General features: G+C 39.1%; 2 protein-coding genes across 6 annotated transcripts; both read left to right on the forward strand.

Annotated features, from left to right (window-relative positions):
* Positions 1 to 4,154: 4,154 nt before the first annotated feature.
* RIPK2 (receptor interacting serine/threonine kinase 2) lies at positions 4,155 to 23,675 on the forward strand. Of its 4 annotated transcripts, none has more exons than XM_010709117.4 (11): positions 4,155 to 4,518; positions 6,611 to 6,764; positions 7,879 to 8,034; positions 11,538 to 11,695; positions 12,753 to 12,802; positions 13,140 to 13,301; positions 16,701 to 16,786; positions 16,940 to 17,029; positions 17,653 to 17,755; positions 22,171 to 22,350; positions 23,077 to 23,675. In XM_010709117.4, the coding sequence occupies exons 1-11, from the start codon at positions 4,331 to 4,333 to the stop codon at positions 23,400 to 23,402; spliced, it is 1,653 nt and encodes a 550-aa protein (XP_010707419.3). In that variant the 5' UTR covers positions 4,155 to 4,330; the 3' UTR covers positions 23,403 to 23,675. The 4 variants fall into 4 exon arrangements, with proteins under 4 accessions (XP_010707419.3, XP_085077502.1, XP_085077503.1 ...); XM_085221376.1 differs by lacking the exon at positions 4,155 to 4,518 and adding an exon at positions 6,157 to 6,501; XM_085221377.1 differs by lacking the exon at positions 4,155 to 4,518 and adding an exon at positions 6,157 to 6,480.
* A 2,531-nt stretch (positions 23,676 to 26,206) lies between these two features.
* Positions 26,207 to 51,918, forward strand: LOC100541400 (Y+L amino acid transporter 2-like). 2 transcript variants are annotated; one of them, XM_085221379.1, is made up of 11 exons: positions 26,207 to 30,071; positions 30,149 to 30,239; positions 36,149 to 36,666; positions 39,624 to 39,749; positions 42,146 to 42,290; positions 43,192 to 43,315; positions 44,107 to 44,210; positions 44,490 to 44,586; positions 46,470 to 46,619; positions 48,420 to 48,603; positions 49,278 to 51,918. In XM_085221379.1, exons 3-11 carry the CDS (start codon positions 36,165 to 36,167, stop codon positions 49,367 to 49,369), a joined length of 1,524 nt encoding a protein of 507 aa, XP_085077505.1. In that variant the 5' UTR covers positions 26,207 to 30,071; positions 30,149 to 30,239; positions 36,149 to 36,164; the 3' UTR covers positions 49,370 to 51,918. The 2 variants fall into 2 exon arrangements, with proteins under 2 accessions (XP_085077505.1, XP_010707418.1); XM_010709116.4 differs by lacking the exons at positions 26,207 to 30,071; positions 30,149 to 30,239 and adding an exon at positions 30,249 to 31,043.
* Positions 51,919 to 71,661: the final 19,743 nt, after the last annotated feature.

Raw genomic sequence — 71,661 nt, forward strand, 5'->3', positions numbered from 1 at the left:
ATACAAACTAGGAGAAAAACTCCTTCAGAAGGACTTAGGGGTTCTGGTTGATGAAAAACTTAACGTGAGTCAGGAATGTGCACTTGTAGCCCGAAAGGACAATAGTATCTTGGGTCCCATTAGAAGAGAGGTAGCCAGCAGAGCAAGGGAGGTGACTGTCCCATCTCTACTCTGCCCGTGTGAGGCCCCAGCCAGAGTACTGCATCCACATTTGGGGCCCCTAACACAGGAAATATGTGGAGCTTTTGGAGAGGGTCCAGAGTAGGGCCATGAAGATGCACCTCTCCTATGAAGACAGGCTGACAGAACAGGGCTTGTTCAGCCTAGAAAATAGAAGGCTGCAGGGAGACCTCATTGCAGCCTTCCAGTATTTAAAGGGATTTTATAAACACAAGGGAAATCAACTTTTTACATGGGTAGACAGTGATAGGACACTGGGGAATAGTTTTAAACTAAAGGAAGGGAGATTTAGATTAGATGTCAAGGGGAAATGTTTTACTGAGAGAACGGTGAAGTGCTGGAACAGAATACCCAGAAAGGTTGTGGAGTCTTGTCCCTGGATGTGTTTTAAGGGCAGGTTAGATGGGGCTCTGGGCAATCTTATCTAGTACTTGATCTAGCAGCTGGCAACCCTGCTTCTGGCAAGGGGGCTGGAACTTAATTATCTTTGACATCCCTTCCAACTCAAGCCATTCTATGATTCTATGATGAAATCATCATGTTAATTTTATCCAGAAAGTCTACTTGCTGCTGCTTTAGAACTTCCTATAGATTTAGCTACTTTGTATGCTTCAGAGATCACAGAGGAAATACCAATGGGAAATACCAGTGCTTTGAGACACAGATGCACTCAAGCTTCTTCTATATGTGCACCACATCCCACTGATCTCAGATAGGAATGCACAAATCAGGCTGGCACAACCAGCTTCATGGTACACTGCCTTCAAAAATCCAGTCCCACCACCCTGCTCTTCTTGTAAGACCATGTATCAGAGCAGTCCACTGCACATACATGGGAATTATACATCCTTCAATGAGTGAGGTCTGAGATACATAGTTGAATAAACAATCATGTAGAGCTTACAATGAAATGACTGTTTTCTCGATGTAGAAACTAACTAGAGTCCATCACTTAGTTACTGACAATCCTAACATTTGCTACTGATTTTTCCTGCAGATCAGTTGGCACTGATTGCAAAAAGAAGCCCTTTTTGCACTGAGTAATACTGAGGAAAAAAAAAGCTTAGAAGTGATAAACCACCGAAACTAATTAGGTCTTGTACTGATCGAGAAAAACAGTTATGAAGGTATTTTTCAACAGTGGTTAAAACTGAGTGATAAAAAAGAATAGCAACGGCACATCTTTTAGACGTTAGGGACCTCATCAGACTTGAAAGGTGAGCCCAGATGAATCTAATGAGGTTCAACACAGCAAAGTGCAAGGTTTTGCCCTTGGGCCAGAGGAATCCCAGGCATCCATACAGACTGCTAGGAGCAGTCCTTGAGAGCAGCCCTGCAGAGAAGGACCTGGGGGTCCTGACTGATGAAAAGCTTAACATGAGCCAGCAGTGTGCCCTTGCAGCTCAGAAAGCAAATGGTATCCTGGGCTCCATCAGAAGAGGGGTGGCCAGCAGGGACAGGAGGTGATTGTCCCCCTCTACTCTGCTCTTGTGAGAACCTACCTGCAGTACTGTGTCCAGGTCTGGAGCCCCCAGTACAAGAAAGACAGAGAGCTGTTGGAGAGGGTCCAGAGGAGGGCCACTAAGATGGGCTCCAGGGGGCTGGAGCACCTCCCCTATGAAGACAGGCTGAGGGAGCTGGGCTTGTTCAGCCTGGAGGAAAGAAGGCTGCAGGGTGACCTCATTGCAGCCTTTCAGTACTTAAAGGGAGCCTGCAAACAGGAGGGGAATCAACTCTTTGAAAGGGTTGATAACAGCAGGACAAGGGGAAATGGTTTTAAGTTGAGGAAGGGAAGATTTAGGTTGTCAGGGGGAAATCCTTTACAGAGAGAGTGATGAGGTGCTGGAACAGGCTGCCCAGAGAGGTTGTGGATGCCTCGACCCTGGAAGTGTTCAAGGCCAGATTGGATGGGGCCCTGGGCAGCCTGGTGTAGTATTAAATGGGGAGGTTGGTGGCCCTGCATGTGGCATGGGGGTTGGAGCTTCATGATCCTTGAGGTCCCTTCCAACCCAGGCCATTCTGTGATTCTGTGATGAGGTTGTGAACCAATCTACAGATACAAAAGAACTGCAGGTATTGTTACCTGGTTTTCCTGTATGCTGTTGCAATACTGATTGAAAGATAACTGTGCAATTAACCTAAAAATCCAAACACCACACACACGACTTTCTTTATACTGGAATTACTTTGTATTCTAGCTGCAATTTATGCCACATCATTTCAACAATGAAATCTTAAGTCAGTTATCTGATATTATCTGACATAATGCCTTTACATTTACTAAAGGCAAAAAGGGGGTTTCCCAGAGCAGCAATATTTTACCCTGATTTTTCCCTCAGTAGCCCCTCCTATTGGGAACTTCAAGCTCCCAGTTTATCTTTTTGAAACTTCTGCTTTGGTGTGCCAACAAAACATAAACAGCTCACCACAGTGCTACTGTCAGGAGTCAGAGGGAGCACTCCTCTTCCCACTCCACCTTTATAGGCAAGTTTGTCTGAACTCTGGCAAAATTCCTGAAGATCTGTAGAAAGCAACAACTGTCTCTACTCATCCTGTTGTTATAAAATATCTTAAAACTTTTAGTATAGTGATATTCATAACCTCTTAATGGAAAACACCTGAAGTACGTATTTACAAAGTGCTTTTATAGCACATGTTCACAGCACATGCTCACTGTGTATTATTTTCTTTGGCCAACAAGAACTTATACATCAAAATTCCAATAGCATGACAAAGAAGGGGACCAACTTTTTACACTGTCTTTTAGTGACAGAACAAGGGGAAATGGCTTTAAACTAAAAGAGGGGAAATTTAGGTTAGATGTTAGGATGAAATTTTTCACTGAGAGGGTGGAGAGCACTCAGGATAGGCTGCACAGAGAAGCTGTGGATGTCCCATTCCTGAAGGCGTGCAAGGTGAGGCTAAATGGGGCCCTCGGCAGCCTGATTTGGTGGGTGGCAACCAGGAGGTTGGAACTAGACAGTCCTTAAGGTCCCTTCCAACTCAAGGCATTCTATGATTCTGCGAAACTGTGCTACTAATGTGGTAAAAACAGAGAGGTGTGTAAATAAATGCCTAGAACCTGAATACTGCAGACTGCCATGAAATTATGCTTCTAGGAAACCATCTGGTGTGTCTGAAGAACAAGGACCAAGTGAAAGCTGAAGACAGACTACATCAGGCTTTCTATCAGTATGTCAGTAACGCTGCAGCATTTAGAGAGTATGAATCCTCCACGATATTAAGAAAACTGGAGAAAATATAGCAAAGCTTTCTTAAGTAAATGCTCCAGACCTAGACATAGAAGTAAGAAACAACGGTTGTGTATTCAGTCACATGCTACAATACGTCAACACACGACCACAGCCTCAACACCTGGTTTCTTTCTCTTGTTACCTGACCTCTGTTCTCTACTGGGAGGAAAGAGGGCAGAAGAAAGCCACAGGCTCAGCCATACCCACGCATAAGGGAAGGTGAGCTGTCTCCTGTTTGGTGGGATGGCTGTGGAGCTGCCCCTCCCTAGTGGAAAGCTGGGAGTTTCTAACTTCAAATTAAATCGCTTTTAATGAAGGATGTTTGCAGGGCCAACAGGCCTTGCAAAACAGCTCCATCCATGAGCGAGCCTGACGATCACTTTCTGGAAATTCCCAAACTGCCTTTTTGAAATGCTGTGAAAAATCTTCTGACGGGACTGTCACGGAGGGGCCACGGAGCACCTGTCCTCGGAAAAAGAGCTGACACTCTCTCGAAGCCGAAAATGGACGGGCTTCTGAAATGAGCAAACGCAGCTGGGCTCAGGTCTTCGCATCGCGTTTGGGGCATGGCGGTCCCGACCCTCTCCATACAGAGCTCCATTGCCCCCGCACCGCGCTCCCGGCATCTCCTCCCCACTGACCGCGGCGGCTCCGCCTCGCCCTGCCCGGGAAGCCCCGCTGCACTCGGGGACGGGAAGTCGCTCCTCCCTGGAGCCGGCGGCTGGAGGAGGCGGGTCGAGGTGGGGGAGAGGCGGGAGAAGCGCGGTGGGAGCGGTCGGGTTGAGGCGCTCCGAGTGCGCCGCGCCCGGCACAGACACGGCGCGGCCGTCCACGGGAGAGCGGGGCAGCGCGGAGCCGGCCCCAGCCACAGCCCCTCCGCGCGGCGCAGTGCGAAGATGAGCGGCGGGGCTGGAGGCGATCTGGCGGGCGCCATCAGCAGCGCGCTGCCCGCCATCCCCTCCAGCAAGCTGCCGGACCTGCGCTTCATCAGCCGCGGCGCCTACGGCACCGTGTCCGCCGCCCGCCACGCCGACTGGAGGGTCCCGGTGGCCCTCAAGTGTCTGCAAGGGCCGCTGCTAGACAGGTAGCGGAGCGTGTACGGGGTGTGTGGGGGTCGCGGGGTCGGCACGTCTTTCCGTGGGGCGCTTCAGCCGGGGCGGGGGAGTGCCGAGCAGCTCCGCTGCTTCCTCCGTATCGGCTGTAGGGGAGGGCGGTGTGAGAGCTGCCAGCTCAGTTTCTGTCAGCGTCGGTGTTGTTAGGAGAGAGAGACAGCAAAAAAGGCTTCTCCAAGACAGAAGTGTGGCTGCTGATATCTTCTTTGTTTCACGGTGCTAAGAGGAGCTTTAGTAGTAGTTCTGTATTTTAATTTAAAGTAGTAGCTTTGTAAAGACCTCTGCATACAACTATTTTTCAATAGTTCTTCAACTTGTAGTAATTACAATTCCCATTTTCCTGGAGATGAGTGACAGTGTTTCCTGCAGGAGCTGTCACTCCATAGGAGAGTGCAGCAGGGAACACTTTTTCACTTGTATCTGCCCCCTTCAGCCTCTATGATTGTATTTTTTTCCCATATCAGTGCTAGTTTGCCTCTCCTTAGGGTGTTGCTTGTTTCCTGTGCAGGTGTCTTTCATCTTTACTGCCTTAGGTTTCTTTGGTCAAGTTTTAGGCAGTTAGGAGAAATAGTTTCACTCAAACGTCTGTGTGTTGTGAGTGTGCCCACACTCAGCAGCATGACGTGGGTGTGACTAAAAGCTTTTAAGCCGTTTCTCAGTTAATATACAAGTGTTTCGGTTTCCCCTGAAATATTGCGAATGAGCCCAGAAGACTTCTGGTCTTGTGACCCAGTTGCTATGAGGGGTTTGGTAGCTTAGAATGGCTGTGTACACAGGGCCTTATCTCTGACATCTTGCCAGAATCTCAGCTGTGTTCTTAAGCAGAATTATTATGTCCTCTGTTGTTAAATTTACTGATGTTTCTCTAATTTCAGTCATTACTTGCAGCAAGGCCAGCCAGGAACTGCTGTGGGCTGTGCTCCTGCGGGCGTTACACAGTGCCCTTGGTGAGGAGCAGGCGGGTGTAGTGAATTCCAGGCACAGGGATAAACCTCCAAGTGTTGCAACCTGCTTCCTGGTTACAGCAGAATCCCATGCAGATGTGCCTCATGATCTGGGGAAACCTCTGACTTTCTCAAACCTAGTTTGTGGTAGAAAGAGAGAGGAAGGGAGCAGAGCCTGTTGTCCCATGTTTTTCCGGAAGCGGGCCTTTTCACTTGGATCACTTCCTGGACTTTCTCATAATAGATGGTTTTTTTCCATCACATAAACAAGGATCAACAGTTGGCCTTAGTTTAACATACCTCTGTGTTACCTCTTTTTCTTTTTTTCTTTTTGGTCCAAGCATCCTCTCTGCAGGATGTTTGAGATACAGAGCATCCCCTTACCACTTTTAGAGATAGAAGCACGCTCATTTTTAAACACAACTTGAGCTTCTGATATCCATAAGCTGCAAGGTCTGAATTGGTAAAGGTGCATCAAATTCACACTTGTAAGTAGGTTTGACTGTAAGAAAGAACATTCAAGTCACCAAATTTAGATATCCAGGCATTGTGAGAGCAGTTTCTGTTTTCTGTGCCATCAAGTGTTTTTTTCCTGAGGGCGATTCAAGCAGGGGCACAGCTGAAGGAACAATTTAGATGAAAACATAACATGATTGGTCATTCAGAAACTGAAGGTGTGTCCCTTGAAGTATTATTTTAGCACACAGCAGAGTCATAGTGCTCTAAAACAGCTAGATGAGTGTAAGATAAGCATTAAGATAAATAGTGGGCCACAGTAAATGCTCAGCATTTGAAGGTGGGCAGTAAGACAAGTGTTAGAGTTGCACAGAGTGGGGAAGCTGGACTGTATCCTTGTTTGCTGGAAACATGGATGAAATGTGTTATGGAAACAGAAGTTTGTGTGCTGCAACAAAACTAGAGAAGCTGTCTGGTATTTGCACGTGCAGATTCTGTGTTGTCTTACAGCATTTTGTTACCAAAGAAGGCATGGTAGGAAACAAACACTGAAAGGTGGTGCTCCATATGGATGATTTTTGAAGAGAATATAGTGAATCTTAAATTTGCTTAGTTTCCTGTTACTGTAAGTAAGGTAATCTTACTTGTTGGTTTTCTTTTTAAGTGACAGAAACCACCTTCTAAAGGAAGCAGAGATATTACACAAAGCCAGGTTTAGTTACATTCTGCCAATTTTGGGAATTTGCAATGAGCCTGACTTTCTGGGGATTGTAACAGAATACATGGCAAATGGATCGCTGAACCAGCTTTTACACGGGGTAAGTGTTCTCATGGTCTTCAGTACAGCTTCTGGTTGTTTCAAATAGTGTGATTTCCATGCTTAAGGGAAGTACTACAGTAAGTGTATTATTAATATTACAAATTTAAGGACAATCACTCTTACCAATATTTTTTTTTTTTGCTCAAGTAGACCTGCTGTATCACAAAAAGGCAGGCAGGCTTAGTAGATGTTAATTTTATTGCACTTTTTCTTTTAATGCCATGATCCATATAACAAGCTAAAGGATGAGTTACTGTATAAAATCACTTTGTTCTCTAATTGGAAACTGAAATACTTAATTTGGATTTCAGAACTATTGGCAGTGTAAATATCATGAAAAAAATTTCTTGAATTTTGAACCTTTAAAAAAATACTGAAGAGAATTTATAGAAGTCAAATATTGTTAACATTAACAGATATGGGTATTTCAACCAAGTGTTACTGTCAACATTAAGTTGACCTATGCTGAGCTCTCAGCTGCTCCACTCCTTTGGTCCAAGCATTCACTGTTGCTGCTGTAAAGCTCCTGTAGCATGTCAACAGTGCTGCAGTCTCTTCTGTGCCCTTAATCAGTACGTGTCTATGCCTTAAAGATTTCAGCTACGTTTTTTTCATAAATGCATTAGTGTCAATGTAACTTTTAAGGTGTTAGTTTTCCTGCCTTTTTGTTTTTGTATTTATATTTCTGAAGGTAGTATTTTGTGCTTAATTTCACCACAGTTTCCCCCTCCTCTTAGTGTCAGCTGAAGAAATGATTCTTGCCTTTCTCTGTGCAGTATCTATAGGTTACAGGTTTCATATAGGGGTTAATCTGTAATTCATGTTTCCTTATGAGTAATTAGGAATAATGTGGTAAGTGTCCTGTTAACACATGATAAATAGCATTCATCAACTACTGAATGAATGCTGGGGAATGGAAATGTAACACCACATTGTTATGTTTATGTATTTGTTTTACCAGCCAACCAATATCAATGTGCAGTTAATGTAATGTAAGTTTTAAAAGATTACTACTTGTCCAGCTCACTTTCTTCTCACAGTAAAAGCATCTGTGCTATCTTCCATGTCAGAACAGAGGAATATATTCTGGTTTTGTGTTTTTATTTTGGCAGAGAGACGTGTATCCTGACATTGCCTGGTGCCTGAGATACCGCATTCTTTATGAAATTGCTTTGGGAGTGAACTATTTGCACAACATGAATCCTCCATTGTTGCACCATGACTTGAAAACCCAGAATATTTTATTGGATGATGAGTTTCATGTCAAGGTAGAGTTATTTAATACTTGTGTTCCTCAGCACCCAGAATGAGCCGAAGTGTTTAATTGCAGTAGAAGAAGAGTGAGGTCGTGGCTATGGAGAGGGGTTATTGTTGTATGCCAGATGTTTTACTTGTATCCTTGCAGACAGAACTTAGGTTTGTTGTTTTTTTTTTTTTTAAAACACTGTTTTGTTCAAGTGTGGATCTGATCCATCTAAAAAGACCAGAATTCCATAATATGAACTGCTTGAGGTATAGAAGTTCATATAAAGGTTGGTTTCAAACTTAAGGAGAGTAGATTTAGGTTTTAGGAAAAAGTCTGTTACGGTGGGAGTGGTGAGACACTAGAACAGGTTGCCCAGTGATGCCTCATCCCTGGAGACTTTCAAGGCCAGGCTGGACCAGACTGTGAGCAGCCCGATCTAGCTGTGCATGTCCTTGTTTATTGTAGAGAGCTGGGCTGGATGATCTTTAAAGGTCCTTTACAACATAGAGGGACTATACAGAAGTCCCTTTGTATAGTCATTACTCAATGGCAGTGATGCTTTCTGATGATAGCTTTCCCTGGTAGCTACATTTGGCTCTTTTTGAGGAAAAAATAGAAAGTTTTCCTGTCCAAGATGTTCAGACAACTTAGTTCTGAAGGTCAGAAAAATTCTAATGTTAACACTATGTGATGTTTATCATGCAACGTCAACATGTATATTCTATTAGAGCAGTATAAGAATGTGTAAAATTTAACTCTGAAAATTTTAACATGCTGAGATATGGCTCTTACGAAGCTCCTAGAGCAAGCAAGCATGTATGGAGAAGTAATACTAGTTCAAAACTTCAATTCTGTCTTTTTGAGTATCACTGCCATTATGCGAAAAAGAGATTGAGAGAACTTCTGGCAAAACAGTTATGTGCTTATATAATTGCAAGAGTGTCTTTTTTTAAAAGAACTGAAACTCTCTGTTTTTAAAATTGGTAGAATGTACTATTCAAAGTGAGAAATCCGAGATATCTTAATTCATACTTGAGTGGCTTCAGCGCTTACTGTGAGATTAATCTTTCTGTCTTTGAGCAAATATCAAAGATGCAGTGCCAATCTCTTCTTTCTCCATTGCAAAGAGGTTTTCCTTGGCAGCAGGGCAGCTTACACAGCTTTCCCTTCACTCACTCCCTCAGCAGCTCACACCTCCTCCCACTCAGCTGTGCCAGTATCACTGTCTCTCAAGTTTCTTGATAAACCTGACTAGGAACTGGCCCAAGTGATCCACAAAATCCACTTTTCTTAATCCCTAGCAACAGTGGTGCATTCTGGTGCTCTGTCTGACCACATATAAACAGTTGCTTTGCTTAGAGTTTGGGTGAAGCATGATTGGTCTAGTATTAAATGTGGAGGTTGGCAGCCCTGCCTGCAGAAGGGGAGTTGGAGTTTGATCATTGAGGTCCCTTCCAACCCAAGCTATTCTATGATTCTTTTCTATGATTCTCTAATTTAGGACAGCTGGCAGGAAACTTAATGAAGGTTATCACACATGCTAAACCAGAAAAGTACTGCATGTGTATAAAAGTAACATTATTCTTAGTCTGTTTCTGACTGTACCAGATGTACTGAATGAGCAAGATAACCTGACCAGCTACAGCAAGAAAGGCTTGATATGAGTGAGCCATAGAGGGAAAAGGATAACGTTTATGCTCTCCAGAAAGTTTGTTTCTGTTATCTTATGCTCACAGAGGCATCTTGAAAATTATTTTACTCTAATAGAAATGCTGAAAAAGCCCAGAGCTCATTGCTGGCACTTTCCTTTGAAGAGAGGTAGAGGGAGTTGTGTTTGTTTAGCTTGAAGAATAGAAGGTTCTAGGAAGACCTCATTGTGGCCTTCCCATACTTGAAGAGAGCTTACAAGCTGGTGGGCTACCTATCATAGAATCATAGAATCACAAGGTTGGAAATGACCTATAAGATCATCTAGTCCAGCCGTCATCTCATTACCACTGCTACCACAAGCTACTAAACCATATCTCGCAGCTCCTTGTCCAGACACCTCTTGAACACTTCCAGGGATGGTGACTCCACGACCTCTCTGGGCAGGCCATTCCAATGCCTGACCACTCTCATAGAAAAAGTTTTTCCTCGTGTCTAACCTAAACCTCTTCTGATACAACTTGCGGCCGTTTCCCCGGGTAATGTTCTACATGGTCTAATAGCAGTAGGACAAAGGGGAATGGCTTTAAACTAAATGCAGGTTGGATGTTAGGAAGAGATTCTTTAATCAGTGGTGAGGCACTGGAACGGGTTGCACAGAGAAGTTGTGGATACCCCATCCTTGAAGATGTTGAAGACCAGGTTGGATGGGGCCCTGGGCAGTCTGATCTAGTGGGTAGCAAGCCTACTTACAGCAGAGTGTCTGGAGTTAGGTGATCTTTAATGTTCTTTCCATCCTCAGCCATTCTATGATATATAGCTTTCTCACCTGCGTGCTGGACTGGGAGCTTGCTAGCACTCTTATTCTTCTATCCGTGGTGCTTTCCACCCATAACCTGGTCATACATCTTGCTCCTGATTTGTGGATGTCTGGGAATGTAAACTAAGCCAGTTAATTCTTGATGTAGTAGGGTGACTTCTCTAGGAAGGGACAAGGAGAAAGAAGGCTCTGGAGGCACAGTAAAAAAATATTCAGTGACTTTCTGCAGCACAGAATTTCAGGATACCAAATTTGTTAATTTTAGATTAATAATTCTTAGTTTTGAGAATGAGGTGGGCTTCCCTAAATTTTTTTCTGTAAGTGCAATTGTCCCTGGATATCTGCAGGCTAAGTTAGATGTGGCTATTATTATCTTAACTTTTACACAATCAGTGTAAAACACAAACACAAAGCTTTTTACACAATCAGTGATCTAGAAACACATAGTGACTTTGTTGCTTGTTTTCCATGAAAGAAAATGGTGAAAATGATTGTTTACATGGTTGGATAGTGATAGGACAAGGGGGAATGGTTTTAAACTGACGCAGGGGAGGTTTAGGTTGGATATTAGGAGGAAGTTTTTTACTCAGAGGACGGTGACGCACTGGAACAGGTTGCCCAAGGAGGTTGTGGATGCCCCATCCCTGGAGGCATTCAAGGCCAGGCTGGATGTGGCTCTGGGCAGCCTGTCTGATGGTTGGCGGCCCTGCACATAGCAGGGGGTTGAAACCAGATGATCATTGTGGTCCTTTTCAACCCAGGCCATTCTATGATTCTGTGATTTGGGACAGACTTCCACAACAGATTCCCCAGCCACAGAGTGTATGAATCTTTCTTAAAAGAACAACAGGATAGGGCAGTGCTGTAGGAATGGCATGAGTCATGAACTGGGAATGTTTTCTGAAGTGAAGCTGGTGTTTCCTGTCTCTAAAGCAACCGCATACTTTGTGTCAGGTTAAGGATTACAAACAACCGGTTCTTTCAGGTGTATTTCAGGAATTTGTAACAAGGTTAACAGATAAATATGGTTTTCGGAACAACTGCTCTGTCCTTTCCAGATTGCAGATTTTGGCATGTCAAAATGGCGTGTCATATCCATGTCACAGTCACGCAGTGAAACTTCCTTACCAGAAGGAGGGACCATCGTCTACATGCCCCCTGAAGATTACAATCCCAGTCAGAAAACTCGGGCAAGTGTGAAACATGATATCTACAGGTAACCTATACTGACCTCAAAGGGACTGTGCAATCTGAATTCACATCTGACTTGCTAAAATTAGATTTTGACATGTTTTCAGTAACGTTATAAGATTCTAAGCAAAATGAATAGGGAAAGAAGAATCAATTGGTAGCTGGAATTGTAGGTTATGCATTTCTCAAGGAAACACTGTGACAACTGTGATGCTTCGGTAATTAAGCTGGAACTGTCAAAAGAGACCAAGGAGACTAGTTCCTATGAGTGAGAGTGTATGCATGCAGTGTAGGGAGGAAAGAAACTGTTCACTAGCTCAATTTGCACACCTTTGTAATTTGTATACATCTATTAAAATAATTCGCAGAATGTATTGGGAAGAAAGAAATCTTTTTTGAGGAGTTAAGAAAATAAAGAGTAATGGACTTAGAGCAGTTTTAGAGATCTCCTGTCTGTGTCTCCAAATAGAGAGCCATCTCCTGAAGGAATAATTCACTTTAAGAAAGTTCAGGTAGATTTGCTTCAGTCAGCTCTGAGTCATAGCTGAAAGTAGGAGAGTTGTGGCTACCTGTAGAACTAAATAGAAGAATGGCTCTTAGGATTTTAGAGTTATGATCAGCTAATTTGAAGAAGCTTGGAGAGCTCAAAGGTTATTTGAGCAATTGTGGAAAAGGAGGCTGAGGGGGAGACCTTACTTTTCTCTTCAAATGCCCAAAAGGTGGTATCAGCGAGAGCAGGGCTGGTCTCTTCTCACTGGTGACAGGACGAGGGTAAATGGCCTCAAGTTGCAACAGGTTGGATATCAGGAAAAACTTCTTTACAGAAAGGGTTGTTAAGCACTGGAGTAGGCTCCCCGGGGAGGCGGTTGAGTCACCATCTCTGAATGTGTTTAAAAACCATTTGGATGTGCTCAGGGACATGATTTAGCAGAGGGTTGTTAGGGTAGCATGGTTAGGTTGTGGTTGGACTTGATGATCTTGAAGGTCTTTTCCAACCTGAGCAATTCTGTGATTCTATATTGTTTCAATAAGTGCTGGTAAATTTAAAATAATGTCTTCTATACTTTTTACACTTTAAACAGTTTTGCGATTATTATATGGGAAGTGATGTCAAGGAAACACCCATTTGAAGGTAAGACCAGGTTTTCTTGTAATTTATTTTTCTAGCTTTAGGTGTCAGTTGTGCCTGTCACCTGGATACCTGGGAATTTCATTTAGGGATTGCTTCATAAAAATCCTATTTGTAAGCCTGTTTAAGAAGTAATTGAGTTACTTCTCAGATTAGACTCTTTTTCAAATTACGATGTTGGTAAGAAAAAATGTATTTTGAATTCTTTTCTTTTAAAGTAAGAAACAGCCTTATTTTGATGAAATGTAAATATTACGACTGCAGTCTTAATTATTCTTCCTGTAGTAAGCTATTTATTTTGCATATATTTCTAATGAAAGCATGATGTCTATTTTGACAGAAGTTATAAACCCCTTGCAGATAATGTATAGTGTGTCACAAGGACAGCGACTAGACTTAAGTGAAACAAGCTTATCAATGGACATTCCACATCGAGCTCTTGTCATAAGATTGATAGAAAGTGGATGGGCACAAAACCCAGATGAAAGACCATCATTCTTAAGTAAGTTTTAAAAAATGAATACAGTTCTTAAAGTTGCCAGATTTTTGTCTCATCTCATACATATAGAGTAAGGGTGTAATCACAAAATGGAAATGGTAAAAATGTAAAAAAAATATGTCTCTGCTCAGTCAAAATGTGTGTGATTCTTGTCTGATTCCATCATATCTATAAACTAATTTTTATGAATGGAGCTACATGTGCCATAAAATCAAGTTGTTAGTTGGAGTTAGAATATTTTATTTATTTACTTATTTTCAGAAGAGGGAGGAGAATAAGTGAAATACATAGAGTGAGTACTGTGGGTTTTGTAAGAGCTGGCAAAGCAGCAAATCATTGCACATCAGATGAGCTACTGTAACTTCACTTTATTTTTGCCTGTTTGCATGGATGAATCTTTTTCACTGGAACTTTGATTGTTGAGGCCACACAAGTAGCTTTTAATCTTTTCTTAGTATGGTTTCTTGTATTTGAGAACAAATGTAGATACCTTCAGCCTTTTTCCAATGGATTATGTAATTTAAACCCTAAGATTGAAGAGTGAGCCTGCAGAGATTAACATGGTATCTTGTAAACTAGAAAAGTTCTGTTTTGAAATCAAACCTGGGTTTGTCATGCTTGATCAGTGTACTTGGTGTATGCTGAGACTGGATATACTCCCCATACCAGTTTCTCCCTAACATGAAAAGCTGCTTAATATTTTTGTGACTTCTAGCTCTTGTGTGCAACAGCAATTCTGTAAAAATGTAGGCTGAAAGTCATCACCAGGTTTTTAGTTTTGAAACTTGCTCTTGTTAGGGTTGGTGTAGTCACCTCTAGAATCCTAGACTGTCTAGGTTGAAAAAGAAGTTCAAGATCATCCAATCCAACTGTCAGTCTGACCTATTCCCATCGCTAATCATGTCTCTGTGCCATATGTAAAATCTCCCTGTTATAGAAGGAGTATTTCATCCATCCTCTTTATCAACTACTATTATAATATCTTATTTTTTCTTTTATCCTAATCCTTTTATCCTCAATACAAACAATATATTTCATTATTTGAATGCTCACATTTCAGTCTTTTAGCTTTCGCAATATTTTACCCTGAGAACTGGTCTTCAAACTCAGTCAGATACATCTAAGAGCTTTCAAAAAACTTTTCTTTCATGCAGAATGTTATGTTTTAATTTGATCCAATGCTTTAAAATGGCTTATTAGCCTTGAAACTGATCTTCTTGATTCTTGCTTCTCTGCTGCCATTATGGCTTCTGTTCTTCTACTACCTCTTAACTGTTAATTAAAATTCAGAATCTGGACGTAAAAAATAAAGTTGTCTTAGAGTTCAACAGTATTTGATAGAAATAGAAAGCTGGGAATTCTGGATCTGTTGAACAGTCATCTGCTAAGCTTTTAAGTTTTTTTTTGAAATAAACTCATGAGTTGTATATTGCTCCTTAAAAACTTGTCTCTCTCATAACTTCACCTTGAAGTGAATGCAGTGACTCTTACTTGAAATACTTTAATTTTACAAATAGGACAGTGATCCTAACACCTCATTTGAAGATTTGCTGAACAGAAGTTTGTTATTTTTAAAACCTTTATAAAATCTGAGTTTATTAGAAAATTGCTAATCAGACAGCTGAGAAATAAGTGTCTGTAACTTCTTTTTGGACCAGTTTTGCAGAAAAAAAATGGAGACACAACCAAACAGATTTATCATCTTTATGTTCAAAATTTGCAGTCCAAAGTGAACTACGTGTCCTCTTTTGAAGCATTTTTAACTTTGCGTTAAAAATATTTTTTGAAATGTTCATTTATTTTTGGTATGAGTCTGATTTATATGGTTTTAAATCATGGGCTGTTCAATTTTTTTTTCACTGCATAAATAAATTATATATTTTTTAAAAATAAAAAAACATAGACGTCACAGTACTTCCTTAAGTATTTTTGCTTTTGTTTGTCAGTTACCCAAAATAAAATAGCAGCCCAAGTCTGTGGTCACACAGAAGGAGTAATTACCTGGGATAGACATACAGAATGAACTGTTTGGCTCTGTGCAGTACATGAATTAATTTGGTCTTTGAAGAAAACATGCATTGCTTTCCCTTTACTATCGTAACAAGAATGAGGAAGTTAGAAATCTTTTTCAAAATTAAGGGAAGTGAAGTTCACTGATTGTGAAACTTTGCAATCACCACAGCACAGGGAAAAAGAAAATAACATCCAGCTTCTCCCCTCCTCTACACCCTCCCCCTTCCTTTTCAGATACACTTAAAATAGAAATGTTTTGTTAACCTGTCTGTTCCCCTTATAAAGAAGGACCAAAGACTACTTATTCCCCTGTTTCTGCATGGGTTGTAATTCTGTTGATTCTGCAGCCTTTTAGCATGTACCTGGAATTTGATTAAAATCAATAAAAACAGTCCTAGTAATTCACGGTGAAAAATGGAGTCTCAGATTCTGTCTGAGCTGATGCAAGGGAATGAGAATCCCACTACTGAATGTATGTCTTGAAAGTGCCAGTTAAACAGGAGCTAATCTGGGAGAACTACAGTGAAACAGTAAAACTACAGTAAAAACAATAAAAATACATTAATAAGGATGCAGTGTCACAGGTTCCTAGTACAGTAAATGGATTTTGCTGAATCAGTGGAGCTCATAGAAAGTGCAGTAGAAGTTGTTATATGTTGTTATCCTTTTCTGAGGTTTGAGCACAACTTCAAGGAGACATTTGTATGATATCCACCTCAAAATTTGAAATATTTTGTTTTGCAAATCTTTTAGCGTTGGGAAACAAGGGAGCATCACACAGACTGTCTCTTGTTTATTAAACTGGCATGTGGCTTCCTATGCAAGCAGATGACGTTAGCTTCTGCCTCTTGCAGATAGTATCACTTGACTTATCCATATCCAATGAATTCTGTGCTTTAACAATCACCATCTCCCTGGTGACAGATCTCCGTAGCAGCTCTTCCAGATATTGCAGTGGGGTCTTGATTGTTTATTTTCCTCTAATAATTCTTTGCACTTCTGCTGGAGTGGGAGTAAAGCTACCCATCCTGAGGTCTTGTATTTTTAGATCCCATTTAGCAGACAAAACTTGTTGAGTCTGCCCTGAAGTACAGCAAGTCCGTTAATCTGTCCATTCCAGGAATGCAAGACTTGGAGTCTGGCACAGTCCTACATTTCTTTCAACCAGGCTGCTGAGGAAGCCAGATCAGAACAGGATTTCTTTTGGTGATGTGAGATTGTTGTAACGGGTGAAAGTAATACACTTCTGTTCAGTAACATAAGTAGTTTCGTATGATAAATAGATATATTTGCAAAACTAATTCATTTATTATAAGAAAGTAGCTTTAGCAATATGAAAACTTAATTTCCATATTGCGTCATTTAGCAAATCATCTTTTTTTTGTTTAGAATGTTTAATAGACCTTGAACCAGTCCTGAGAACATTTGATGAAATAGCTATCCTGGAAGCAGTAATTTTGTTAAAGAGATCAAAGGTAAGTTGCTTTTATTGCAGTTATGAGTAAGTAAAATAAATTGGCATCTTTGCTTTTCTTTGCTAAGATAAATGTAATATTTGACATTCCTCTAGTCTTGTATCAGGCTTAAACAAAGCAAAAATTTAATATAATGCCAAATGTCTCTTTCAGTCACAGTATGAATCTCAGTGTATCCACAGGAGTGGAAAAAAAGCAGTTGTGGAGAAAACATCTCTAAATATACCACTGAATCCCCAAGAGGTAAATTTTGCATCTTCCCTTGTATATCAGCATCATTAAGATCTTTAGAACTTGAAAAGGGGATTGTCTTCGTAAGATGGGATGGTTCTGCAATTTAGTTTCCTGTGCAGTAAAGAAAGGTCTAACATTCACTGGTTGAGATGGAATGCAGCATGTACATAGTCATATCAGGCTGATTAAGCAGAGAAAAGGTCATGTTCAGTACATCTTCTAAGCGTGAGAAAGCAATCCCCTTGAGGAATCCAGCACAGTGTCTGCAGGTCAGATTGAAACTGACTCCCTTACGCTCCCTTATGCCTCTGTGTTGCTTGTATATATAGGATCATATAGATTTATTTTTAAATTTTAGTTCTTAATGCTGCTTCTTTTGATTCTTAACAGTGGTTAAACTCATATACAAAATTACTGTCAGCTTTAAATAACATTTTTTTTGAGCACAGCTTCAAGGATACATTTGTATAATGTTCACCTCAAAAAATATCTCAATTGTGTTGTCAAATGTCTATTTAGAGCATATGTAAAAGAAAGTGATGGGAAAATGCTCTGCAAATCATTGCAACTTTTTATTTATTTAGTACGCATTTATTTAATAGATGTATTAATATTAATTGGAAAACTTTCAGGAAACATCTGCTTCCATACACTGTGATGCACTTCCTCTTCGGAGTATCTCTCCAGATATATCACGACTCAAAACTCCTCCCCAGTGTAATATCCTCTCATCAGGTAATACTCATGACTTCGTATAAATATAATTTGACACTGCAGCTGCCATTGTGCCATTGCATTTGCATAGTACAATCATAGAATGATGGAATAGCTTGGGTTGAAAAGGGTCACAATGATCATCAAGTTTCAACCCCCTGCTATGTGCAGGGTCACCAACTACCAGACCAGGCTGCCCAGAGCCACATCCAGCCTGGCCTTGAATGCTTCCAGGGATGGGGCATCCACAACCTCCTTGGGCAACCTGTTACAGTGCGTCATCATCCTCTGTGTGAAAAACTTCCTCCTAATATCCAACCTAAACCTCCCCTCTCTTAGTTTAAAACCATTCCTCCTTGTCCTATAGATAACTGGATATGTTTGTGTCAGAAAAGAGATTTGTTTTATTACTGTCAACTTAGTACTCTGAAAAACTAATGCATTTTAGCCTATATTTTCTGTTTCTGTCACTTGAGGAATTCTCATAACATTGGTTTTCCTACTGAAAGATCATGAGTGCAACAGGACTCTTTTCTTGTCTTACTATCTTGAGTTCAGTTAAGCATTTGTGAAATACTTCTAAAAATAAAAAGGCTAAAAATCTTGAGGTGCTTTTACAGCTGAGTAAACGGAAAGTTTCTAATCCTGGCCAACCTGTAGATCATTTCTCATTCAACAAATAAAAATGTTTCAACAAATGGACATTGGCTTGCAAAAGTATCTGTACGTATCTTTTGTAGTTATCACCTCTTATGAATAAAAACTGGCAAAATTCAGTCAAAATTTAATTTTGAAGTTTTACTGTCATCAGAAGGCATAAAAGTGTAATAGCAGTGCATTGTGAAATTAAAACTTCATTTAAATGTTGAAAAAATGTAAATCTATGTTTCAAAAGAGTCCTTTGGCTTTGCAGTGAATGCTGGTGAGAAAGCAGAAAAGACAATTGACTTTATTGCTATAAATCAGAGCATCAAAAAGTCTGCTGGTATGCTGCAAAACTGGAGATATTCTACCAAGTCCTGTGTCCTTTAGTGCTACATTGCCAAATCTCTCAAATACCTTTAGGGACAGGGACTTTCCTACTTCCCTGGGCAGTCTATTCTGATGCTTTACCATAACAGTAACCATCAGCCATTTTTGCTGCTGGTTTGTGTTAAAAATTGCCATATCTGCCTGTGGAGATCATTTGAATTGGATGTGGTGGTGCAGTTAAACTGGTTGATCAGTCAGTGGTCCTTTTTAGAGTCACTGCTTAGACTTATTGTATGTGCATAAAGATACTGTAAAGCCTGCAAAACCTTCTACAAAACCTTCCTGTCGATTTTTTTAACAGCAATTAGAAACAATGAAATTACTACAGTGGCAACATGTCCTGAGAGGGAAGGCTGAGGATGTTTGCACTGTCCAGTCATGAGAAGAGGAGGCTGAGTTGACCTCGTTGTTCTCTGCAGCTCCCTGAGGAGGGGAAGCACAGAGACAGGTGTCAGGTGGCCTGTGCTCCCTGGTCCCTGATCAATCACAAGACATATGAAAACAGTACAGAGATATGCCAAAGGAAGTTCAAACTGGGCATGAAGAAACATCTTTACCGTGAGGGTGATCAAACAGTGCAGCAGGCTTCCAAGAGATGCAGTTGATGCCCATTCCTGTCAGTGTTCAAGAGGCATTTGGACAATATCTCCAATAATAGCCTTTAACTTTTGTTAACTCTGAAGAGGTCAAGCAGTTGAACTAGATCTTTTAATTCCCCTTCCATGCAACAATTCCATATTATAGAATTGTATTATTCCTTTAAGTCATACATCTGTATAAACAAATACTTTATTGCCGCTTTAAGACTTGTTTCTGTGCTGCTAGGTTCTTCAAAGGAAAATATTTTTCCATATAGTTCTTAGTCAGAATTTGGAGACTTATCTGTACATCAGTTATGCTTAGCATAACTATGTGTCTAAATGTGCCTCCTGGGCTGTCAAGTTAGTTCTTTAACAATTGCAGGCATTCATTTCATTAAAGCAAATTTATAAAACAATCAAGTACAAAGTATATGTTATTACTTCGCCAATATCTTCATCAGGTAGTTTTACAATGGAAAGTAAGAGTCTTTTCGTTTCTAAAATTAGATACAGTTGTTTCAAGTGAAAATCTGTTCGCAGGTAGCTACTGGCAAGAAATGAGTTTGGCAAGGCATTAAGTCAGAAGTAAATGACTGTAGATTTTGTTTGTTTTTTTTCTTCTGGTAATACTTTAGGAGACTTTGCAGAAACTTGTCCTTCAGAGTTAGGAAGTCTTCCAACTTACAGCCTTTATGTTTTTTAGCCAGCTTATATGCACTTGTTCTTGATTGTTGCTTTAGGCTTAAGTAGCTCTCTTCCCTTTTTCCCATGGCTCATAGAGAGAGTAACCCCTTAATACCCTTTGTTTTTCTAGATAAACTGAATGAACTCTGTTGACAAAGTGTTCATTATAAAATAAACTTCTTTTTATCATGGTATTCTGCTAGTCCTTGCTGTGCTTCTTTTATCTTATGATACTGAGCTAAGTCTAGCAGAACTCTGTATCTCATATTAAAAAAAAAAAAAAAAAAAAAAGTTTAACAATTGATTTCTGTATGAAATAAGAACCGTACTTAATATATATTAGAATATTTTTTCTTTTCTTTGTAATGCTTTGTTACAGGATAAACTACTAGTTCTTATTCCTCATCTCAAAAACACTAAGCCTCATATGAAGTCTAGATCTGGTATTTATGCTACCAAATTTCCACTTCTGAGATTTCTGTGTTAACTGTATTTGTGTTTGCCTAGAGATCTATAATAATCTGTCCCAGCAGAGCTTTTTAAAATCCTTTTCTAAAGCTCATACCAATTTTCTCCTTATCCTCTCTCATTCATGCAGGAGATGGTATCTGCTGCATCACAGTACATAGCTCTGCTCCACTTACTTTTTCTGCCTTTCATGAAATAAAATACTAGTTACTGTGATTTCTAGTCAATTTGGAATTGTGAGTTCTAGTTCATTTAAATAATCATCATACATTTTCATTTATATTTTCCTATTACTGCTCTTAGTCCTTACAGCCATGTGCTTCCACAGTTCAGCACTGTGCTTACACTTTCAGAATTCCCCATTAGTCAGGCAGCTGTAAATCCTGAGTTGTTTGTGGAGCTATATCTCATTGCATCTCTAGATGCTGTCATGGTTTGGCTTAGTGTCCGTGACAGGGGGGTAAAGGGACCCATGGAAGGCCCCAGGAAGAGAAAAGGTAGGGAGATGGACCTGGATGAAGGAAAACAGCAGCAACAAGCTAAGGAAAAAAACTTAATTTACTAAATATAGCAGTGAAATGTAATATAATACAATATGATTGGAATAGAAGCTAGTAAATAAAATGAGGTGACAGTTTCCAAAACCGAAGTCCTTACTCTAATGCTGTAGGTGAAATGGTCAAGGAGCAAAGAGGGAAGTCATGTGACTCTCAATCAGTTTTATTTTTCCCTCGGAATAGAGAACAGAAACAGAAAAATAAACTCTTCTGGGAGTTGTAGTTCATTCTTCTCTTCTGAGACCAAGAGACCGGACATACTAACAACCCACAGAACTGCAGCATTAACTCTCTAACTCCCAGTGTACAGCGTGATATGGAATATCAATGAGAAATCATCAAAGCATGTCAGACGCTCATCTGAATTTTTATATCTGTATTCCTTGTTCTTAGTTAAAATCTCCAGAGCTCCTTGTCAAGTGGCACTTTGAAAATCTTTAATGAGAACTGTATGGAGAGTTAGGTATATGCCCTGTAATTTGTTTCTTATCAGTTATTTTTCATTTCTTCTCTTGCCCTTCTGCATCTTTTTTTTCTGCTATTAGGCTTGCTACCTAATAAATATCCTCCTTTAACGTTCCTCGAAAAGTTAACATAGAGCTTTCTTGAAAGCATGTGCTGCTTCAGAAAACTACCAAAAGCTTCTATTTGTGTCTTACTGAATGTCATCACTGATCTTTGTATTTCTTTCCTCCACTTGAATCTTTTTTGGTAGTGTAACTAAGGTTAAAGAAAAGATTAAAAATTCATCAAAATAAACTAACTTTCATACTGACTCGCAACTACATCTCCAAACACTTCAAATAATTATTTTGTTCTTCTAGTCTGCAATCAAACTTCTATCCAGCAGAGCTCCAACAGTTCACATCTCCTGGATTTATTGTGTCAGTGTTCTTTCAAAATAAGACAAGACCCTCAAAACCACAATCAACCCCTGGTTAAAGACAAGGGAGAAAAATGTGCCCAGAACATGAGTGGAATGAATACTGTGCTGTATTTGAAGTGAATTTAGGGTGTTAATGATTTGTTTTATGAACTTGTTCAAATTATTAACTGTATTTTATGAACATAATGAACATAGGTGTATTACAGCTCTTTTTTCTTTTTCTTTAAGATGGAAATTCTTGTGGTCTACACTCTCTCAGCTGTCAGAGTGTGGATGAAAATCTCTCTGTAACTCAAAGCGCCAAACCTTTTGTGCATCCATACAGTTACCTTCCCTCATCTGAGAAGAATATTTCAGTTGCCTCAAATTCTTCATCGTGTGTGCTGCAGACATCACCAATTTCCTCAGGTATTGCAAATACTGATTTAATTCCAAGTCCCACATATTGAACAAGTGTGTGTATGAAAGAGGAAGTGGAACTGTCTTTGTCTTTAACATGAAAAGAAAACATGCCATAAATTATTTCTGTAGTTCTTCAGCCATCTATACAGTATCTTGAATTTACTGTGGTGGAGGACTCGTGGGAATATGAGGTTTGCAACTCTCCTCTGTTTAAATCCTCAGTTTAAAGAATATATGCAGAAAACTACTGAAACATTTTCACTAGACTTAAATAAAAATCCTAGTGGGAAGTGAAGTTAGCACTTCTGTCTTTTCTTACCACGCTGGGTCATACACTAGAATAGGTTGACTATGAAGTCTGTAGAAGGTCCATTATTGGAGGTGCTTAAAATTCATCCAGAAAAGGCCTTGAGCCTCCTGACTTATCTTTGAAGTTGGCTCAGCTTTGAGTAGGATGTGAGATGAGATGACCTCCTGAAATTGCCTTCCAATTTAAACAGTACTGTGATTCAGATGAAAAAAATATTCTAACCAACAATTTGACAATTATCAGAACATTTTAAGTATGAAATACAACACAATACTCAAGTGACTATCTGACCAAAAAGAACTTTTAAACAGCTCTGTCTCGAATCATTCTTTGTTTTATGGCACTGCTTATCATCAGATGGTTATAATATTAATTGATCTTATTTTTTTATCTTTTTTTTTTTTAATTCTTCCTGATCTCAGATTTTGTTTTGGAAACCATACAACAGAATGTAGCTCATCAATGGATCCAAAGTAAGAGAGAAGAAATTATTGATCAGATGACTGAAGCATGTTTGAATCAGTCACTGGATGCTCTTCTATCAAGATTTTTACTCATGAAAGAAGACTATGAACTTATAAGCACCAAACCTACAAGGACATCAAAAGTCCGACAACTACTTGATACCTCAGATAACCAAGGAGAGGAATTTGCCAGAATTATAATACAGAAGTTGAAAGATAACAAACAGCTAGGACTTCAACCCTATCCAGACATTGTATTTAATTCTCTAAGACTGCATCTTTAAATGTATTTGTTTCTTTTTGAAGCCATGTGAATATTTCTTAATACACAACTCTTTGTTTCTACATAGTAATTTTATATCTGTACTGCTTTGTCTTTACTACAAATTGGTAGAATCTCAAACAAAGACACTAGGTTCCTCAAAATTGCATTTGGTGAGTTACCAGTTGGAGTTTAGTTGGAAAGCCAAAAACTTGACCCTGGCGGACTGATTTTATACAAGTATTTTGTTTATTTGTGACAAAGAAATATCATTAAATTATACCTGTTTTACATATTTTCTGTTTATACATATCCTTCCAGATCACTGGATAGAGACAACTTGATATTGGTTGTTTTCCCTCCATCTGGTTTTTCCTCTAGAGGAGAGGAAAAGCTGCATGCTCTATTTTTAGTCTTGTATGTTGTGTTTATAAATAAATTTCCTTCTTCCAGCCATACTGAGTATTCCTCTCAATATACCTGAGAGGAACAGAAGGTATTTTTACAGGATTTTTATTGTGTTTTGTTTTTTTTCCCATTTTGTTGCCAGGGCGAGCATGTCAGACCACTGCCTAAGAAGAATGTGAGTCCAAAGAGCAGCCTCGGGGCAAGGAAGACCTTGTACTGATCATCACCATTTTGCTAAGAAATGGTACATTAGAATGGGTGGAGCTCTGGTCTCTTATTATTTGGTTACATCTGCTTAAATTCCTCTTGAAAACAGACTTGCAGAGATTTGAGATTTGCATACAGTTTGTAGAAGGGAACCCTCAGTTGATTGTGCTCTTATGTTCACAGTTTTGCATAAGTATTTCTCATGCTGCTGAATCAAACTTCAGTTTTAGTATTTACATGATGGGCAGTAGTTTGAATCTGTGCAAAGCTCAAACATGCACTGTGCTGCAAAGTTGGAAGTAACATGCATGAGCCTCTCCTGTGTGGCAGCAGAAGCAATGTGCTCAGCTCTTGGGAAGAAAATGCAGTGTTCTGACCTGCCTTAGCCTTCTCTGGACAATATCTCTGCCATCCCTTTGTTGTCTCAGGGATGGTACTAACATGTTGAGGCACAAATGAGGCCACCTAAAAGAAAAGGTATGTGTTGGTTTTTGTTGTTTTTAATTATTCTTAAAAGTCGTTTCAGAAAGATTAATGACTTTACCTGGGCAGATTTAAACTCAGTAAAAAAATCACTACTGATTTTAATTTGCCAGAACACATCACAGGCAAATTATTTTTACAGGAACTAACAATTAATTTCATTTTTAGTCGATACTATTTAAAATATGGGAAACTCAAATTTCTGGTGCAAGAATTACACTGTTTTATTAAAAGGAGTGGGTAAAAGATAAGTCCTAAATGACAGTTGTTTGGAAACCAGTGAATGTGTGAGATCATTTCAATATGATTCAAGCTTCAGTGCTGGCAGCATAACTAGTTGCCCTCATCTTACGTTTTTTTCAGTATTTGTCTTGTTTTGCGAAGTGATCACAAGAATACAGTGTATAATTTATTGGATGGAAAAGAAGTTTTTCCAGTTTTTTTTTTGTAATAAGCTAACGGCATAAACTGGGAGTTTACATTTTATCCTGCTTCCCTCCGGAGGCTTTACAATTCTAGCTTAGATAACTGAGAAACAGGACAATGGTGCAATGAATGGGTGTTATTTGTGGAGCAGACCTGATCGTGTCTAGCAGGGACAAACTCTGGGCTACCACGCCTACCAGTGTGAGTATATTGCCAGACCTCTGTTTCATTGCATGTCCCATTCTCAGCGCTGTTTGCTCATTACTACTAGAGCCTGAAGGAAGATTTATGTAATGCAGGGTAACAATATCTTGTTTCTTAGATGCACATCTAAAATCCACCGTGTATTAAGAGCTTTCCTGAATTGTATTTCCAGTAACTAGAAGAAGAGCATCTTTATCATTACCTTCTTACAAGCTGGTAAGTTACTCTTGTAATAAGTAGTGTCTGCAAAGTTGAAAATATGCAAGAAGGTAAAGGCTTTGCAAAAAAAAAAAAAAAAAAAAAAACAACTCATTGTCCTGCCAGGTATCATCTGATGCCTCACATGTCTGTGCAGCAGGGGGTCGGAGTCTGTACCGCCTTCCCATTTCTCCCCAAATAAACCAGTGTGGATGCCACCTTTATCCTCTGGCCTAGAGCAAATACCATGATGCTTTTCCCCTGACACAACTTGGGCACAGCGTAGATGCTGTGCTTCCTAGCTCTCCGCACTGTGCACAATACATGCTATGATGGTAGCAGGATGTATTTAAAAATAAATAAGCAAAGCAGCAACCACACTTTGTATGCAGGCTGGCAGGCTCTGTCCTGAATTTGTGATTCATGCTGTTGATTCTTCTTACTGCTGCACTTTTGCAATTCCTAGTCTCTGAACATGCTTTGCAGCTTGTTCAGGAGCCTGGTGCACCTTTTCTGTCAGCTGGACAGGGATCATATGGAATTGCGGAATGGAGGGGACAGGTCCCAAAGCCATTCTAGGTGCCATCAATATGGTGCATTATATGTGCACCTATATGAATATAAGTGTTGTTCTAACCAAAGCACAGCGCTCCGAGGAAACCCCCATGACACATGCTAGATTTAGGGTCTAGAGATCAAAATGTATGAGGAGCAGTTGAGGTCCATTGGGTTGTGCAGGCCCGAGCAGAGGAGCTGAGGGGAGGCCTGATGGCGGCTGCAGCTCCTCACAGGGAGCGGAGGGGCAGCGCTGAGCTCTGCTCTGTGTGACAGCGACAGGGCCCGAGAGAATGGCATGGAGCTGCGTCAGGGGAGGGGCGGGTGGGGGTCAGGGACAGGTTTTGCACCAGAAGGCGGTGGGCATGGAACGGGCTGCCCAGGGCAGCGAGCACGGCCCCGAGTGCCGGAGTTCAGGGAGCATCTGGATAGTGCTCTCAGAATCATAGAATGGCTTGGGCTGAGAGAGACCTTAAAGATACTCTACTTTCAACTCCCAGAAACAGTGGTTTGATCGTGGATTGCCCTGTGTGGAGCCAGGAGTTGGACTCAATAACCCTTGTGTGTCCCTTCCAAATTGGCTATTCTGTGACACTGTCCCCTTCAACTTTACTTGAACGCTGAGCTGCTCTCCATGAAGAAGCTGGACATGTAAACCTGTCATTTCCAACACATCAGGCATGCAGTGATTCCTTCGATAGTGAGGCAGAAGCAGCCACACTCAGGACATGATGGGATACAGAAAACAGATTAAGGAGAAAGTTTTGGGGTCGGCATGGAGAAAGGGAGGTGGAGGCTGTGTGCCTGAGCTTTGCAGGCTGCATGAAGGGTGTGTGGAGATGTCAGACAAATGAGCTAATACATCAGAGCCTGCCTCTGACAGTTTTCTTAATTCCAGTAACGTGAAAGAGGAACAGAATTTCTGTGTGACTGGAACACAGCACTGAGTTTGACTGTGGCAGCAAGTCCAGAGCCAGCCCAAGAGCCAGGCAGAGTCACGTCGTTCACAACAACTTCTTCATCAGGAAGTTCAAGTCTGGTGTGTCTGCTGTAATCATGCTCAGTGGGCCCTGAACTGCATGTGAAGTAGTTGCAAGTTCTCAGAAAGACTGCTGTCTGAAAATCTGGCTGCTTTTATTCCCCTGCTGGGAAAATTTTTGCACAAATAGGCTTGCTTAATTATCCCCCAAAGAGAGACATTTTTAGCATTCTTTATTCGAATAAAGGGAGAGTCTACAAGGGGCATTTCCCCTGTAGAGACTTTCAAAGTATCGGGGGACACACAGCCCCTCTTTTATCCCTATACCCTGACTCTTGTGAGCCCCTTCCCCATTGGCTAAGGTATCTGAATACCTGAGGTTCACAGTTGTCTCAGCACACCTCAAACATGCCCCACTCTCACTCCATAGGTATCTCCCTTTATTTCCTTTGTTTATACAAACTTTGTAATTTGGATTCAGAGTTTGTTGTTTTGCCCAACTAGGAGCTATCTTTGTATTCTGTTTGACAATGTCCATCAATCTTTGTGCTGTTAAGCAAACAAGATTTACACACAAGTGCTAAGCTAGCATCTCCAGCCACATACCTGCAAATAAGTTTGTTTAATCAGTTCTTCTCAAATCTTATTTTGCAAGGGCATCTTATTTCATCTCACCCACAGCTGTGCCAATACACAGCAGTGTTCTGTGCTTTCCTTACCTCTTCATTAGCAATTCCAAAGAGATTTTTCAGCTTTCTCACTGCAAGGAGAAATGGTGTTGATGTTTCAGAACACTGTTCTTGTTGACAATAATAGCTTTCTGCTGAACTGTAATAGCTTGTTGACAGCCTTCTGACATGTACATTGCTGAAGTAGTAACCTAGGACAAACCATTTTGCACTTGTTATCATTAGATCTCATATACCATTTTAAGGTCTATTGTAACTTACTGCATTCGTTTATTAATTTTCACTCTAATGAATATCTGATGTCATTATACTCATAGAATATCCTGAGTTGGAAGTGACCCATAAGGATCATTGAGTCAAATTGGCTCCACAAAGGACCAGCCAAAATTCAAACCCTATGTCTGACAGCATTGTCCAGATACTTCTTAAAATCTGGCAGCTTGAGGCCATGACCACTGACTGCCCTGGGGAGCCTGTTCCATGCCCACCATCCTCTTGCAAAGAGCCTTTTACCTAATATCCAGTCTGGTTATTTTTCACCCTCTTTGCTATAAACACTATACTCTCTTATGTATACGTCATTTGCAGCATCTGGACACCATCTGATCTTCATGATACATTGCTACACTTCAAAAAGAACCTTTCATAAATAGTCTGTACATGTGCCAATCTAAACGGGTATGTCCATATAATGTGGAGCAAGTCCAACCACAGTTCAGTCCTGCATGTGTTGCTGCCCGATTTGACACGCTGACCAGCCACAGAGTTAATTGAACTTCATGTTCTCCCACACCTTGCATTAACATGGTTGATGGGAATTTCTTGATGTGCATTGTGTGCTACGCTGTGTCCTGTATGTACTTTGTTAATACAACTGATTTCGATCGGTCAGCACAAATACTAACCTTTGTTTGCCATTCCAACTGCCATTAGTTGTAAGAGTGCATTCAGTGGCACTTTTTCAATCAGGGTTAGTTATAAGTGTTCCAGTTGTAGACAAAGCCTGTGCCAGCTAACTCAGTAAGATGCTTGATGGAAGGGGGAAGGGGATGGAGGCAGGGAATAGGAGAAAGTAGAAGGGCTGGCAGAGGTGAAGCTATACTATTAGCTACATCTGGGCAATGGTATAAATGAAAAGGTCTGTAGAAATAATTGGAGTACTCTTGTTTCCAGTGCAAAGCAAGTAAGCAAGAAACAATAGAATATCACAACCTTTTCAGGCAAGTGCATTTCTCTCCGTTGTTCTCTAAGTAAATGTGTATTTGTGTGGCAGTAATGAGCAGTAAGTTGGCACAGGAGAGAATCCTCACTGCAGAAGGACTAGTTATAGACTGCAAGGCTATAAAAGTTAATGAGAAAAACATTATAAAATAAGTCTTACTCACTATTTTATCCATTCCATTTGCTTAAAAATGTAGGATAAGAATAACCCTTCTTTTCAAAGGACCTAGAATTTGTGTCCCCAGAAGAAATACTTAAGATTTTTTTTTTTTAATGCAGGCTGTGTTCTTTATTATTGCTCAATGATGATTTCTGTGCTGTTACTGTAAATTTGGGGGAAATGTTAAATACAACATAATCAGCAGGGCCAGATCAGTAATAATTTGGAAAGCATTAATGAAGAAAATGCTGTATGTTCCAGTATGGAGCCTCTACAGAGGACTGAAGCCAACTTGACAGCATGAAGAGGAGGCAAATGCCTGACTGACAGTAGCACAGAACTTGCCAAAACTAAGAAACATGATAAATTCAAACTTAGATTTCAGAGTGAAAGTAATTATGCATTCTTGAAAATAGGATTGCAGACTTGCTTTCTAAGCTATCGTCTGTTAATACTGCTCTGGCAGGAGCAAAAAAAACTTCAGAGTAAAGAATGTGATACTCATCTGGTCTCTTCCAGCAGAGAATAGCATGCCTGCAAAATGTCTGTTGCCAAAATGTTTCTTGATACATTAGGACGTACGTAACCACAAACTTGCAGGCATCTGAAATTGTGCAGTCATTCAACTCAAACTGAAAGAGTTTTCATGGATAAATTACTGTTCTTCATAGATAAAAATAAAATAACTTGGAGGCTCTTTATTCATAATACTTTAATAAATAAATAACCAACAACAACACAGCCGTTACTATGTAAACATTAACAGTGGACCTGTCTCAATCTATCACGGAAAGAATTTTACAAGATGTTACTTTAAAAGGAAGAAATGGGAGGAGCACTGACTTACGACTGAAAGGTTTGGGATGTTTGTATTTTTCCTTTGGGTCTTTGTGGCTTACAGAATGGAACACACAACACGATGCAATGCTCCTGCTTGTTTTCCAGTTGGAATACTGAGGCTGACTGGAGGAATATCTGTGTTTGAATGCAGTTATTTCCCATCTGGATTCTGATTAAGTCCTGTTACATGGTGCTTCAACTCAGTCCAGGGACTGAAGACTGTAAACGTGCTGCATCAGTTCCTCCTAAATGCCCTTTGGCACTTGACAAATTTATGCCTTACTACTGGTCTTGTTGTTCATGGGGAAGCAGAAATCCCAGGTTAGTGCTCTTGCATTTATTAACTTCTTCATCTGTCCAGAATTGTTTATTTTCTAAATGTTTACTTGTTTTGGTAGATATTGTGCTGTACGTCGTACTGATCTTTGTCCAAAGTACTTCAAAGGGAGGACAATATATTATTTCAGAAGACACAGGTGAATACATTGGGTAAGTTGTTTCATTCTTTGCTTAGTATTTTATCCTTTTATTTTTTTAAAAAAGCATGCTTAATTAAAATAAGATCTTAACACCAGATCAGCCTCTTTTGTGTATGATGCATTATGTCAGAAATTATTAGAAAGGCCAAAGAAACACAATCATGGTTAAGAAAACTGAGTTGATAATTATTCTTTAATGAATAGACTAGTAGAAAATATAGAAAAGTCTACATATTAACATTGCTGTTTGAAAGGAAATAATACCTTCCTTCTGAAAATCTTTCTACTTTGCCAAATCCTGGAACAGGAATAAATATGTTCTTTGCGCAGTGTTAGTAACATGTCTCATCATGCCTTTTTAAGTTAACAAGGAGATAGACAGCATTCACTTGTTACTCTCTGGAAAAGTGATCTCATCTTCAATGTAGATGGATAGAGGTTTTTCTGGTTTACTGTTTGTTTGTTTTTAACCTTCCTTTTGTCTTATTCCTGTCACAATTTTCTAAGGAATAGAGAGCAGCTGGTAAGTAAGCTGTCTGCTTCTGCCTGCTAATGACCTCAGTTGGGGTTGTTTGAAGAAACAGCATTCCAGGAGAGTCTGATCATCCTTCTTGAGAGCTCTCGTTGATTTTAGTATTCATGTAATACTGTAATAAATATAGCAGCTAAAGACAAGGCTAATCCAAGAGCGAGAGGTTATTCGTATCAGCATTAACTACGCTGTCCTGTGTGCCTATTTTGGAGCAGCAGTTAGTCACTATTCAGCTACAATAAGCTCTCTGCTAAAGGAAGAAAGCATATCACCTATTCTCTGGTAAGCTGCTACTTGGTCTTTTTCATGCCTTAGATTTGGACTAGAGTAGCTTCCCTCTGAAATATCCTCCATGACTTGCTTTGGGATGGGGACAGAGTACAGGGGATGGAGCAGATCCCTTGTCCAAGAAAACCAGTCTCTGACCACAGGACTGTGAACGGAGCATGTTAAGTATTAATTCATCAAAAGATTTTTATAAGCATAAAATTTAAAAACTAAAAGGAAAGCTGATGTTTTCTATTGAGTGGGATATTTTTTTTAGAGGAGACCAAGTTGATTCTTTTTTCAAATTTTTATTTTATGCTATGCCTTCCTAAAGGATAATCTTGTTTTGTTTGCTTGACCTCCTCTCAAAATGGAAATGTTTAACAGTATTATTTGCCATGAAACCTGTGCTCAGCAACATTATTTTTAAGTTTTATTTACCTGTTTTGGCCATGTTGAAAACTGTTGAAATCTGATTTCATTCTCCAGCAAGTATTAATATAAAGAGATATAATTGTTGGTTACTGCTTTTATTTTATCTTATTTTTTCTATGTACTACACACACGAAAAAAATATTGCCAGAGTGTTCTTGAAGAAGATACTGAGATTTCTCACAATTTTTAAAATGACTTTATACGCATATATTGAATTCTAATGCAAACAGAATCTAGCCTTTGTTTTAAAGTGTTGTAAGTGGCATCTATAACATCATTTTCTAACTGCATTTAGAAAACCTTTTTAATATTGTCTGGTTTGAATTTGCTGTGTTTGTTGATGTCATAGCTGACTTCTGTCGTTAAGAAATTATTTGGCAGTAGACAACAATCAACGTAATTTAAAAAGCATTGAACTGTTTGAAATAACATTAGGGATGTGACATTCTAAATGCCCTCAGTTTACAAGAGAATCTGTTGGAAGGAGCTATGTTTGGTATCAGAGAGATTCTCCGAGTTACAAAATAGTTATTTACTGTTTCTTGAACTAAAAGGTTGGAGTTTCAAAGCAGCCTAGGATAGATGCAGTTTATTCCCGTGGGAAGTCTCTGTGAGCAGTTTTAAAGACATCACATTTCTGTAACCCCAGACCAAGCATTGCTTAATCATTTGGCAAAGGTTAATTACCTTCTGAAGAAGGAAGCAATCATTCATTAGGCTGTAGATTCCTGAAAGATGGGAACTGTTTGAGAAAACCCTGCCGTGACACACTAGCCCTGCACTAATTTATGGAAGAACTATCTTTGATTCAGCTTTTGTTTTCAACTATTAGCAAGCTGTTCTTTTCACCTTTATGTAGGACTTGTGGTGGTGGCTTCACAAAAAAAAAAAAAAAAAAAAAAAAAAAAAAAAGAAAACCACAACAATAATCATCTTTTGAGAATTATTTGTATACGGTGATGTTTTCCTTCTTTCCTTCTCAGCTGACCATCTACAAGTCCCTTTCTCTAGCCCGTTATACAGAGAGGACTTTGTGCTCTCTTTTTTTTCAGAGAGGTTGTGGAATCTTCTTGGATATCTTCCAAAACCTCTTGGACACTGTCCTGAGCTACCTGTTCTGGGCCCTTACTGGAGCATATTGCTCCAGAGGTCTCTGTCAACCTCAGCCATCCTGGAGTTCTATGATTCTGTAGATAAAGCTGGGACACAAAGACAATATTGCAAATAATTCAGGGCCATTATGCCTATCTATGTTCTCAAGGCCTTCTGCTTTTTCTCCGAGAAGAAGATTTTCTTCAAGTTGTTGAGGAAGCCCCTGAGAAAGAATGGGACCTGTATGAAAGCAGGATTCTGGAGTTAGGCGGTATAGACTGTTTGCCAACACAAGGCACAGGTGACTGTTGGAAGCTGTTTCATTTAATGTGCTGGTACACCAGCATGTTGATACCTGTCTGAAAGCCATTTGCAGAGGGAAGCAGCTCCTTCTACATGTTAGAGTCTATGGGAGCCCATCCAGCCCGGGCTTCCCCTCGTACCAGAAAGCTTTTATGTCCTGCTCTTCAAACAAATTCTTTTATTCTCAGGAAGCCATTCTGATTCCCTGTCTCCTAAAAGATCTACTGTAAAGCTTTGTTGCCTATTATAACAATTTTCCAACTGAAATTGGCCACTCTTTGTAAGAATTCAGCTTGTTATACCCTTGTTATACCTGTGATGTTCATCCCTAGTATGAAAGACCTCACAAACATTAACTTGTAGTGGCTTTATCTTGGATTATATATACCATTGAAATATGACCTACAGTGATGCCCAAGTGACAATGAACCAGTCATGCTTGACCAGTGAGTCTTCTTAGCTTAAGCTTTTCTGTGCACCAGTTCAAAGGCAGAAGCAGTGATGATGGTCCCAAGATGGATAGGTAGGATGAAGAGAATGTGACACACGAGGGTGAAGTGACGTAACAGTATGACAGGGCAGAAAATAAGACTGAGGGTCAGGGTTGGTAGGAAGAAAATGATGAGCTATAAATAAGGGAAAGTTTTAGACCATGGTAGTAGACCACTGCATCTCCTCAAACAGCTTTTGTCCTTATCTGGGCTATAACAGCAGTAAATTCTTTATAACAGCAGATTCCTTTCCTTTTGCTATTATACAGGAAGTTGTGACAGAAGATAGTCTCCTAGTTTTTCCAATTTTCTTAATATTGTGAAGGCTTTGATGAAAACTGATGAGACCTTAGTAAAACTTTATTTAAGAAAGACATAGTGTTGAATAAAGAAATAAATAATAACTTCCAGGTTGTGACCACATTGAATAAGAGCATTGCGCTATCAAGGATCAGGAGTACTGAGACAGAGGATGGCAAGAGCAAAGCTGCTTACAAGTTTTTGTCCTCAGGAAGCTACTACTTTCTTGCAGAACTTCAGCTAATATAAATTGGGAGTACAGTAAATTTACACCTCATTAATTATGGAAATTGAATCTCTTATCCTTTGATTCTCAAGACTACCCATTTATGAGTATTAATTCAGTGTCTGGTTAAAAGTTTTGCTGATATGGCATTTCTTAAAGAGCAGAAGTTTGAACTCTTTCTTCATCTAATGTATTTTCTTTCAAAGTATTTTTATCCACAGTCACTTATTTATGAAAGAGATATTTCTCTACAGCTTTGGTTACACATTTTCAGGGATCTGAAATAATCTTTTGCTAACACAAGATGGAAAAAGAAAAATAGGCAAGACATTGTTACAAAAAAAAAATTAATGTTTAACTAAACATAAAAATAATTTAATATTAAACTGAACATCAAAGTTCAGGTTTTATATCATGTACACAAGTTACATGCACTAGCGACAGTCTATCAATTGCACTCTGTGTACTGCTTTACTAGAAAATAACTTGATCTCATTTATCAATAAGATTTCATTTCAGGGAAGCAGGTAGCCTCTGGTTTTTATCATCTACTTGCATAGCTCCATGCTCATATCATCTAAGGAACAGCTGCATTTTAAATTCTTACTCCCTTTGGGCTGTACCAACATTTGTGCATTTTGGCTCTGAATTATCTGAAAGAAAACGGAGGGGAAAAAAAACAAACAACCCTAGATCTGGCACAAAAATCACAAGTTGATTTTAAACCAACTCTGCTGCCAAAATAGTTGATTTGGGGAGTTAAATGCTGAAATTCTGTGTGCTTCTGTCTCAATGGGCTATTCAAGCAGCTGCAGTCACAGAAGGGGTTCCTGCCAACATCTCATGTAGCCATAGGGAGCAGAAACGTGATGGGGAAAATGGCTTCTTTTCCTCTTTCTTTTCACACCATCAGAAAATGTGTGTCAGTGGTAAGAAACTGGGAGTGCTTATTAGGAACTTTAAGGGAGATCCTTGACTGATGGATTGGATATTCAAAATTCCTCCAATTGAGCAAGATGATATTTTTCATTCTTCAAGGGACAAAGTGAAAAGTAAAAGGAGTCACCCATGTGTGAAGAGAAGGTCAGCATTAGGTGGGATGATCAGTCAAGTTTGAACACTTATAGCATAAACTAATATTTAACTTTATTCCAGTGTTCCTTCACTGCTTCTGTGGTTAGAAAAGTGCTTTTGGGATGAAAAAAAGCGCTTGATTTTTAAAGACAGTTTGATATCTTTTAATCTTTAATCCACATCATACCTCATTAGTTACTTGATCAACCAGGAGACTGAGTTGCACCAAAAAAAGTGGTAAACGACATTATATATTATTCAGAGCTTCTAAAACAGCCATACTTTACAAAGGAAAAGATGCATCTCAGGGAGCCATCAATCCACATTTTAACAACTTACATTTGGGATCAAATGTTTTCAGCCAGATTGTGCAGACAAGTTTTGTTCAACACAAAAAAAGCTTTGCTTTAGCTCTTAGGATTTTGAGGAAGTTTTCTTTGGAAGCTCTTTGGAGTGGGTGGATGGAGGGAGAGGAAGGAGAAATGCATTTCTCTTGAGGCAGGAACCAAAAAAGTCATTGTTCTAAGCAAGCATTGGTATGAGTAAGCCTGACCCAAGGATGGGTGTAGTCAAGAGACATCTCTGTATTTGAGGCTGCTATATTTTCTTTTGTTGTCCCTTGCCATCTCAGCCCCAAGCAGTGATGTGTACACAGGGCTGATTTATGTGTGACCACACAGCTGCACTGTTTTTCCGAATTCCTATTGAGCTTGGATCTTGCCCTGAGAGTGCAGGTGTTGGACTCCTTTGTATGAAAATGTTTTAAAACAGGGTTTTAAAACACAATCCCTATGCATGTGAGTGGCTTTCACCCAAAATTCAAGATGCTTTTATTCTGTAGCCATAACTTAATCTCTTGGAACAGCATGTTTCCAGGGGAAGAGAGTCTCTTTCTTCCTTAAAATCAGTTTAGCAACAGAATGTGGATTTACAATTTAAGATAAATAACAGAAGTGAAGTCAGGGTTCAATTTTAGGAATATGAAATAAATAAAGGAAATTTCAGGATTGATAACCAAGGACAGTGACCTCTCATTCACCTGTTAAAAAGGTACACAAGAGTGTATGAGTGTAAGAGTGAAAGATAGGATTATCCATTTCTATGCAGTCTGTACCATTTGTGCCTTGTACACTAATTATCTTCCTCATTTCTCAGATGCTAGATGCTTTATAAAAGATGTTATCTCCTCTTGTTTTCAGGTAATACTATTTGAAGATGCCAACGTCCTGGCAAATATGCTGCAAGAAAAAATCCAAATCTAAGAATGGAAATGCTGAAATGGATGACATGGCAGACACAAGTGAAAAAATGCAGATGAAAAAAGAAATTACGTTACTAAATGGAGTTTCATTAATTGTAGGAAATATGATTGGCTCTGGGATATTTGTATCTCCCAGAGGTGTTTTAATGTACAGTACTTCCTACGGACTCTCTCTTATCATCTGGGCTCTTGGCGGAATGTTTTCACTGTTCGGAGCTTTATGTTATGCTGAGTTGGGAACATCCATTGTCAAATCTGGAGCTAGTTATGCCTACATCCTGGAAGCGTTTGGTGCCTTTGTGGCCTTCATTAGACTGTGGTCTTCTTTGCTTATTATTGAACCAACAACTCAGGCAGTGATAGCAATCACATTTGCTAACTATATTGTTCAGCCGATTTTTCCTCATTGTGAGCCACCGTACGATGCAGTCAGATTGATTGCAGCTGCTTGTATTTGTAAGTAAAATTCTGATTGATTAGAAATCAATAGCTATGCTGTAGGTGCCCAGACAAGTTTTTCAGATTTTTATTCCTTCATCTTCTGTGAAAATACTTATTTCCTCCTTTGAATACATTCTTAGGAATTCATATGCTTTTGTTCAGATGTATTTTACTTAAGGCTGAGATTATTAGAGGGGAAAGGATAATTCCATCTGTTTGAGGGAAACTGTGACTGCTGAATTAAAGTATCTTTGTGAATCTTTGGTCCAGTTTGCTGTTGACATTTGGCCTATGTCCTCTTCCCTGTTTCTTGCAAATACTGTAGAATGAATAAAGATCAGAAAGCTTATATGAAATTAAAATTACAGTGACCAGTGATAGGACTCAAGGGAAAGGCATGGAGTTATGTCAGGGAGCATCAGGTTGGATATTAGGAAAATGTTAATCACTGAAAGGGTGGTTGGACCCTGGAACAGGCTTGCCAGGGCAGTGGCGACTCTGTGGAGTCCAGGGTTGGACTCGATGTAAATCTCTTGCTGCTGAGGATGTTGTGTGATTCTTTCATTCTAGTATGAGTTTTGTCCCTAGAAAAATTGAGTAGTAATCACATACTCCTCAGATTTGACTTAATTGAACACAGGGATAAACATCATAACTTTATCCTCCAGTAAATGAACTTCACTCAAACATTTTTTCCATAGAATTTTGTCTAGATGGGTCATGTTCCTTTCAGGCTATGCTATAGTGTGATCTTTTAGAAACAAATTGTATAACTTTACAAAATCTTCCAGAAGAATGAGTATTTTTAAGTTATTGTAATATACAATTACAATTCTTAAAGACAATTCTTAAAAGGTGTTCTCTCTGTAGCCCTGATTTCCACCAGCATGCTACAGAGGAAGTTCACTTCTGAAGAGGGCTCAGTGATGTAACTTGAGGCCCTTATGACCACTCCAACCAGTGGTCCAGTCAAAAAAAAACTAACCCTATTCCAAAAGGCTTTATCAGCTGAAAGCTTCCACTTGCACAGAGAAGCAGTTATTTATTAGAGCAAAATTAATTTCCCTAGTTTTCTAGATGCATTTCATGAAGTCCTAATGTTTGGGGGAAGCAATCTTCAAATACTGATTTTTCATTAAGACTTTGTTTTTTTGGTTATTCTTGCTGTAGTCCTTATGTGAATCATTTGTAGTGTACTCTGGTACCTCTGACTTCTATGAGCTGATGCACAAGGTATGGCTGGCAGCTGCTGCTTTCTCATACAGAAAATTAGCTGCTTCTGACCAGGCTTATGACCAGCGCTTTAAGTACCAGCTCAGATTGCTGGGAAAATTACAGTTTACTATGATAACTGTAGTAAGCAACTACTGATATGTAGTAAGCAGTTTGGCAGTCAGATAGCAAGCTTATTACTAGCTTGAAAAATTTGACAAAGTTAAGGAGCAGTGGATTTAATTGAGGCTTCACCAACACAGTGCAGAGAACGTATCCACATATTTAGTGGTATTTACCAGGAATCCCATGGCAAGATGCTGTAATGACTATATATAATGAATCTCGTTTTCTGTACATGTGCAATAATTATATCCTTTGCACTATTTCAAACAGCCCTTTATAGCATTGCAAGTAACTCATAAATGTTCAGTATTGAAAACTTCAGTCAACACTTGTATCATTTTTAAGAAATACTGCTGGAATTCTAGCGCTTACTGATACATACTACTGAACTGTTTTTTTCATACCAGAACAAAACCAAAGTCCTGTCCTTATTGCACAATATTGGTATGTTAACAGTGGGGACGAATCAGGTCCTGATTCTCTACATAGGTGCGTAATTACTTTCACAGCTGGCAGGGCACCCAGACAAATATGCAGAGCTGCTCGTGACAAAGAAGACAGAAGTTCTGTGAATGTCTGCAGTTATATGCTAATTTCCTCACTAAATGGTTTTCATTTTAAGCAGTTACAAAATCCTTTTTCTTTCTTTTGAAACTGTAGTGCAAATGATAGGCAGGTCAGAGAAACAGAAGAATAGAGCAGAAGACTGCTAGAGAAGAAATAGCCCACGCTGTTCAGTGCTTGAGGCAACTAACTGCCCTTGCTGCATTTAGTTGCTGTTATCCGGCAGCTGGACATCATACCTGATGCCAAATGCATTTCTCTGTGAATTAAGGAGCTGCCAGGGAGATGAGCTGCCCACAATGCTGTTCATGTACTCGAAGAGCAGGAGGCATGCTTGCCAAGCATTCAGCATTACAGGTACTAGTGCTCCTCACAGCCTCTAAGCTCGTCAGGTTTAACTTGTGCAACAAAGCTGAATGCAAAAAACATGGCAGGAGAGAAAGATTAAGTTGACACCACTTAATCTCTGCAACCAGCACTTTGTTGTTTCCATTAGCCTTTGTCGAAATCAATGCTTGAGAGAACTCTGTAAGTACTTCTGTAACCTTCAGATCTGGGTTCAGAGCATGAATGGCACAGCTCCCACCTGTGGGCACAGCAACAGCATTCTGAGCTGTCTCAATTCAGGGTCCTACAAAGAGCATCCAAGCTCCTTGGTGCAGGAGCTGTTCTTACTCTGTATAAAGACAAGGGCTTTGGTTGGTGTGGAGAACTTCAGTGCAAAGAATATAAAGAAATTGTATTTTCTGCATGTGCACAACTTGCTGGTGACACTGTTGACTCTGAGGAAATTTATAGCTTTAAAGATTACTTTAAAAGAGCAGGAGTCATCCTAGAACTCAAAATCTGGTGTTTTCTTTATGCCTTCATTGTTGTGAAATACGCATCACAGTATCCTCCAGAGTAAATCAGGTATTTAATTCATCTGATTATATCTAGGTGGTCCTGAAATATTGAAAATTGATTCTGTTGTATTGCTTGGCAGAGGGGTGGTATCTGGAAGAATATTTTTGCAATATGTGATGTGAAACATACAGTGGTCCTCCCGTGCATGTCACTTTTCTCTTCAGGTTCCTTAACGTTTATTAATTGCGTTAATGTGAAGTGGGGAACTCGCGTGCAAGATATTTTCACATATGCAAAACTTATGGCCCTTGTCGTGGTGATATCTGTTGGCCTTTACAAAATTGGTAAAGGTAAGAATATTTTCTACTTACTTGCATTCTTAAAAATGAAGTGCATATTCATTTCAAATTCCATACAGGAAGATTGGACTCCAGTAGACTTGCACTTGAAGTATTATTTCTTCTGAAAAAGTTACCTGTCACAGGAAGATTCGGGGAATTTTATGGCTTACTAAGCACTGGTTGTTTAGTTATTCTTTCGTTCTTGCTGTGGCAGACTAACACATACCAAGTTCTGCATTGCTCAGGCTGTATAGGAGGTAGCAGTTGAATTCATAGAATCACAGAATGGTCTGGGTTGAAAAGGAGGGGGAATGACTGTTAACATCAGTTTGATGATAGCTAGATTAGTTAGTCCCAATGTCTCTGGCACATGCTAGTAAAAATTAATAGCATGTTGGTGCAATTATCAGCATGAAGAAGCAAGATGTTTCACCTTCTCCTGGGACTGAACAGCATAGCAGAAATCCAGGGAAGAAGGAACTTGCTCTTCAGCTGTGCAAAAGAGATGCTGGCAGTGGTGATAGGGCTTGCTAATTGCTAGAAACAGGAGACAATGCTGTAACACTGCATTCCTGTGATTCACTGTGGTATGGTAAAACATCACAGGATGGTTGAGCCATTTTTTATCGACAGTAAACAGACTGAATTGTATATACCCAAAAGCTAGATACTAATTTCCTCCAGGGCTGCTTTTCCAACTCTAGCTCTGTCGCTTAGTAATTAAGGTTTCTTTTCTTTTTCATTTTCATTTACCATTAAATCCCTAAATAGCCATTGTGACTTTATTCAGTAAAAGTAAAGATGATTTTCACTCTTCAGCTTAGGAACTATCTTTTTTTTTTTTTTCTGTAGAAACTAATTTGTAAAACCAAATGTGAGAGCTTGCTTTCTCACGTTTTCTGGTGTTCACCTTTCCTTGGCTCCAGTTCACCAGCTGTTTTTATACCATAAAGTCTTTAAGGGAGCTTTTTTTGTTTAACCGTATCAGTGTATGTCATTTGTCACTGATTTGATCAAATTTAAACAAAACTGAACAAATGAACACAGTCCTAAGGTTGGTTTATTTACATTGTTACCTGGGTCAGGAGGACAAAGGCAAAGAGGAAGCCTTCTTGCAACGAATGCAAAATGCTGAGGGTTTTTATTGGTGGCAAAGGTCTCATCTCTAATTTGTCTGAATAGAACCAAGTGCTTAAATACAGAAAGGGCTGGGAGGAAGAATGATTGAGACATCTGGAGAAAGTTGTGATCAGGTCAGTGAGCTCTTTTAAACTTAGCAGCTGTTTCAGTGGAAAGAACAGCTCTCTTATTTTAGCCCTGCCATGCTCCTGATGTGCTGACATACACCACTTCTTTTAAAACACTGTGAATATATCTGATTTTGAGTAGGTGCTCTCCAGTTAAAAAGCTTTTCTTTGTTCTATTGGATATTTTCCTTGTTTTTTTTTTATTCTTTCCTACAATTTTCTTCATCTATGTCCTCTAAGTGTGCGTTGATCTTGCAGCTTCACCTTCTCAAATTCTAGCAGTCTATGAAGAAAATTATTTTTTTGTGAATGTGAAAGACTGGCATTTACTGTTCTTAAAAGATTGAATTTCTTTTGTGGCAGCATTGTATTTCTTAGTCTAACCACAAGATGAAGTTGTTTGATTTCATAGCAAACATTTTACTTTCTTCCCTAACAGAGGTTTCAGTGTGTTTCTGTTTTCCTTAATACCTAAACCCATTTCCATTTATGTTAGATAGTTCACTTTCCTTCTGCACATTCGAGTAGGCCTTTCTTCCTCTTTTCAGGGCTGCAGAGAAGGCCTACACGGTTTCACGAGTAGTTCTTCTATTTTTCTATTTTACAGTTTTCTGCAGTTTCTTGTCTCAACTGATTGAACTAAACTAGAGAATTTAGAAAGGGAATATTTTCCGTGTCTTCTCTAATTTTGGTGAACAGCTGTCCCACTGAGATGGGGTCTTGAGAATTTCTCACTCCGTTGGACACCAGTCCTTGTGGTGACAATATGGATAGGAGATGATGGAATATGAGACAGATTCAGGAGTTGAAATTGGGTTTCTCAACTGTGTCTCCCTGGCTCATAGCCCTCAGCACTTCACGCTCTCTTGGTAGGCTAGGGATTGGTGCCAGGGAATGAGGAAGCTGTGAGGACTGGTGGGATTTCCCAAGTGATGTCCAAATAGCAAACACGGGAAAATGTGTTGTCAGTGTAACTGTCTAAATGATAGCTGATTGAAACTCTCTTATTTGTCAAGTGAAATTTTAACTTTTAAGAATAGTGATGAAACCTGGATTAAATAGCTTTTATTTTGAGGGGGACAGATGAGACATTTCGTGTAGTGCCCTATGTCTAAATCGTTGACATGGAACAGGTAATTGTACCTGCCGTTTGTACAGGAGAAACAGAAAATCTCAAAGCTGCCTTTGAGGGCTCAGCAACAGACCCGGGAATGATTGCACTGGCTCTGTACTCAGCCCTCTTTTCCTATGCGGGATGGGACACCCTGAATTACGTCACCGAGGAGATGAAGAACCCTGAGAGGTAAATGCACATTCTGCATTCAAAGCACTGGAAAGCGTCCTGGTACGGCAGGACGAGCTGCTTTCTGATTAGAAATTAGTCTAACCATTTTCTCTACAAAAACACTTATTTCCAAAAGAACTAGTAAGAAAGAACTCCTCTCTCACCAATTGTATCACATTAATAATTTTCCTCCAGATATGTGTTTTATACCTTACACTTTGGACCAGACTTTTTAAAAGGAGAAGAACAAATCCCTGCTGAAAGTGTGAGTCCACCTAAGCTTTCTAAAATTCCCTACTTCTTCTCAGTCAGACAGAACAATTATTTTATTTTCCGTGACTGCTTTTGCCACCAAGTGTAAGACTGTCAAGTTTTTGACTGTTTTATTTTGTGATCTTCAGTGTTACTATTTATGGGCAAAATGTTTCATTTTGCTGAAGGCAAATAAAAAAGTCCACAGTAGTGTTGGATGTTCCATCCCCCTCCTCTTTGTAGGGATGTCCACCCTGTGGGAGTGGTGTGCTTCACCTGCTCAGATGATACAAGCCCACCTTGTCTTGGGACATGCACAGTTTATCAGTCAGGAAAAATGTTACAGTCAAGAAAACATCTAAATATGCATTTGAAGTCAATTAAGTGCTCTATTAAACTGCTTTATATAAAAGACAATTTTTAAAGTGTTCAGGTACAAACGTACAATTTTGGCCTAAAACATGTGACACAGAGCCACAAGAAGCCAACTAAGCTGCTTATGGAATTGTTTCACATGTGGCTGAACTTTATTTTGTAATCCTGTGATTACAAAATGTTGGATTACAGAAAGTGACGGATGTATCCATTTGCAAGTGTTTGAATTTAGGGACAGTATTTTACTTAAATCTGCAGAACATGAAATAATTTTGTCATTTTCCTTTTTCAGGAATTTACCTCTTTCTATTGCAATTTCCATGCCTATTGTGACTATTATTTACTTGCTGACTAATATAGCATATTATGTAGTGCTGGATATGTCAGCACTCCTCACAAGTGATGCAGTGGCTGTGGTAAGTTACATAAAATGACAAAACCAAAAGTTACTGCATGGAAGTAGTTTCTAAATTCTTCTACAGTGGAAGAATCTCAGGGAGCATGCTTATTGGCAAAACAATAGAAGTATTTCTATGCTGAAGATGTTTGCTTTGTTTTAAACCTTGTTTTCGTGTAAGAGTACCACTATGTTAGAAGGTGCGTTTAAAGTTCATACCCAATAATTCTGCTCTTGTAAAATCCTCTTATATACTCTGTAAATCCTTCACCTCACAGTACTTAACTGTAGAAGATGCTTTCATTAGAGCCAGACAGAGAAACAGCTACGGAAAATCTGGGATTTAAGAACTACATGGGTTTTTTTTCTGTCATTTTAATGTAGAGTGGGGATTTTTAGTACTGTAGGACTGAAGCAGTATTTTCAACACAAAAATATGCCATGACGTGCTTTTCTAAAACTCTATCAACATTTTCTACAAAAGTACAATCATAAATAACGGACTAATATAATCAGGATTTGTTAGAATACCTTATTAAAAATAAATTTTCATCTATTATTTCATTGATTTGATTTCAGCTTAATTTTTTAATTAATCTTTTTTAATGCGTCTGTCATTTTCATTTTTATGTTGTTTTTTTTTTTTTTTTTTTTAAACCAATTTCTGGTTTCCCAAGTCATTACTAGTCTTAGAGGAAAGCAGTGGCTATGACACTAAAATTGGGCTGGGGTGTTCTCATGAGGGTTTCCCAGAATTGTCCATGTGTTTAATGCAATGGCCTCACTATTGTTTTCTTTCTTGCATTACAGACTTTTGGCACTGAAACGCTCAGTTATGCTAAGTGGATAATTCCTATAGCTGTGGCCATGTCTTGCTACAGTGGATTAAACTCATCAATAATTGCAGCATCTAGGTATGAAATATATGATTTATTTTGAAGTAATAAAAAAGGAATAATTTGTCATTAATCTGCATTCTTCACTACCACACTGTAAAAGGGACACTGTTAATTTCTGCATGCTAAATTGTTCATTTATGCTGGAAGGACAATTATGATATAAACTACAGGAGAAGAGAGCAGCATTTACAATACACTGATAAACTAATTAATTCTGTCTTTGTCAGAAAGCAACAAGACATTCCTTGGCTAGCTGGTTATTAGAGGGGACTTTTTTTGTTGGTTTTTTTTTAGGCTTTTCTATGTTGGAGCCAGAGAAGGACACCTCCCTGACAGTCTGAGCTTGATTCATATGAAGTGTTTCACACCAGTGCCTGCTCTTCTCTTTAATGTAAGTGAAAGCCCAGCGCTATGCCTGGCATGATTAGCTGGGGATAAAGACACAGGGAGTGTTATATCTCCCTACTGTACACTGCTCCCCAGCTTTCCTGCACTGAGGACGTCTTCCTCAAGTGGCCAGGATTTCTAAAACTCATTTTATCTGGTGTTTTTTCTTCAGTGGAAAAAGAATGGCCTGATTCTGTTATGTACTCTCTGACTGTAAAAGTAGAATGAGAAACAGAAGCTTAGAAAATGGCTGTGTAACACGTAGACAGGAGTTAAATCTTTATATGTGTTTTCAGTGTCCACTGGAGAAGAGTATGACAGGAAGAGCTCTGCGACCCTCCTGTAGGCCAGTTTTCCAGGGCTCTACTTATAACACGAGTGTTAAAGCATTTAAATTTAAATTCATAATGTTGGATGTCTATGCTTGCTCTTACTATCTTCTGCTCTCACAGTACAAATAAATCCTGTGAGACAAAAGCAAGGAAGCATAGCATACAGTCTTCATGCAAATGATTTTAATAAATAATCCATAAATCTAATAGATTGAAATAAAAAAGAGGATACACACAAGCAAAGAAAGTGGAAAGAAGATGATTGTCCTCCTCTACTTGGCTCTTGTGAGGCCCCATCTGCAGTACTGCATCCAGGCCTAGGGCCCCCAGTACAGGAAGGACGTGGAGCTCTTGGAATGGGTCCAGAGGAGGGCCACTAAGATGATCAGAGGGCTGGAGCACCTCTCCTATGAGGAAAGGTTGAGGGAACTGGGCTTGTTTAGCTGGGAAAAGAGAAGGCTCCAGGGAAACCTCATTGTGGTCTTCAATATTTGACAGGAGCATATAAACAGGTGGGGGAGCAGCTGTTTACGAGGGTGAATAGTGATAGGACAAGGGGGAATGGATTTAAACTAAGATGGGGAGGTTTAGGTTAGATATTAGGAGGAAGTTTTTCACACAGACGGTGGTGACACACAGGAACAGGTTGCCCAAGGAGGTTGTGGATGCCCCATCCCTGGAGGTATTCAAGGCCAGGCTGGATGTGGATCTGGGCAGCCTGGTCTGGTGGTTGATGACCCTGCACATAGCATCAGGGTTGAAACTAAATGATCATTGTAGTCCTTTTCAACCTAGGCCATTCTATGATTCTATGAATCATTCAAAAGCATTTCATTCTTTTTTATTTGAACTCGTGTTTTATTTGGTATCCTGCCTTGCCATGTGTTACATAAGGGGTATGAGCAGAGTACCATACCAGTCATGTTGGACATTAAATAATGTACTGGTAAATATTGTCTCATTATGGATACTCCCTTAATACAACACTGTCCTCCTTTTTTCTGGTGGATTTTTTCTGCTTATGGAATGAAGACTGCATATTTCTGTTTCTCATGTTTGTTAAAGCAGTCATTAAATTCCTGGTATTTTAGATCTCATTTTCCCTTTCCATGCAGAGTATACAGCACACCTGTGTAACACAGAATTTAATGTTCTTAATGAGTGGATTGTGAGCACCTCCAAAAGAGAAACAAAATTAAAAGCGAGGTTTCAAACTGAAGCTGATCAGAACAGTTGGCCCATCCAAGGTTGGGCTGTTCATCCATCCTTGTTAGGAGGGTTTTCTGTGATGCTGAAATGCAGCTTCACAAAGGCAAGGCAAGACCTCTTCAGCCAGGCCTGGAGATGTCAATGCTACATTTGAGGAAGAGATACCAGCAGATTTCACGCAGTGCCTTTGTGGATTTCTTAGTTTTAATTATATCCTTCCTGCAAGGACCTGATTTCCAGCCAAATATGTTTGAAACAGGCCTTTTTATAACTTTACTACCTGTTTTCTTCTTAATACAATGTTTATTTATTTTCCCATAAAAATGCCTTTCTTTTTTATCTCTAGGGTTTAATGACTTTGCTTTATCTCCTTGTGGAAGATGTTTTCCTCCTCATTAATTACTACTGCTTCAACTACTGGCTCTTCGTGGGCCTGTCTATTGCAGGACTAATATATTTGAGATATACTCAGCCACGTAGACCACGACCTATTAAAGTAAGTGAGAGGAAATAAGCTGTAACAGCCAGCTCATATATAGGTTTATGTTACACATAATCCCAAACTCATAACATTACCAGTTGTGCTACAGGCTATTCATTTCAGCCATAGGAATCCTGTTAGCATAGAAGGTAAGAAATGAAGGAGCAAAACCTATTTCAGTTTCCACAAGAACAAGTACTCTTGCTGTGAGCTTGAAATTATACTTTCAATTTCTTTTTCCTTTCATTAAAATTTAAGTTTCTCTTTTTTTTTTTTTTCTTTCCCCTGAATAAATAAATCACTGGGGTTCACAGTCAGTTCTTAGTCCTTTTAGTTTTGTTCACAGAGGACTCCAATATGTGATGGGGACTCCAGGGAGATTCGCGCTGGTCAAACTTAGCATAAGAAATTCATCAAGAGTCTCTCCAAAGACAATAAATGCTCAAAATTCTGCTCAAGTAGAAGTTCAAAAGCTTGAATAATAAAATACAGACATTCAGCCTTCCTCATGCACAGTGGTTATATGCAGTGAAATGCAAGCTTAAAACTGACAGTAGAAGGGCATCTGGCTATAACAAGGTGAAGGAGGCAGCAGAGAGATGAGGCACACGTACGGTTCATTTCTAGCTTAAATCCAGTGACTGTCCAGAATGCAGGAATGGAAGCCCAGAGCTTCCCTCAGGCACAGACGGCTACACACTCTTATTTGACTCTGCTCCCTTGACTCTATGGCCTGTGTCCTAGCTCTGCAGAGATGCAGCAAAATTATGAGAAATCCAAATTAGCATCATATCTTTTGAAGCTTTTCTAAACATTTCTTCCTTGTTACCCTATATTCCTGCACCATCTTTACCAGCACTTTTTTTTTTTCCTGGTTAATTGTAACATCCTGAATATAAAAGCTAAAATATGCTCAGCACATACTGCTAGGAAAGCTTACACAAATCAAATATTCCTGAAGCATTCTCACACTTCATTTTCAAACTTTTGTACAAGATATAAGAAGATTAAGGTAAAATTTTGAATTCTGGGCAGTTTTGGTATTGACTTTCCTAAAGCAAGGTAGATAATAGATAATAACTATTTAATTCCTAGCAGCATTTGTCAGCTTAGTCAATGTCACAAGTTTGCATACACTTTTTTTTTTAATCATAGACATTGGTTTTCATCACTTTATAGTTATAACTTTTTATAAGTAAAAGAAATATTTATGCCAGTAAAAACTCCAGTGCTCAAATGCCATCTTTTGAATTCTTTAGAAGTCTAGTGACTACAGCCAGTGAAAAGCATTCTAGTAAAAAATAAATCCATATATATGTTATTGCAACTTCCATTAGTTGTGATATATACTTGCTAAGTGCCCTAGCAAAATCATTCATTTAGTTTTGTAGAATCAGGGTGGTAATTGAAAGTCTAGCTGAGATGGATCCCCATCAAAGCTGCAATTAAAAATTTGCAATTGAACTTACAAGGAAAACTATCCATTACTGTTCAGTTTTAAAGTAGTGCTTTCAAAGATTGGTCTCTTACTAATGTGGAAAGGAACTGAGCTTGTACAGATCTAAAAACTACAAAATAGTCATCAGATTGTCACAAATGTACCAAAGAGGCTCTCAGCAGCATAAACTGAAGCTACCTACCATAAGCATGCTGCCTGTAGCCGTTCAAAAGATAATACGCAGTACTTACTAGTCATATAGTCAATAATTATGTTTTTATTATTGACCTGTATCATTTTAATCTACAGAGTTTGACATTTTTTCCAATGGAATATTTACTGCTTCTTTTAATAAATGTTTGTTTTTTTCTCCACAGCTTAATCTCTTCTTCCCTATCATATACTGTTTATGTTCCCTTTTCCTGGTCATAGTTCCTCTCTACAGTGACACGATCAATTCCCTTATTGGCATTGGTATTGCCCTCTCAGGCGTTCCTGCATATTATTTAGGAGTCTATCTGCCAGTTGAAAAAAGACCTAAATGGCTACAGTGGCTCTCTGGTAAGTAATATACTCTCTTTTCATAGTCATAGTGCTAGTGTTTTGAATGCTTGATCAGAAGTATAACTTTTCCTACATTCTTCTTCCCCTATGATGTATGTCTATGCTGCATACAGCATATCACATCATTTGCTTCATCACATGGCCCTGAAAACAAAGGACACGTACCTGTACGAGACAGTCCAATATGTGGATGCAGTATGGTCATCCAATACCTGTGGTATTAGGCCATTTCAGAATATTGGTTTATTAAAGACTCTGCAGGATTGTGAAGAATAAATGCATGCAGTTTAGTATCTTGGAAGGAAGAAATACCAGAAGACCACTGCTTCACTTCCTGATTGGGAAGTGGGATATCAGAGTCAGAGGAGCCCATATGTTTTCCTAAATTATGAAGCAATGAATGATTGGCCTGAAGGCTAGTTTCTACTTCTCAAGTTCAGGCAATCTTGAAAACCAAAAGTTTAATATTTTATTCAGTTTGACATCAGATGTCAATGTGACAATTAAAATATTGATTAAGAGAGACTTTATTTTTAATTATTGATTTCTTTTTCCCTCTATCAATTATATTCTACTAATATTTGCATAGTGCTTTCAAATGCCTTAAAAGTCCGTACATTTGTCAAAGATGTAACTTTGTCTCAGCTATGCATTTTTGCTCTGTATTGCAGTTACAACAACCAAATACATTCAGCTGCTCTTCTACTGTGCCCTGTCAGACCTGGACATAGACATGGAACCTACAAAAGCTAAAAGCAAATAGGATTGCCTTGACACTGGGAATTGCACTTGACACATCCTGTCTGGAACAATTTTTATAACCTGAAGTTCTCTCCATATCCTCAGATACATTAAAGCATCAGCCACTGTACTTTGCACCAATTTGATGTCTGTTAATTTATGCTTGTTTCATAAACCACTTGCCAGCCTCTGTTTTACAGGATTTTTTTTAATTGTTCATTAACAGTTATTGAACAGCACTTTGAAACTATAAAGTATGGTATGAACAAACACTTATCAGTAGGTAATTATTAGGTTCATTGCAAAAGCTTAAAAAAAAATTAAATTCCATCAGAATCCTAAGAAATAAATTGATCAATGTAACAAAAATCAGATCAGATATCTGCAAGGTTTAAAACCTGAGTTGGGAAGCAGAAGCCACAGTGTACTTCTAAAAATATTCCTAAATTCTTAGCCAAATAAAAAATAGATAGTCTGTACTGGATAGGATACAGTTGGCAATTGGTTTTGGTCAATTCTGTTTTGTGAAAAATTCTTATTTCATTATAGGCCACATCCATTACTCTTTTTGTGGTAGAAGTATCTTCAACAAACAAATGACACTCTTGTAACTGACATATTTTTTGCTTTCTGGCAGAACATCTCACTGTGGAGCACTGTAAGGGACTGAGACATGCTTCAATTCACTTTATTCAGAGAAAATACATTTTCATAGCATCCACTGCTTGCCTTTCAGTATCAAAAGCATGGCCCAATGAATCGTACTAATTTTTTTGCACAGTAGAACTTATTTAAGGATTTTTTAAGGAGAAAATTTAAAAATCTTGATTAAAAATCCTGTGAGCTACTGCCCAACCGTGCAGGCTGGTCTTTCACAGAATGGTTGAGGTTGGAAGGGACCTCTGGAGGACACATGGTCCAAACCCTCAGAGTCACCTAGAGCAGGTTGCCCAGGACTGACCTTGCCAGTTCTTCTGGCACAGCACCCTGCATTCCTGCTCTTCAGCAACCAGAGAGCCTTCTGCACTGGCTGCCAGGCCTTCACATCTTGCAGGTCCCCATTGCAGCACTAGACAAGTGCACCCACCACTGATTAAATAAATGGGCAGTGAAGAACACTACATTTTTCAGTGTGGCACACAATGATGTGTAACCAGTCCTAATTCTTAGCTGCTTCAAGTGGAAAAGACAACAACTGTCAGAGAAAAGAAAAAAACAATCAACTTTACCAACTAGACTATGAAAACAACAGTTCCTTTTCTAATCTGCTTCATAGATATGTTGCACTTTTTATTGTCCTTCTTGTCAATTTATACTTCCTTTCTGTAATTATATTTGAATGTAGCATGTATTTTTTTAATTCAAATTCCACTCAAGTAACCCCAAGTAAGTTATTTTTTTTAAATCTTATTAAGTCCCTGTGGCTTCCACTATTATTGTCTTTTATTTGTGTCTATCCAGACAAAGAGAAATGGGATAGGAAAGAAGGCAGCTGTTGCCACTGTGACCTTTTTTTCATTCCTTCCCTACAGTGTAAGATCATTTGCAAGATGATAAGCTCATGTACCTCTAGCCTAATGTTTGCTGGCACTTCTTCTGTGAAGCTTTCTCCACACATTCCAATGCCATCCATTGCAGCACTTGTGGGATTTTCTTTTGATGTAAAGTGTAAGTGATAAAAATGCACTAAACTAAGGTATGGTACTTAGATATTTAGTATTTAAGGTACTAATATACTAGAAATATATATTTTGCTTTTTAGAAGCTGTGACTTTCATGCACTAAAATCACTGAAATATCATAAACATTAAGAGGAAAGGAGATCAAGGGTGTAATTTAGATTGCCCTGTTCCAGATACTCTCGTGTATTCTTCATGTACACAAGTGCCTATGTTACAGTATTGCGTGATGTTCATTCTGCTCTGTGACTTCACAGAAATACTGCATTGTCATCCCACCTTTTGAAGGCACCAGTTAATGATGCAGTTGAGATACCACAATGCACGCAGAGAATATAAAGCCTACAAGACAGTGCCATATTAAACCTAGCAGTCTTTGTCTGCAGAGTTCAAAGTCACGCTTGGTGATGAGCTTCATGTCACATCAAGAAAGCACTGCACCATGCTATATGTTTATTACATGCCCAAAGGTGCTACGTGTTTGGACACAACTGAAATGATACCTCAGGTGGTAGCAGATAGTGGGTACCAAAGGTAGTATAAGAAAGGCTATGAGCATTTCCATAGAAATTCTGAGGTGATAAACTTTGTGGTTTTTTATCAAAATCTGTTTTTGTATGAATCTGTTGGCTTTCTGGGCACCACACACAAGCTTCCATTTTCTTTCTTTCTGGACAGGTGACAAGTGGAAGTGTATTAGTAGTCAGATACAATGTTATAAATGTGAATACTGTTATTGAAATTCTGTATGGACATTGGAATCTCAGAAATGTTCGTGTATTTGTTGATTTTTAATTCCTTACAAATAATATGTGTAAGTTGTTTTCAAATATCTAAAGCCAAGTTATAGATGCTGAAATATTTAAATAAATCACATTTGATTCTTGGTGAATGCTACAGTTGTGTGGTTTTAAAACATAAGAATAGCATTGCACATGAAGTTTGTCCTACCTTTCATCTCATAACTTGTTTTCTCAGGAGAGCAATGAAACTCTAGTTCTTATTTCTCCTTTATTTTATCTTCATCACTCAATCTGTACATATATCCAGGGTTTTCCCATGCCAGACTCTGAATCTGGCTATATACACCAACTGTGGAATGAGAGGTTGGAGAGCAGCCCTATAAGAATGGAATCTGGGGGTTCTGGCTGACAGCAAGCTAAACATGGGTCAGCAGTGTGCCCTGGCAGCCACAAGGGCCAACTGTACTCTGGGATGCACCAGGCCCAGCACTGACAGTGGCTGAGAGAAGGGTTGTCCCACTCTGTGCTGTGCGGCCTCACCTCAAACGCTGGATTTGGGTGCCACAATATCCAAAGGACATAAAGCTATTAGCACCTACAGGAGGGCTACATTGTAAGTGAAAGGTCTAGAGGGAAAGATGTTTGGGGAGTGGCTGAGGTCCCTTTGTTTGTTCAGCCCAGACAAGAGCAGGCTGAGGGGAGGCCTCACAGAATCACCAAGGTTGGAAAAGACCTCCAAGATGATCCAGTCCAGCCGTCCATCTATTACCAATATTTCCCCACTAAACTATCTTCTTTAGTACAACATCTAAACATTGCTTGAACACCTCCAGGGACAGTGACTCCACCACCTCCCTGGGCAGCCCATTCCAGCGCCTAACAACTCTTTCAGAGAATAAATTTTTCCTAACATCCAACCTGAATCTCCCCTGGCACAACTGGAGACCATTTCTTCTCATCCTATCACTACTCAGGAGAAGAGGCCGACCCCCACCATGCCACAGCCTCCCTTCAGGCTGCTGTAGAGAGTGATAAGGTCCCCCTGAGCCTCCTCTTCTCCAGACTGAACAATCCCAGTTCTTTCAGCTGCTCTCACAGCTTCATTGCCCTTCTCTGGACACACTCCAGGGCCTTGATGTCTTTCTTGCAATGAGGGGCCCAGAACTAGACACAGTGCTCAAGCGTGCAGCCTCACCAGTGCTGAGTACAGAGGGTTGATCACCTGCCTGCTCCTGCTGGCAACACAATTTCTGACACAAGCCAGGATGCCATTGGCCTTCTTGGCCACCTGGGCACACTGCTGGCTCCTGTATAGCTGAAGGCTGACCAACACCCCCATGTCTGTTTCTTCCAAACAGTCTTCCAGCCACTCTGCCTTAAGCCTGTCACATTGTCTTGGGTTGTTGTGGTCAAACTGCAGGACCCAGCATTTGGTCTTGTTGAATTTCATCCCATTGGCTTCAGCCCAACAATACAGCAATCCAGCCTATCCAGATACTAAAAGCATTTATACTAAGTCTAAACTTTTTCTTAAGTATTTGCATACATCATCGTTACATTGTCCATATACAGTTGTGAATAGCCAAGGTACCTTCTGTATATTTTTATTTGTCTTTCTTACTTCTGGAAAATTAAACTTTATTTTCCTGATGCATAAAAAATATTGAAATCAGGGTGCATTATCTACTTCCAATCCCCCTCATGTAGGAAGGGTTGCCAACTATGAGAACAGACTGCCCAGGGCCCCATTCAACCTGGCCTTGAACGCCTCCAGAGATGGGGCATCCATAGCTTTTCTGAGTAACCTGTGCCAGTACCTCAACACCTTCTGAGTAAAGAATTTTCCCCTATCTATCTAAATCTCTTTTCTTTTAGTTTAAAGCAATTCCCCCTTATCACTACCAGACCATGTAAAAAGTTGGTCCCCCTCCTGTTTATAAGTTCCCTTCAAGTACTGGGAGGTGAAAGTGATGTAAGAAAGTACATTCAGTATCTGTGTGAGTGGGCATTGAAGACACTCCCTAAGAATCTTCTCTTGTAATTATTTATATTATTTAACAAGAGCTTTAGAATTATTATTGCAAAATCTCTGAATCTGTAGTACTAGATCTGTCTAGTTGCTGTTCTCTAGCTGATAAGTTTTGTAAATATTCCTTTCTAGCTGGTTGAGTTTTGTAAATATTCCTTTTTTTTTCTGCAGGATACATTTTGGTATATTAAGAGTGGCAGCCAAGTATCTATGCGAAGTGCTATAGTTCTGCAATTCTCAAAAGCTCTAAAAATAAAAGTGAAAGTCAGCTGAGGGGATAAATAAAGTCCAAATTTTTGCAAATACAGAATTAGGAAATAACAACATCTTCATTTTCTAAACCAGGATCTCACAAGAAATACAGAAGTGTTATTTTAGGAATAGGCATTTAATGTAATAGATGATGATTTCACTGAAAAACATGAAAAACAAGTGGGCTACCAAAATATCTCATGATTAGCAACATAGAAGGCCAGAGCTAAAGTCAAAGGAAATGAGTGGAATTAGTTTGATGTGACCATGGTTTTTAAACAGGAGAGCTCAGCATTAAAGCAAATAATCATGAATCCGTCCTCCTCTAGCAGAGAGAATAAATGAGAACTAAGTGGTTCATGCTACAATTCAATTAAAAAAACACAGCAGAAATGATGAGGAGTGGTTATCCAAAATGTGCTGCATGTCGAGTGAGAAAACTGAATACACTTCAGCATACAAACAGAACAAAGATGAATTCAGCAGTATGTTTACTCAGCGCTCAAAAATGTTTATTTCACAGAGCCAAAACCAACAGTGGGCCACACCTCTCAGAGGGAGGGCAGAGTTTGAATTGGGGGGAAAAAATGCAAAGCAATAAAAAAAAACACCACCAAACCAAAACAATAAAATCTGGGGCTGTTTGAGAACACTCTCGTTTACATGCAGAGATCACAATGAAGAAAGGAATATGCACTGGTTTAAAGTTGTAATAAATCTTTCCTCTTTATCGAGTAGAAGAGTAATTTAGAAACAGAAGAGAGGCCAGTCTGCTGGTGACTGCCATAAATTCAATGCCAGGCTTCTGAACCAGACACCTTACTCAGTTAGATGTGCACCTACAACACACAACTAGAGTAGAATATCAGAACATGGTAGTAATGATGCCGTATGTATTTGAACCAAAACGTCTTTGTTGGGATGACGGTACCTTCTTGCGCTCTTGCCCACACCATACCAATAAATAAGGAGAGCTGCACACCTTTCTCCTGCTGTTCTGGGAGCCAGGTCCGATCTGATCCCGAGTGCGCGGGGGCTTGGAAGCTGAATTCAGAATTCGCAGTGGCGTTCCATTTCCTTCCACAAGAGGGGGATCGCCTTTGCTCGATGCTCCCAAGAAAGCGAGAGCGTGGTTTTGAGACGGGCTCAAAGCAGCGGCGTAGAGTATCGTGTGCTTTCCTGCCCACAGCAGCGGTGCTGAGAAAGGCAGGCTTAGCTCCAGCAAAGCGTCAGCCACGCGCTCTGGATCACGTTGTGCAACAGCGGGCTGCAATGTCAAGTGAAGATGGGGTCAAAGTTCAAACATTCCCACCTCCTTACAAGTTTGCCTTCCTGCCTTTCTCCAAAGACAGATTTTCAAATGCTGGCTATTTCTGATCTATAATAGCGCATATAAGTCCCTGAATCAAAAAGATGATGAGCAATGAGCATCCTTTTCAGAACTTAACACGTTAAATACAAACAATAAAGCTAATATATAGTATTTATTTCATGGAAATGAAGAAAAAAAAAGTTCTGTTTGAATGTAGGACCCATTCTCTGACCTCAGATTTCTTTTTCTTTTTTTTTTTCCTTTTTGTTCAGATAAAATGTGAAACCTCTCAGTCTCTCTGATTTTCCTCCATTCCTTCCTTCCTTCCTTCCTTCCTTCCTTCCTTCCTTCCTTCCTTCCTTCCTTTCTTCCTTCCTTCCTTCCTTCGTTTGTTTTTGTTGTTGTTGTTGTTTTGTTTTTTTGTTTGTTTGATTTTTTGTAGTGAAGACCAGTTTATAAAGACACCCTTTGGAAGACACCACACTTAGGTCAAATCAGTGGCCTGTAGACCTGCCAATGTGATGTCAGTTCATGGCCAGCCATGGCCTTTGTTCTGTACATTTCTCTTGTTTTCCATATCACTACTGAATCAATTTTTTTCATCTAGTAGAACGCCACGTCATCCTTGCCTTCTTACTCAGCTGTGGACAAGTGTATGATACCTGCCTCCTGCCAGTAATTCTGTTTATATTTTAAGGTTCTCTGAATTGGCTTCTGCCAGTAATGGTTGCAAGAGAATAACATGTGCAAGCAAAGCAATATCTCTCTAAGCAGTTGCCAGCAAAATGTGGCAGGTGGCAAGGGTTACTGGTGCTTCATATTCTTTTCTTCATTGTGCTTATCTCTCTCTCAGGCAGAGCATCTGTATTAGTAGCTTTGTGACAAATATGAATGGCAGAGATGCACATTGGTTGGCCTGCTGACTTCATGTATCTCAGTTATTCTTCCCCCAGATGCTGAAGTAGTAGCTTGACACTCCTCCCATTTTCTATTCAAGCTCTGATTTGTGTGCAGTTTTGGAACCCTGTAAGGTTTATTGCTAGATGTTGCTAACAGAATGACAGCACTTGTGTCATTTATGGCAGTGGCACCTTATACTGTGACGCTGAATGAGCTTTTCCTTTTCCTCCTCCTATGGAACACATTAGATGTGGGCTTGCACAGATCTGAGGAGGAACTCAAAGACGCTGCAGCAATTCCATTTGGCCCAAAGTGTGCCTCCTAACCTTCTGCTTGACCTCATCTCCTATGGGAATAGCAAACTTCACGTTGGCTCTATTTAGCAGGAAATGCCAGTGATAGAGATAGGTCACTAAGGTGTTTCTGCTTTTCTGGGACAGTATAGATTACCAGATCCAATGTGAGCTTTGGCACAAAAGAAGTCACCTAATTTTTAAGAGCTCGGAGGATTTTTGGAGAGTATTATTATTCAGTAATCTATAAAATAAATAATCTGTGTCAATAAAGATTTCATACATGAAAAGTAACTAGCCTATATCCTACCTCCTTGCTGAGAGCAAGAATGAATGGAGCAACAAATCAGAAGTTCATTCTTGTTCCAGATAAGAAGTTGGCTGTACAACAAACTCTCATAGATCAGGCTGAGATGTTGCTGCAGATCTCCTCTTTGATGTGCATATGGATCAGCAGAATTGAAAAACGGAGAGAAAAATTATCTCTAGAGTAGTAAGAATGAAGATTACTCTGTTAAGCAAGAAACAATTATTTTCTTCTATAAGATGCTACACCAAGATAATCAACTGAGTACCCTGTACACTCACAGCATAGATTTATTTCCACAAATGCAGAGAATCCCAATGAGAAAAGTAGCTGTGATTTATCCCCACTCCTCTGACTTGTGCTCCTACAATTCATCAAGATGAAGTAGGTAAACATTTTGAATGCAGAAAACATTTCCTTTTACAAACGGCTTCACAAGTAATCTAGCTGCTGCCCGTGGGATCAGTCATGTAATAAGTGACTGCCAAAACTTGTTTAAACAGTGGGAGTATGGGACAGAGTAGAGTATCTAGGAAACAACTTTGTTTTGCTTTATTTGAAGCATTTCAGAAACTGACTACATGAAACATCTGGTTTCGTGAGTCATTATAAGAAACAGATTGCCATATTTTTGGATGTAACCTGCAGAGAAAAATAATGCAGAGATTGTTTGAAATCGTGCAGCTATTCCAGCTCTCTTTAGCTGAACATATGCTCACAGTTATAGTATTTTAGCTTAATGGTGAACAGTGAACAGTATTAACTGATTATCACGTATCAATAGAGCAAGGTTTGATCTGACCGATTCAGCGGCTGAAAAGTCAGTGGAGATTTGTAATCAACATTACTTGAGGACTTACTCCGTCTTTCCTTTTATTTTTTTTCTTTAAAAAAGGCAATTTTTCCTAAGCCTTTCTGTTTTCACCCTCTTACTTTCAGATGTGCAGAGCTACTGAAAGAGAATAAACAGCCCAGCAGCCCTCAGAGAGCTCAGACCTGTCTTGCAGGCTGGGTGAGTCTGTCACTTCCCAGTTACTCCCACCACACACCTGCAGTGAATGTGCTGGTGCTGTCCCACACATCAGACATTTCAGAGGGTTGGGCTGAGTTTGTTCAGTTGTATCTGGATTTTTTTAACTGGTAGACTTATTATTCTATTTTTTTTTTTCCTAGTCTCAGTATTTCTCCTCATTTCCTAGTAATATGAACTCAGCAGACTTCTCCAGAAAGTCCAACAGCAGTCTAGCTGCTCATCAGAGTGAACTTCCTGAGAATTTCTTCCTCTTTTCCTTCACTTTCTAAGGCATGTTGTGCAGAAGCTAAATGAACATGGCTAGAGATTAACAAACTGTGTACACGTAAAGATACATAATGCAGCACTGAACACTTCTGGTGGTTCCACAAGCATAGTCAGTGCTCAGCTCCCCAAGAAAATGCCAACAAACAATTCCAAGAATCATCTTTGTGGATGATCTGCTGGACTCTCTCTAGGTCTCTATCTTGAACTGAGGAGCCTAGAACGGGATACAGTATTCCAGTAGCACAGGATAAGACATTACTGGACAAATGCTGTCCTCTGGTCTGAAGCATAACTTGGACAGATACTCAACTTGAACAGGAACATCCACAATCTGGCATATATGAAGCTAGGAGCTACAAGATATGGTTTATTAGCTAGTGGTAGTAATGGTGATGGGAGGACTGTTGGACTAGATGATCTTGTAGGTCCTTTCCAACCTTGTGATTCTGTGATTCTATGATACTATGATTCTTTGAATAATCACTCTCTACAACTACCTGAAGGGTGGCTGTGGTGAGGTGGGAGTCAACTTCTTCTCCTGAGTAACTAGCCATAGGACAAGAGAGAATGGCCTCCAGTTGTGCCAGGAGACACTGTTCCTGAAAATGCTCAAGAAACGTTTAGCTGTTGTGCTGAGGGACATGGTTTAGTGGGAAATATTGGTGATAGGTGGAAGGTTGGACTGCTCTTGGAGATCTTTTCCAGTCTTGGTGATTCTATGATTCTATGATGTAAGTAACCTCTGTGTTGATAGACTGGAGGCTGGACAGTGTGGCTGTCCAGGAGGCTGGTGTAGTGTGACCTATGGGTTTGGGTGCTGTAGCTCTTGGAGAGTTAGGAATAATAAAAATAAAAAGAAAGAAAGAAAGAAAGAAAGAAAGAAGAAGAAAGAAAGAAAGAAAGAAAGAAGAAAGAAAGAAAGAAAGAAAGAAGAAAGAAAGAAAGAAAGAAAGAAAGAAAGAAAGAAAGAAAGAAAGAAAGAAAGAAAGAAAGAAAGAAAGAAAGAAAGAAAGAAGAAAGGAAGGAAAAGAAAGAAGAAAGAAAGAAGAAAGGAAGAAAGAACGAAACACAGCAGGATCTAAAATGTGTCTTTTTTTTTTTTTTTTTCTGTGGGCCTTATAGTATCTCTCTTTATAATCTCATCATATTTCAAATTTTTCTTTGCAAAAATGAGGCATGGAAAGAGTACTGTTTGAGTAGCTTTGTTCTCCTTTAGTTGATTTTTTTTTAAAGGAGAGAATGCTGTGGAATGAAAAGAATCGTGTTGACACTTAACTACAAATACTGAACAATTTAAAGCTGGAAATAAAATTAAGAGATTTTGACAATCATATTATTCCTGAGAGTCAGAAAGGAGGGCAGTCAGAGCGCAGCTGCAGGCACCCTGCAGTTCCCAGAGCTGAGACTGCTTCTGGCCATGTCTGCTCATCACTGCCCTTCACTTCCTCCATGAGAGTCCTTCCAAAAATTGTAACAGAACTGCACAGAGAGCCAATAGTAAAATAGCTGATGTGGAGCTAGAGAAGGAATCAGAGCTGGGTATGAAAGAACAAAATCATCATTTCTGCAGCAGTCACGGGAGCAAAAAACATACAAAGGTTTAAGAAAGCCTGTTTTTTTGTTGTTGCCTCTACATCTATCAACAGTTTATTTCTTCTTTCCAGTTTCTTTGCTATTTTTCCCTAATCTTTCTTTTTTAACTTTTCACTGCCAGAGATTCACTGAAGAGTGAATTTACTTTATACAACATTAAGGCCAGCAGTTTCCTTTCATTGCTCCTTCTTTCCATCCTCCTTTGCACCATTGCTGTAATGACTTGTCCTAATTAAGTTTGAACAAATTCTTTATTATGTTTTCAGATTTTCTGTGGCCTGATCATTTAACCTGCAAATTATAATTGCAGGTTTGGTGCCCGTGCAGACTGACCATTATAATTGGCACCTGCTAACTCCCTTCTATCTTTCATTATAGCTTTAGAATTAAGGAAGTTCAGACAGTTCCATTTTAGGAATAAGCAGGATACAGTGTTCTAAAAGAAGAGCCATGGTTCTCTTCCAAGCTTGTATTTCTTCCATAGAATGTCCTTAACTTTTAAAAAGAGATAGCTGAATGACTGTGGGAAGAATTAGACCACAGTCTCAAGCCAATACATCTAAGCTTATAGAACCATTATGGACCAAAAACCAAACCAGTGCTTTTGGAGCCAAAATTTGAGCTGAAAATTTGACCAAGAATACTCCCAAGAGGCACTGCTACAGCAGTAATTGTGACCCTCTGCAGTAAAGCGATGACTGACAGATGCTATGGGCCTCCCTGCGGTAACTGAACTTCCTTGCAGCTTTCCATGCAATGAAGAGTGTGGTTTGAGACCTGAGCTGGTGATTCAACTCAGGTTCGATATCAGGAACAGGTTCTTCACCAGAGGGTTGTGGGCATGGAACAGGCTCCCAGGGCAGTGGGCATGGCCCCAAGCTGATGGAGTTCCTTCCAAAAGCATTTGAACAATGCTCTCAAACACAGGGCTTGTCTTTTGGGTGGTCCTATATGAAGCCAGGATTTGGTCTCAGTGATCCTCATGGATCCCTTCCAACTTGGGGTACCCTATGATTCAATAGGAAAGCCCCTCAAGTCAGGGAAGATTCAAAACCGATTGGTCTAAGCTTGCTCTGCTAAGGGGAGGATGAGCAGAAAGGTGAAAGAAAGCTCGAGAGAAGGCTCCACAAAGCTCAAAAAGAGACAAAATGGGCTCCACAATTTGGGGGTTGTGTTCAGCAGAGTGCACAACTCCTGGATATGCATGCCTGCTCCTTGTCCCTGCAAAGCCCCTTTACAGGTGCCACTAAAAGCTGCCACTTTTTTTTGCTGCATCAGAAATTTTCAAACAGGACAAATAAATGTAGTATTTTTCACATAACTTGCTGAAACTTTTAATTGGAGAGCAGCAACTGCTTTTTTTTTTCTTTCATTCATTCTGAACTCTGGTAAAATGATGCAAGCAAAGTTACTCAGTTAGAAAATTATTTGGAACTGAGATATTTTTAAATTTCTCATCTGCTATAATGATGGTGGAAGTTAACACAAATTGACACTGCTCTATTGCCACTTAATAGCCCGCATAACCAAGACTTGAGGAGGTAATTTACAGTGTTTTTTATTGTTTAATTGCTTCTCTTGTGCATTTACAATTTCATTCCCAATAGCGCGTAGAAACCTTCTGTGAAGTTTTACCTTTTTTGACTTAGTGTCTGTACCTATAGTCCTCTACTGACTATGCTAAATAGGCTTTAGTGAGTAGATATTTTGCTCTTTATTTACTTGTTCAGGGAGCTCATATGAAATGCAGGTCTGCCAGTGGTACTAAGAGCAGCAAAGCCCTCCAATAGCCCTCACCAGCACATCATTTCCATCAGAAGGACTCAGCCCCGTGCAGACTTGATTTGTTTGGGGCTTTTCCTATACAGTCATTGAGAAAGGCAGCTAATTCTAGTGGTGAAATAATTCTTGGCACTAGATATGTCCTATGACCATTTTATGCAGCATATCCCCAGGCTGACACAGCTTTCTCAGTGCAGTCATTGCAGGAACGTTCTGCAACTCATCCAGCAGAGTCCAGCAAAGCAGTACTATTTTCTCCTTTCCATATTGCCTTTTCTCACCAGCTGTTCTCCTTCCTTTCTGGGGAGTTTTCAAGGAAACTTCTTTACCAGTTTTTCTTTCCACTCCTTTCTTATTTTGCTAATTTCTCTTTGCTGATGCAGTCAGCTATCATACTATTCTTCCTCCTTCCATAATTGACCCTTCCTCCTCCCTGTCTCCCAGTAATATTTACAAGCACCTGGGGCTGGAGGTCTACTCAGATTTATTGCACTTGTGACCACTAATGAGTGCAAGACTATGGTGCATAACACATGTAGTCATCCTAAGCTATTTGCAGTCAACAATTCCTCTTTTCATCATGTATTGAAAAGCATTCAGTTATAAAGTGTCCTTGATTATTTGTCACCATTACACTAAAAAGTCTCCCCAACTAAGAAAACTGTTTCCACTGGTGAATACTCTGCTGTAATGCAACAAAGAATGTTGCATTTCAGAGTATGTCTAGGTGAATTTAAAGCTGTAGTTGTACAACTGTTGAAAAGACTTTCATGTATGATGACTAAAATAATAAAAAGTCAGCATGTCTGCTGAAAAATTTATTTCACTTGTTTGCAGATGCTGGCATTCTAGTAAGGAGACTTCCCACCAGCACCAGCAGAGTGATGTAAGTTCTCCATGCAGCAGAGGAAATAGATATGCACTGTTGGGGCAAGATGGAAGGCAAGCCATGGCAGACTGGAGACTTGGGCAGGGAAAGCCCAGCCACCAGAGGAGGAGATGACACAGGGCTTGTCAAGGTCCATGATGGTTCACACAGCTCCACCAGCCCGTGATGGGTGGCCAGTTTAGCCTAGTGGTGAACATACAGAATGGATCTACGTCTTAAATAACAATGTCGTTTAATTAAAAAAGAAAATGAAAAAGTTAATGAAGCAAGTCTTGTGCCAATAAATGGCACTGAAAAGGCTTGATACACACTCATCTGGCATATAGTTTCCTTCAAGAAGAAGTAGGCTGCTAGGTCATGGAGTTTGGTTTACTGATTGTATTGACACTGGCTTACTCAACTAATTAAAATCCTCATTAGTGATCTTAACTGAAAATCTGCTATTTTCAGGTCAAGTTTCTGCCTGCATTCATTTGTATGATCCTGGGGTTAAAGCACAGGGGTTCTGCAGCAGAAAATAGCTCTTCCCAGCTATCTCCCCGTCTCCTGGTGTGTCCTTGACAAGTCATTTAATCTGTTTGACTTTCTTTGTCATCTGAAGACAAGAACTTCCTACTTGTCAGTTGTGCAGAAGCTAATTTCCTAGTATTTGAAAAATAAGGTGACAGAGAAAATGGAATTAGTATCAATTATTCAAACACTGGCAGTTTGTGAGAACAAATGGGTGAACTGGGTCAATACCAGAAGACTGCTGCAACAGTTTTGAAGCTGTATGTACACAAGTCATAAAAGTGCTTTAAATCTGAGCTGCTGGCATACCTACCAGTAATACTGTTGTGTGCAATAGAGACTTGATTAAGAAAGGAGAGTGGAGGACTTGCACACAGAGGTGTGTATGTCTGTACATGAACACTGCCACAAGTCAAGTACTGAGTCACCAGCTTCCCCTAAAGCACACTGATAGGGTTTTATTTGGCTTTCTGTGTCTTCAGAGGCCTTAACATAGGAAGTGTTCTTTAGGTAATCAGTTCGCAGTACTGTGTTTTGGCACTGCATTTAAGGATTTCTGCTTTTAAAGAGATTTTTCCAAGCCAGGTACACTAAATAGGACTGTTAAGATTCACACTGACTGAAAAAGATGAATCTAAATTAAATAAGCTGAATGTGCTTACAGAAAAAGTTCATTCATGTACGAACAAAAACTGGTTCATTCGTATTTGTGCTACTTTCTCTCTATTACATTATGAACAAAGTTCAAATCAAGTCTATAAATTTTTGATAACTTTGTTTCTGCAGCAAAACCCTTACCCTGCTGTGTTGACGCCAAGGATATTTTGCTGTTTGTTTGCCCTATATTCAATACATATTTGAAAGTATTAAGTCCACATCTGCAGACGTGAAAAATGATATAATGAAGAAATCTCGCAATTCTACGTCATCTCTTCAAATACTGCTGATTAATATTTCATTTTCTAATTAATCATCATTACTAATGTACTAATTATTAGAGTGCTAGCATAAATTACAATATGATAAATAGCCTTTTGCTTATTCTAGTAGAGAAGACTTGTACAATACTCAGATAATAAAAAAAAGATGTATTTTATTTTTAAAAAATATGGAACAGGAGCTCTTTTATAAATTACTGTCCCAAACACTTTATAATTCTATATGAATCAATAAGAATTAATTTTATATGTATATATATATATATATATATCTTACTAGAAGAATACTCAGACACACTCAGAAACATGATTTCCAGAGCCCAAATAAAAACAGCATCAGGAAGAGGAAAAAAATGACACTAAGTAAATAGAGTATGTAACTTTTCACTAAGCTATATCACGCTGTATCTCACATGAGATGTGGCTATGCCATATGGGAAATAGCACGTAGTCTGGGATATCTGGAGGGCTGGGATCCAGCAATGTCTGAGCAGTCTTCTGTGGCAGGAGCCCAAGGCCCAAGCTCTATGGTCTAAGACGAGTGAGAGGACCATCAAAGTGTCTGACGTTGCTGGCACCTGGGAGGCCTCTGCAGCTATAAGCTATAAGCTGTTTGTTTCCAGAGACAGCCTTATCTTCCAAAGAACTCCATGAGCAAGTGCCATGTTGCTTGTTGCCTTAAATATATATAATTATCTTTACAGATGGTTTTCAACAAAGTATGTTCCCACTTGGAAATCGGGCTGGACCAGATGGAAAATATATAAAATGCTATGGGAATCTTTGCCATGATACAAGATGTAATTTGGGGCAAAAACAAAACAAAAACACAAAAAACAACAATAACTTTTATTCAGAGGAATAAGTATTCAGAAATGAGACTATACAGTACAGCACATAATATTTAGAGAAATACTGAACAATTAGACACTGGTGATCTCATTTAAAAGATGGACAAATTGAGAAAATAAAGTTAATGACTTTTGAAGTTTCACCAGGAGTTACCACCCATGGCAGTATTGGAGGGTCCACAGCTTTCATTTTCCAGCCAGACCATCAGACTGCAAAGGGAGCAAAGTGCTGGCACAGTGCTGCAGAATAAATACAGTACATAGAATTGGTGTGAAACATCCTGTACCACAATAGAACATAACAGACAAATTCAGTATACAAAGCAAGGAATATGTAAGAGCTACAAAGGCTAGATAAGTGATGTAAGTGATAAGAAAGATCCCCATCAACATCAGCAATTCCATGACTCTGTATAAACATCCAGGACTGTGTATCTTCTATTCACTGTTGGTACAGGATTGTTCACAAAAACTACCAACAAATGTGTAATGTATTTTCTGCCATGCATTGACTGTTGTCATGTCAAATGAATTAAGTAACATTCTCTGTGGTACAGTAAACAACTCAAAGAAGGAAGTTCACATAAACAGAACAAAGCAAAACAAAACAAAAAACTAAATGAACATAGCATCATTTAAATAAATCTTTAATGGTTTAATACAAGTATTGTTAGAATTACTCAGTTTTATACTTATGAGCATCAAAAAGGTAGAACAACTATCTTTACTATGAAACTCTCAGGACTTCCCTCTTGTGGAGAATTTCATTGTGTAGGGACAGAACACACATCTGGAGATATGAAGAATGAGAATTTGATGGAATAGTTCTGTCTGAAACAGCAAGCAGCACCACAGGACAGCTTTATGTTAAACCAAAGAGGACTGGGTTATCATTCATTACCCAAACAGACTAGGCACTTCTTAGAAAAAGTCAAATAGTATATAGAGTTCTCCGGTTATTTGGACACAGGAAACAGGATAGTGTGGGCTGTTAACACAAACAGCATACGCATAATGTTTCAACATTGCCTCTAATCATCTAGAATGACCATAAATAACAAGTGAAAAAGGTCAAGATGTAGATGAGGTTAACCAGTGTTGACAATGACCATACATTCATTACCACGTCAAGATCATAACTAAACAGAAAGTTTAGGGAGTAGGCTAAATGCAACAGTATTAGCAAGTCCACCCTCGCAGAGTGATTCAATCAGTTGCATAAATGTCATTTCAGCCACAGTGCAGTCAACATACTTGACACAAAAAAGCTCTTGTCAGTATCATTTATCCTCCTTTTTTGTCATTAGGATCTGTTTTTACAAAGGCAAGTTTTGTTAGTACTTATATATAAAAGAAGAAAAACGAGACATATTGTTGGGTACATGTGATGTTGAAACAGCACAGTGGTAGCAGAACGTCATCAAGCTCTTACACATCCTTCTCACTTGCAATTCTAGAAATTACATACAGGCAATTGTTGAAAGATTTATTAGAAGAGCCCTCTTTTGAAATACTGCTCTCCAGAACCACCCTTCTGATTACGCAGGCCCCAACTTCACTAGCCCATTATGAAAAGCAAGGTGTCTGTGGCCAAAGGAAATATATTTAGGCCCTTTCTGAGTACAAAATGTAACCAACATCTCTGAGCTACCAGCACAATAAATACCCTGTAATGCTGAACAATCAGCAGCCCTCAATCTGTACTTCTGGGACATAACACATTTCATCAACTGAAGTGCTCTTAGGGCAACTATGAAGGTGAAATGAAGCAACTACTGTGCACCAGAAAGAAGTAGTATATATAAAAGCTGCAAAGAACAGAAGCACCCAGTTTTCAGGGAGGGAACGTTTCTTAGAAAATAATCACTATATTTTATGTTGGATGCTTATTTTGGATGCTCCTCGAGGAATCCTACATTTCTTTCCAAAGAAAAAAATGGGTGCTTCCACAAACCTGCTGGATAATAAACACCATGAACTCAGAGAAAGTCATTTTCTTAGATTAAAACCTCCTTTCATCTTCTGATGTCTTTATTCCTTGGTCTCCTCCTTCTTCTATTTCTTCCTTCCTCTTTTCTTCAAAAGCATCAGCTACTTTCTGTTTGAGATGATCTGAGGCACAACAAATATACCGGAAGACAATGATCTCAACTTCTGCTTAGCTTTGAAGGCGGCTGCTTCAAGTTTCAGGCATTTAAAATGAGTCACATGCAGAAAAAACTTGTCTAATTTTCCCAGTGGTACACTCTCATCTAATAAGAGATACTTGCTCTGCCAGCAAACTGTCTTGGTTATGTCTTTAGGCTGTCATAACAGTAACAGCACCATCCTTATTCTTCACATGACATAGTCAACCAGTTGATATATATTGTCTTTCCATAAGCGGTGCATAAGGCAAAAATAAATCATCATTTGTGGTTTCAAAAGAAATAAACAAACAGTTGAATTAAAAATTAAATTCAGAATAAGGCAAGCACAGAACTATATTCAACTAATAGCACCTAAATGGCACATAAACTCTTGAAATAAACCAGAATTATTTGTGGAAAATTCTTTATAATGTTGAATCAAATTGAATACTACACTTCACCAAACATAGAAGATATAAGGCTGAATACTTATGCTTCCAGGTTTCTTTTTACTTCTATTTTTAAAGGCTGACATCTGCCAGGGATACTTTTTTGAGGAGAAACAGAAGAGAGAGAAAATCCTGTATAAGGAGATCATTTGCCAAACAAAGACGGGGAAGAATACGAGCATGGAATGAAAAAGGACATAAGGAAAATAAGTCTACCAAGAGAGGCAGTCTGTTGGGACTGCTTGAATAAGTACACAGTGGGGGAAGGGAAAAGGAAGGAAATAAAAGGCATACATATATTTTGGCTACATATACAGAAAATGAGCAACTCTTAGAAACCTGATGTAAATCAAAAGGATCTAGTGAAGAAGAGGGAAGGGAATGCATTGACCAAGCCATGGCTTGTCAGTGAAAGAGAAAGATGGCATCTGTGTCAGGATTGTAATCTCCATCCAAAATCTTACAACAAAAAGAATCAGAAATAATAGTCATACTAACAATGTATCAGGAAGAGATATTTTCAAAGTTGGTTTTTAACCACTGTTTACATGTAATTTCTGTTATAAAACTTAATCTCATGCTTCAGCAGATGTTAAAGACCTCAATTGCTTCTGAATCCGGTGACTATCTTACATTTGCAGATTAGTTTATATTGTTAAAAGTCTAGTCTGATAAAGGTAAAGCAGACGCTACCATGTCAAACATCATTCATTGGGTGTTGTACTGTTTTTAATGAGTAATGGAGAACCACTCAAGTATCTGTTTCCTTGAATAAGCTCGCTGTTTGAAGACGCATATTGGGGATGATTTGCACACATATTTTTATACATTCATTTGGATTCGTTGCATTCACTTTTCACCCTAATTTAAAGGAAGAAGCAGACATCTGAATTCCAGCATAAATGCATGTCTACAAGCATTATCTTCTGCTCAGATGCATTTGTATTCAGCACTGAAGAGAAAAGTAATTTCACAGAGTTAACAGTGTTATAAGAAGGGGATTAGTCTAAAGCATCAACAATGATTGTTTCAATGCTACACTACACAAAGGTAGGGAGTTTAAAATAAAAGCTTTCAGATACTCACTACCTACTATCTCTGAAAGACTATTTCATTCTCTTTTTCAGTGTATTCCAGACATCAGTTCTGAGCTCCCCAGAAAACAATGATTCAAATGTTAACAAGGTCAGATATTCCTCCTGGGGAGGGGCAGACTCCTTAAATAGAATGGTAACTGCCACAAGTCAAAGAAGGAACTCAATAGTGAATAATATGGAGAGATGACCCTTGGTGGAACCTATAGGAGTGGCACATGCAGTACTAGCTCAGAAATGGGGACCTGGAAGTGATCATAGGGTGTTGGCTTTTCGCTGAAAGGAATGCTCTATCAGATAACATGAACTTCTATCAAATCTTAAATATTTATAATTATACCACCACCTTTTTCTTTCCTCTTCAATTTCCACACCACTTGCAAATAATTCAAATGCCTCCTGCCCCCCAAAAATATGGGGAACTGGGAGTCCCCCAAAACCTAAACTTCGTGGATTTGAAACTTTTAAGTATAAGGTTGTTAGCCTAAAGTTATGAATACTAGCCACCATCTTGCTCATGTATCCTCAGGAGCCTCTATGGCTACAGAACCTGAATTTCATTCCCCAATGAATAATCATTGGAAAGGGCCTGTTGAACTCTATGCAGGTACAGCCATTCTTTCTGTGCCTATTAGTAATTCCCACATGTCCTCACAGAGTACTGAGCTTACTACACCAATGGGTTAATAAAAACCACTCAGCATATTCTCAGGAGGATCAACAATTGCTAAAAACACTAGCATATAACAGGAAAAAAAAAAAAAATCCTTCTGATTTCTTAAAATAACTGCTATTTCTTGCTTTGTTGACTATTTCTCTACTAATATATATTTTGTGGATTTCAGATTTCAGCCATTAATAAATACCTGTAATGAGACTCCTTTTGTTTTGAATGATACTATGTGAATATACAGAACCATACATCATTCACACATCAGTCTCAAAACCAAACAATGCTACATGAAAGGTGCAGAAGTCCCCTGTTGCTGGGGAGCTGTACTAGATGACTTTTAAGGCTCCCTTTCAACTCAAATGATTCTATGATTCTATGATTCTATGATTCCATGATTCTAAAGTATTTAAAAAACTACAGTCACTGACTATGTGGTGTCATCATATGCGCCTGACTGAATGAATGCTTTGGAGTAAAAAAGAAGTCAAGTGCCTCTGAAAACTACACTCTAAATATCTTCCTTTTTAACAGTGATCAACTCGAGTGCTGTACTCTTCTGAATTTTTCAATGAAACTCAAGAAATCTCATATGTTTCTTTAAAATTTAGAACACGTGAAAAAAGAATCTGTATTGCCATGAAAATGCATCAAAAAGCTTTTCTAAAGTCAGACTCCTGCTGTAAACCTCAGGGAATTGGTTTCAGATTAGAAGGTTCCTTTTGGTAGACTTTACTGGTGTCCATTCATAGCATATAGTGGACAAAACTACAACAGACTTTAGTAGGACCTCTGCTAGCCTAAGGAATCCAGCACCAAATCAGGCAGGTAGAAGAACCTTTTTTCACCTTATCTTTAAAAATACAAAGAAGTCAGAACCATTTTGTGGAGTTGTGGTTGTTGTTTTTGTTTTTAATTATGTCTAGCCGATTCACTGACCAAAGGCAGCAGTCCATGGCCTCTGGGAAACTCAAACTTCTGTTCTGTAAGAGTTCATGTAGGATTTTCTGCTCATGCTTTTCATTCTCTGTTCACATAATCATCTTAACAAATTATTTGCATAACAGCTTTCTTTATCAAGAATGGTGTTAACTGTCTGGAACATGCCCACTTAGCAACCACACTTAAAAATGATGCATTAAAATTCCAAAATATTGTATTCAAAATGACATCCAAAATGAAGGAATCAAATCAACACATTTTGTATTAAAATTCATACAATCCTCTGCACAGATTTCATTATAAATGCTCCTAAAAAAATAGCAAACAAAACATTAATAAAGTATCAGTATTGGTTCATGTCAGGAAACTTGACAAAATTTACATTTTCTTTATTAGATAAAATCTATTTTTATATGAGCTCTTTTTAAACAGCGTGCACTAAATCAATTCATGAACACCTATAAAAATACAGCTGCACTGCCCTCTTTTATGTAACTGAGCCATAGTAACAAATTCCCTCTGGCTTTTGATGGAAAACTCATTAATATTTTTGCTTTTTTGCAGGTAGTGTCTGTTCAAACTGTTGTGTCATAGTGTGGGATCAGATGACAGGAATGTAAAGCCACGTATGAGACCTGGGTGGAAATGCAATGAAAAGAGGGCCTGCAATAAAATATGGTCCCAACCTAATCATCATTTTCTATTCTAAAATTAATTATTAGTAATACTTGCTGAGCAGATTTCTGCATTACACCTTCTGCTGTCTTCATTTTAATGAGCCTGTTGGTATCAACAGAAATTTTCCATAAATAAGCTCCGTGGACTAAAATCTGAAAAAATTTCTACCACTGGCAGCTTCAGCTAGCAATATTTGTGCAGTTGCCATCTCATCCCTGCTTCTGCCCATGGGCAGATTGAGCAATAATGTAGCTATCAGATTATATTTCTTATTTTAAGTATAATTAGGCCCCGTTGATAGGTGTGGACAGATCACCTGGCTGTGTGTAACTTCTCCATTACAGCAGTATGGTGCTCCTGCTAGTAAGGTCTCTCAGAAGGCATTGCTTTCAAAAGTGACCAGACTTAAAGTCTGACACAGACTGTGAGGAGAGCAAACACACACCAATTTCCCACTGCCTACCTGGATATATCACTTTATTTGTCTATAGTGACACAAGATGCCTTATACCATGCATGCTTTTTCTTCCCAGGTATTGACAAAGCATTAAAATTGAGAATGAGTAGAGCAATATTATAGCAGCTTCAATAAGGACATCTTTTGAAAGCCTAATGAAGACCAAGCCTCAGAGGCTGATGAGTCTGAGAATCCTTACAAAAAATGATGTTGCTTAGACCAATACAGTTCTATACGAATAAAGTTTTGGCAGTATTGCTCACTTGAATGGTTCCGCAAAAGTGACTGTTATCACATTAAGCACATATTTTGTATTTTGTATCATGCATATCTGATTTAATTAAACAGATTATGCTCTATCCTAGAGGTAGCTGGCTTTGTTATGAAGCTGTGATTGTCTTAGCTGCACTTGCAAATTATATTTTCTACTGCCCTCTGTTCCAGTTTGATAGCTCTCCTCAGTGAATCACATTTCTAGAAAACAATTGGATTCCAGCTGTTTCTTCCAAAAGAAGGT

Source organism: Meleagris gallopavo, chromosome 3, assembly GCF_905368555.1.
Source record: "Meleagris gallopavo chromosome 3, MGAL_WU_HG_1.1, whole genome shotgun sequence".
Classification (NCBI taxonomy): Eukaryota; Metazoa; Chordata; class Aves; order Galliformes; family Phasianidae; genus Meleagris; species Meleagris gallopavo.

What these genes read in the sequence shown, in the direction of transcription:
- LOC100541400 (XM_085221379.1), top strand. Translation starts at nt 36,165, where the DNA reads ATGCCAACGTCCTGGCAAATATGCTGCAAGAAAAAATCCAAATCTAAG. An exon ending in CCTTTACAAAATTGGTAAAG is followed by an intron (nt 39,750 to 42,145) that starts GTAAGAATATTT and finishes CCGTTTGTACAG; the next exon opens with GAGAAACAGAAAATCTCAAA. An exon ending in ATGGCTACAGTGGCTCTCTG is followed by an intron (nt 48,604 to 49,277) that starts GTAAGTAATATA and finishes TCTGTATTGCAG; the next exon opens with TTACAACAACCAAATACATT.
- RIPK2 (XM_010709117.4), top strand. Translation starts at nt 4,331, where the DNA reads ATGAGCGGCGGGGCTGGAGGCGATCTGGCGGGCGCCATCAGCAGCGCG. An exon ending in CAAGGGCCGCTGCTAGACAG is followed by an intron (nt 4,519 to 6,610) that starts GTAGCGGAGCGT and finishes TTTCTTTTTAAG; the next exon opens with TGACAGAAACCACCTTCTAA. An exon ending in TGAACCAGCTTTTACACGGG is followed by an intron (nt 6,765 to 7,878) that starts GTAAGTGTTCTC and finishes TTATTTTGGCAG; the next exon opens with AGAGACGTGTATCCTGACAT.